Raw genomic sequence first — 72,089 nt, 5'->3', positions numbered from 1 at the left:
TTTTTTTCTTCAAAATTAAAAAAAAAAAAACTTCTGTAGAAAAGTAGTAAGAAAAATATAAAATAAATAAATAATGTTAAAAACACCCAAAAGAAGAAGAAAAAAATCTGCAAATTAAGTAAGTGGTATTTATACCAGAATACCAGAATGGGGTATAGAAGTTATAGAAAATTATGTTTGAAAATGTAAAAAGAGAATAGTTTCATTCTATGAAAAATCAGTTAATTAATGAAATAAGTAACATATAAAAAGTGTTTGTTTTAATAGAATCGACTTATTTCATTTCAGCAGATAACTGATTGACAATAGAAAGAGGTAGTTGATAGAAAATAGAGGAGTAGCAAATAACTTAGAGGCCTGATTAAGTTATGGTTTACTAAATTGCTTGTCTCCCAACAAATTCACTTAATATAGTTTGTACTCTCATGCATTCAAGAGCTGTCTACACTGCATTAAGATAACTTGGAACTCTGTAAGATCTTGAGGTTCGTTGTGAACGACCCTTTTGCAATCCATGACATGAGAGATATCAGTAGTACGTAGCCACTATTCTACAGTGCCAAAGCTTCCCCTCATGTACATGTGGAAAAGACCATATATTTGTTTCCAAGTAGTGTATCTGCTTGAACCATATATGCCACCAAAACATTGTCCACGGTGGATTGATTAGCTACGGAGGCTGATTGTTCTTGTATATGAAATTACACAGCTATATATAGGTGGTAAATCTTTCATTCCCTGGGGGTTATTAAATCAGTCTTAAGAATAGATGTTATAACAAATAAAATTGTCTATTATAAAGTAAATTATGTTATTTTTCTCTAAAAAAAATAAGAGTATATTTGGATACAATGTAAGTTTAAAAGTATTTTTTAGAATTTTTCTACTAAAAAAAATATTCTTTATTTTTTATAAAAAAAAACTCTTAAAAATGTTTTTAATTGTATCCATATAAAATCTAAGATATTATATTACTCTTCTCTTTTATGTTAAAATATACAATTTATTAACTTAATATTGTTAATATAAATTATATTTTTCTTTTATAAGAAATATATGTATTACACTATTTATTTTTCATATGTTAAAATGTTAAATACATACACTTTTATATATCTATTAGAGATACAACAATTTTATTATCATTTGCCTATTATATTAATTTTATATCATTAAAGAATAATTATTATAATTTTTTTAAAAATAATTTTAATTTAATTATTGATCAAAAAATAATTTTTTAATTAAAATATACTTAAAATATTTTTAATTTATTATCATTCATTCACTTGATTAAAAAATTAAAAAAAATATATATATATATATATAAAATTAAGTTTAAATTAATTTACAAAAATAATAAATAAAATTAAAACTATAAAATAAATTATATATATGTAGACTTTTATATATACGTCAATATATATAATATAAATTAACATATATATATAAGTATTCAATTTTAACATAATTATATTTTATTTAATAATATATTTTTAACATAAATGTTATTTATTTAAAAGATTATATATCTAGTATACATATTTTAACATTGCATCAGTTAAATATAATAAATACTACTTTATCATATATAAAATTCTAGTTTATTTAGATATTATTAAAATATTGTATTACTAATATCAATTAAATAATACTTTAATACTTAATATTAAATTTAACATATAATTAATACTATATAATAAAAATATTATTTTATTTAAATGTTTATAAAAATATTACAGTAACTACATTGATTAAATAATAACTTAATACTTGTATTTTATTTTATTATACTTATATATATTATTTTTATTTTCATTTATAATTTTAAAGTTATTTTGTAAAGAGAAAATAATAAATTTTTTAAGATATATATAATTAATTTTAACAAAATGTATAATAATTTCTAAATAATAATTAAATAAATAAAAATAATTATTAAAGTTTAATATGTTTAAATTTGTTAAGTGAGAAAAATGTTTAATTTAACACAAGATGAGAGAGTTGTGTTATATTTTCATTTATAAGAGGATAGTAGTTTAAAAGATGTTTTGATGTTAATTTTTTTAATGGAAGTTAACAAAAAAAAATTAATGGGTAAAGTGTTAGATATTGAAATTTGTAAAAAAATAAAAGTGTAATTTTTAATATAAGAGAAGAAGTCAGTATAATATTTACATATAATTTACTTAAATAATAATTATGATAAATAAAATGAGTAATATTTATCTTTTTATGTTCTTTCAATTATTAAAAATTGAAAATTTTTGTACCTTTGTAATGACTTAAAATTATTTGTAACTCCAAATAAATAATTTCATAAAATATTTAAAAATATAGTAAAAAAATCTTATTAGTGCCAACTAAAATGTAAATAATTAATACATATAATTTTTTTATTTCTTTTTTCTCACGTCATTTCACTCATTATATTAATACTTATACCTCTTATTTATTCATTTATTTAAATTTTCACTTCTATTTAGTATTTATAAAACTTTTATATTTATATAAGAAAAGTTGTAAAATTTTTGGCGGCATTGGGCATAATTGATCCGACATTAGATCTTATTATTAATGTTTTTAGTTTAGAGACTTAATTAGATATTTAAAAAAAATTATGAATTAAGTGATATACTAAAATTTAATTTATTTAATTTTGACACATAAATTTTATTTATTTTAAGTAGTTTTATTAATTGAAAAAATTAATAGATAAAGTACAAGACAAAAATATTAAATGAAAATAAGTTAATAAAATTGTTCAAAATAAGTCCAACATCAAATGAAATATTACAAAACAATTTAACATGGAGTACTAAAGAATACACATTGGCCTTATATATACTTAAAAAAAGTAACTAAAATTATTAAACTTAAATAATAATAAATTTTATCTGACTTAACATTATTTAATTTTATCATTTTAAAACTATTTTTTAAATTAAATGTGATTACTATTCTCAATAAATATTATTATAGATAGTTTAGAAAGTAAAATTTAATATTTATATAAAATTATATAAATTTAACTATTTTTTAATATATATAAATTTAGATATATCTAACCACTATGATTAATTAGTCTAGTGGTTAGAAAGGGATTAAAAAAAAAAAGAGAAAAGATCTAAGTTTAATTTTTACTACATTCTTGTAATATTTTTTATGGATAAAATAAATAAATTAAATATATTTGCTATTGTGTGTGTGCCCGTGTGTATATTTACTCCATGGAATTTTGGTTTTTTTTTTGGTAAATTATACTTTTAGTCTTATATTTTTGTTGTAATCGTTAGGATAGACTATAATATTATTTAAAGAAAGTGGATTTAAAGTCTAATTCAACATTACAAAATCAACTATTGTAAGATAAGAATTGTCTATCATTTATATACATTATCGTGAACTTATCTTTAGTTAATATGAGATTTTCAACAAACTTTCATCGTAGAGGATTAGACATCTTAGAGGATCATCCCTCCACTTTTTATTTACATTATTTCAAAGAAGTACCTATCATTTCATATTTAAAAAACTTTATTTATCAGTTTAGTTTAGGATAATAAAATAAAATATAATTAAATAATTCTAAATACTTTTTATTATTATGTTTTAATTAAATTTTTAATATTAAATAATTTATTTTAATTATTTCACTTATATTGTTCAATTTAACATTCAAATAACAAGTAAGATTTTTTATTTCACACAATTTATTCATATATTCTTTCAAGCTTTCAATATTTACATTCTAAAAAAAACACTTAACTTAAGATGCAACCTTAACACAAATTATTACTCAAAAGAATATGTAATTTATTAAATAAAAATTAAAAGGTATTGAATATTGGCTGTTATTAATTAAAATAAAAATACAAGTAAAAGAAAAATATATAAGTTATTATAATTTTTATTTTATCATTATCCAATGCCATTGATTAGAGACATAAAAATTTCAATTGTGAAATAGGGAAAATTGTAATATAATGAGGTCAATGTTACCATAAGGACAATTCTTTCTCTCTCTCCCTTTTTTGGTTGTAAATATAACGATTTAATATTTGAGCCAAGTATCAAACTTCTGTAACAGCCTAAACATGTCATAATGAGAGGAATCTAGTGTGACACTCTTACTACCCCAACACATATATAATATAATTTAATTAAGAAGAATAAACTTTCAAAGGGTTCGTAAAAGGGTTCACATAAAACTTTAAAACTGTTCTTTCTTCAATATAAGAAAATGACTGAAAAATAAAACTTGAAAGATAAAATTTAAGAGTTTACAATTTTAAAATCATTTATTACAATACCAAATCCATATAAATATTTTGTCCTAGAAATCCTCTGTCCCGATGTCACACTATCAGAGCATTCCCATAATTTAACTCACGCATTCTAGATGCCACTCGTAGCCGGATCTTCTTCACCTAAAATATCCACAGTTTATACGGTGAGAAAAAAAAATATCTATATGCAAAGTACATACAAACACATCACAATATAATCTCATCATAATTCATTATTTAATAAAATATATATATATATATATATATATATATATATATATATATATATATATATATATCAATCATTCATCATCTTCACATCTCAATTCACATTTAACATATCTCATTTCACATACATATCTCAATCCATCATAATCCACACCAATTATACAATTTACAACATTACTTCCATATTCATAATTCATGTCAATCTTACAATTAACAATATCATTTCCACATCCATAATTCACACCAATCTTACAATTAACATTATGCCAAGACCTCGCCACATTTGACATAAGTGATACAAGTTAATTGCCTCCCACACCAAACCAGGGTCACGCCCTCCCTGTAGCATCACTTACCCAGGGGCCGTGCCATCCCTAGTCATTAAGGAGTACGCCCGTCCCTGAAGCATCACCTACCCAGGGTTCGTATCATCCCTGATCATCCGGGAGTACGCTCGTCCCTGAAACATCAACTACCAGGGTTCGTATCATCCTTGATCCTTTAGTGTGAGGAACCACAATCAAATTACAATCCATACAGTCTCTTGAAATTAACCTTATGCCAGGGATGCCATAATCGACATAAGTGGTGTGTGTTAACTGTCTTACTCATCCCATACCATGCTAGGGTCACGCCCTCCCTGTAGCACCACTTACCCAGGGGCCGTGCCATCCCTAGTCACTGATGTGAGGCACCACAATCACAATCATAATCACATCCATACAACATCTCACCTCATAATTTAAATTCACATCACGTACACAATTCCACCTCACATACACAACAGATAAGCCCAACAAAATAAGGGTTTACACACCCCTCAAGTAATTCACCTCAAGATCATTCATTCTTATCAATCAATACAATAATAACATTCATAAATTAATATTATAAACAATGGAATTATCAATTTCATATAACTTTAACATAAACAATAAAACCTCCAATTCTTTCAAAACCTAACTCACAAGCACTTTTCTACAGTTTCGTTTTCCCTCTCAGATCATCATTCTTACAAATTAAATATATATTTCTAATCCTCAACACATACAGAATCTAATGGTATCATTAATTCCTCAAACATAAATATTTCAATTTTTCCAAAACCTAGCCTACAGGCACTTTTCTATAATTTCGTTCTCTCTCCCAGAGCATCATTTTTACAAATAAATCATATATTCATAATCCTAAATTCATACAGAATCAAATAATGCTAATAATTTTTCAAACAGAAATAATTATAAAATTACTCATAATTCTAAGGGCTCTTCTTCTACCCAATTCTCTCATGTAATTCCACATATAAATAATCCCCTTTTCCCCCGTACCTGGATAAACAACAGTTGAAATTACAACAGGGATTTCTTGGTCTCCTCCTCTAAGTGCCCCATGGTCTTCAGAGAGAAGAAGAGGGGAAGAAAAAAGAACAGAAGAGAATAGGAAGAGAGAATGAGAGATGTGAGAAAATGAGAGGTAAGGCCTCCTATTTATAGGAATCTGCCTCAGCTAATCCGGAACGGCCCGTTCCAAAAGTGGAACGACCGTTCTGGACCCTCCAGAACCAAGCAAAAATCTCAACTAGAACGGCCCGTTCCAAAACCGGAACGGCCCGTTCCAAAACCCAGCAGAACGGCCCGTTCTACTTTCAGAACGACCCGTTCTCCAAACAAGAACGGCCCGTTCTCCAACCGGAACGACCTGTTCTCCAACCGGAATGACCCGTTCTCAACTACGTTTTTTAGGCAAATTCTTTATTCCGGAACGGCCCGTTTCACTTTCGAAACGGCCCGTTCCAGGCAACGAATTGGGCCCACGGCCCAGTAAAAATTTAGGCTGTTACATCTAGAGATGTATATAGTTGCGAGACTCTATAGTCAAGAATGACTTAAAAAAATGATTACTACTATCTATATTAATAAGATGCATATATTTTTTTATAGTTCATCACAAAAGAACTTCATAGTTAATCATGTTTTACTTGTAACAATTTAGGGATGAGTGACCTGTTAGGAAGTTACCCAGAAAGTCTATGCTTGCAGATAAAGCATGTTGATAAGTCTTGTGTTCATTTGTGGAAACAATTGTTGATCCTAGAGGTGGTCTAACATCTTATAAAGGATTATTCATAGAGGGCTCTGATCGATGAAGAATTCTAATCAATGAAAAATTATGTGAACTGTCACCATGTAAAATATCGTTCATGTTATCCTTAGTGGTTTGATGTAAAGTTAAATACATAACATATTATTAAAAATATCTATTTTATGAAAATAAAGAACTATATTTATGGAACAAGGCAATTAAATGATTTTATACTCATTTGAATATAACTACTTTTTTATCACCAAATTTTGACAATATTTAATAAGTTATGTTAGCTGAGGAGATTTCAAATCAACCTCTCTTATCACTCTAACCCTATGTTTTAGCCTCGCATCACCTAGACCTCCTTATTTGAATGTAACTAATTAATTAGCTAATTTTTTTAAAAAAAGATATAAAATAGTTTAATTTCAAAACTCGATTTATCCCGTTAAAGATTGGATGATATAAAAATATAAAATTTTGGTCCCACAATCAATTTAGCTTCTGTTAAACGTTAAAATTTAATATTAATTCATAATCTCTCTAAGTCATGTTACATTTAGTTATGCAATATTTAGAGATAAACAATTACCAAAAATAAAATGCACAAAATACTTTTATGTGTATTTAGTTTAAATCAAGATTGATTTTTATCTCATTATTAAATATCATTTATATATTTTAAATTATTTAGTTGTAAACATTTTGTCACTTAATTTGTTATATATCATGTGTAGGTGTTAAAATTCTACGGTTAACAGATGTTAAGTTAATGATAAGATCAAAATTGTATATTTTTAAAATTAGAGAAATTAAAAGTCTTTACTTTTATATAAAGAGACCAAATTCGCGAATAAACATAAACAGAAGCAAAAAGTACAATTTAACCTTCTACTTTTTCCCTCTTCGTATGATATGCCACATTTTACATTTTCATATCTCTCTCTTATTTTCTTCTTTTTTTTTATCTATTGTTATCATCCAAGATACATCTTCTAAAAGTATAAAATTAGCATTTTAAAAGTTTTTTTAGATATCTCAATTATTTTTCAATAAAAAATGTGACTTTTGTAATTTGTGATTTATTATTAAGATTTTTTATTGATAAAATTTACTATATTGATTTAAAATTATAATTATATTTTTATTTTTATATTCCCCTTTAAGGAAATAACTTGATTATCCCTATCTAGCAATGAATACATTTGTTTACTCTATTGAAATCTTTTTTAAACAATATGCATTTTCATTTGACTTGTCATTCCTCCACTTTTGATTTACATTATTTTAGAGAAGTACCTTTCATTTAATATTTTGAAAAATTTGCTTAATAGTGTAGTTTAGACAATAAAATAAATTATAATTAAAGAATTATAAATACTTTTAATTATTATATTTTTATTAAAATTTTAATATTTAATAATTTATTTTAATTATTTCACTTGTATTATTCAATTTAATATTAAAATAAAATGTAATATTTTTTATTTCACCCAATTTATTCATATATTCTTTCAAACTTTTTGTGACACTCTTCCACCCTAAATAATTAAATAAGAAATTTAACGATTTAAAATTGATAGTATATAAGATAAAAATTAATTTCTAAACTTGAAACACTTTATAAGAGAGTTCACAATACTTTTTTCATAACTTTATTAAATAAATGAAAACACAAAAAAAATGTATAAATTAAAGTAAGGCACAACTACCTATTTGAACACAACTCCAACAAGAAAACATGTTGAAATAGAAATTTAACAAATACAAATAACTACTAAGACTAGAACACTACCACGATTTCACACTAATAAGAGCAAAAACCCTCTTTGGACCTCTCATTCACTAAACACATCCTCTTGTACTTGTTTTAATCATACAAGTTGCGTTTAACCAAAACAAAAACATACAATGTCAGGAGTTAGAATACACATCATCCATACACAACAAATACAAGACATAAAGGTAGACAAATACATCTATAACATCAATAACGTCTCGTTCACATATAGTCATTCTTCCATATATCTATAATAACCATCGCTATAGATTCATCATTTATGATCAACAAGTCACACAATACAACTCAAACATAATTTAAGACTCGTGCAATGCGTGTTTCTAATTCTATATGCATATGGTACCAATTTCCTCCTCCTCATCATCAATATTGAATAGCCTAGGAGTCATGGAATGTGACCACCTAGAAATAGTGGTCCCCATCGAACCACCTTCACTAGGGTATATCTATAAGGATTTTATGAAAGTGTTATAGTTGGTCATGTTACCCTTCCATTCCCATTAGAAGTTTCTCACCATGACACCTCCTCGGGCATAGGTAGATGACCTATGTATCTCACCTACATAAACTTGCACTATCTCGCAAACAAAACATGAATGCATGGACTCAACATTTACATCACAACAATTCAATATTCAATGGCTCATCTCGTGTGTTAGTCTGCAACACTGGACTTATCCATCTCGTCTCATCATAATTCTCATCATAATATGTATCATCACATCAATTCAATCACCCTTCGAGATAATTACTTCAACAATATCATCAATACTAGTACATTAGAATTCATTGTTTTAATAAATTATTCACATTATTACTTATTGATTGTTTCCGTTGATTCTCTATCTTAATCTTTTTTCTTATGTTCTCAAATTGATTGATTTGTAAAAGAATAACATTATAAAATAAAATTTATAGTGCCCAACAAGATCGAACTTGTGCCTAGCCCAGAAAGGTCAAGGACCTCTCTACTAAACTTATGCCTAACATGTGATTACCTACGCTTATTGTTGCAAGGTTTGGGATCTCTCTGTCTCAATCTAGCTTGGCATGATTTGGGTCATGCCCAATGTTACCTTCCTCATAAATTCGATGTCAAATGGTGTCAGACGCAACATCTCATGCCTAATTTCGAGAAGTCTAGACCTCTTTGGAAAGCCCATGTTGCGCATGTCCATCCTCACGCTTAGCTTAGTCGTAGATCTTATAATTTGCAAAATCATAATCTACAAAACTCTTCTTCCTCAATTACACACAAACACATCCAAGGCTTACATCTACAATCTAATCAATCATTTGATCTATCCATACTCAATAAACATCATTACAACATTAAATCATCAAGATTCATCTACTCCCAATTCAAATCCCCAATTTCATATATGAATGATTTTACCCTTTGAAATATACAAACTCATCATTCAAATAGATTGATCAAAACATCATACCAAATTCGTAAACAGAGTAACAATAGGTTTACAATTGTATATGTACACAACAATACAACTTGAACATACAATTATAGGGCTTAAGATTTGCCCATCTACCCTTGTCCCTCATATATGTCCAAAAGATTTAATAAGCTCACTCCCTATACATAGAGTGGCAATCCTATTGAACAACTCCTTTCTTGTAGCTCCAACCACTAATTTGTGCCTTCTCTAGTGATCTTTTATAGGCTTTCTCCTGCAAACGTTCTAGGTTTGTGGAGACACACAAAGAACCTAATCGTTCATTCTTTTCTTCTTTTTAATTAGCCTTTGAGTTGGGTCCAGAATTTGACCAAAAACCTTTACTCTACCTCTCCCATTTCTATTTTATTAATAAAAATATTTTCCTTATAATATTTTAATTATTCTAGTTTTTTTTTTAAAAAAAAAAAGATGTTACATTTTCAACATTGTGAAACACTTAAGATGCAATTTCATGACATAAATTATTACCCAAAAGAATATGTAACTTATTAAAGAAAAATTAAAAGATATTAGATATTGATTATTATTAATTAAAATAAAAATATGCATAAAGGAAAACATATAAGTTATTATAACTTTTATTTTATTATTACCGGTAATTCATTTGACATCATGATTCATTTGATAGTTCATCTAGTTAGAGAGATCAAACTGTGTGGCCCTGTTTATTTACGATGGATGTACCCAATTGAGCGTTATATGAAGATTTTAAGAGGGTATAATAAGAATCCATACCGTCCAGAAGCATCAATTGTTGAAAGGTATATTGCAGAAGAAGCTATTGATTTTTGTTCAGAGTACATGTCTAAAGCAAAACCTGTAGGGCTTCCAAAGTCTCGGCATGAGGATAGATGTGAAGGCCAGGGTACAAAAGGCTTAAAAGTTAAATTCATTCTTCGAAAGGAATTACTTCAAGCACATTTGTATATATTAAACAACACTGATGAGGTCCTCCCTTACATATCTGAACACCAAACTGTTTTGAAGAAAAATAACCCTAGAATGAATGAAAAATCATTGGTCAACGAGCATAACAAGACATTCTTAAAATGGTTTAAAGAAAAAGTCTTCAGTGATGATAGTGCTTCTGAAACTTTAAAATGTCTTGCAAATGAGCCTAAGTATAATGTTTATACTTATACTGGATATGATATCAATAAGTTTTCCTTTTACACAAAGTCACAAGATGACAACAGTACCATGCAAAATTGTGGGTCACTCTTCAAGCTCAATATATGCATTTTTCTAGTAGGAATGATAAAAATCCTGTTGTGGCATCCACAAGTTATTATGGAGTCATTGAAGAAATTTAGGAGATCAATTATACTAAATTTAAAGTTCCTATTTTTAAGTGCAAGTGGGTTGATATTAACACAGGTGTGTGAACTGATGAAATGGGATTTACGATGGTAAACTTTAGCAAGGTGGGTCATAAAGAAGAACCTTTTATCATGGCAAACCAAGCTACACAGGTATTTTATGTCAAAGATCCCATTGATGAAAGGTGGTCCATTGTTCTCCAAGGTAGAAGTGTGTACAATGTTGATGATTCAACAATTGAGTTTTGGGAGAGCCTTTCATTCTCAACATGTATGGCTACTAACAATGAAGAAATTGAGCAAGATGACGTTCATGCCATTCGTAATGATCATGATGAAGGCATATGGGAAAACATTACTATCTAATTGTCATACATAAGTTATGTTTATCTTGTAGATTTTAATATTCTATTCATAATTTTTTCATGTTTTAATTTAATTTTTATTACTTTTTTTTAATTGACCTTGCTTCTTTTTTTTGTCAAAACAGACACATGGATACTCCTGAAGACTCCTCTGATCCTACACTCCCTACTTTAGAGGCTATACCTAGGAAAAAAAAACACGGTTGAAAAGTGTAGACCTTAAACGCATGAAGGGACAAAAAATAGAAATTGATGTGGATCTTAATACTGGGACAACTTCAGGGCCAAACAGTGTTCAATTTGCAAGTTATTTAGGAACCCTTGCTCGAGACAAGATTAACATTTTAGTTCCTTCTTGGAAAGAAGTCCCACAGGCTACTAAGGATTTGATTTGGCAGGATATTTTGGTATTTCCATTACCTTTACATCATTTGACAGTATATCATTATTTGACAACTTTGTATGATTAGTTTAAATTTATCATTATTAATTTTTCAATTTAAATTTGTTTTGTAGGAAGTGTATCAGATTGAGGATAATGCTATATTGAGGATAAAAATTCTTCAACATGTTTCTACAAGATTTAGGCAATATAAGTCTTTTCTTACCAGGGTTTGGATAAATGGGAAACAGAAAGGTAATAGTCCTTGTGATAAGTATAACATCGACCCTGAAGACTGGGAAAAATTCAAACAAATCAGGAATGACCCTAAATGGCAGGTAAACTGTGTTTATTATTTTTAAAATTTATAATACAACACGAGTATTTTCTCATTATTTTTTGGTGTTATTCAATTATTGCAGGCTATAAGAGAAAAAGCACAGGCTATCCAGCAACATAATGATGCCCCTCACCTATTATCTCGTGGGGGTTATGATCTCTTAGTGACAAATTATTCTAAAAATGAACTAAAGAGACTAAAGGAAGAAGCAATACAGTCTGGTGCTAGTCAGGATGTAGTTATTGATCCTCCACCTCCTCTTCCACGTCATAAGTTATGGGTGATGGCTCGCACAAAAAGTTCAGGCGAAATGAGTTTTGAGTCAGCTAACCAAATTGCTGAAAAAAATTATGTCTTTTTATAAAATAAAACTATTTAACTATTTGCTCAAATTTTTTATTCTACGATATATTGTAAACTAAATTTGTTTATTGTAGAATGAGTTGGATGAGCAAGCATCACAGGGTTCTTTTGTTCCCGAAGGGCGTCAAGATATATTGAATACTGCCCTTGGACGACTAGAGCATCCTGGTCGTGTTCGTGCAGCTGGTGTTGGTACTACTATTAGTCAGTACTTTGGACGATGCCAGTCACATGTATTATCCATAGCTAAATTAACTCCCAAGGATTTGGAACTCCTCACACAGCAAGTTGTTGCACAACTCAAGAAAAATGATATCAGTAATACACAGACATAGGATGTTCCTCTAGTTCAAGTAGATATGGTCCCTGGTAGTAGTAAAGGTAGTTGTCCAACTCCTTCAAGTGCTACTGCTGTGGCTGGTAATGCATTAGGGGATAAGCCTCATGTTGATATCTCTCATCTATGTGAGTTATGCATTGATGATATACCACCTCGTGTAGTGGCCATTGGTAGAGTTTATGAGGGTAGTTCAACCATACACCATGTACCTCTAACAGCTGATTTGGTCAAGGTGGTTGTTGAGTTTGTTCGAGATTTTGATGCTCATGTTCCTATGCCTACTTCAGAGGTTCAACTAGTTGGACAGGCCCTACAGACTTTCATTTCATGGCCAAGACGTCTTGTGAGACTTATTTCATCATCTAAGAAAACACAAGATATTCCAACAGTTCATAGGTCCAAACCCAGTAATGATCCTATATGTGATTTGCGTGAGGCATCATTGACTTTAACTTATGGCAACCCATTTAAGGTGACTTTGTCTGACTTATATAAAGACTATTTAACTTTTTTTTGTTTTAGGTTGGTTACTTATCCAACTTGACCATTTCAGGTGATATGTCCTGCAAGTCTATTTGATGTTGGTGCTAATGATTTTGTGTTCTATACTACATTTGATGATGTACGTGAATTAATAGAACGAAAAATGCTTAACATCTCCATCATACAATTTTGGATGTTGTAAGTACACAATTCTTATTAGTATCAATATTTAATTAATTAATTATGATTCATTCTAAATTACTTTTCTTTTATAAATTTTAGTTATCTAAATCAAAAAATTGAAGAGCATGGCTATGATGACTTGTATGGATTTTTGGAGCCCCAATCCATACAAAAATCGGGGAATAAGAAAGAAGAGGCTATAAATTATATAAATGATAGGATAAAGAACTCCGAGAAGCAAATTTACTTGGCTCCTTACATTGATCAGTAAGTACATGTTTCTTATTGCATTTAATTTATGTAATTTATATATATATATATATATATATATATATATATATATATTGTTTAACTAATTTTGGCTCAATGTAGAAATCATTGGCAGCTGTTGGTTCTTTGTCCTATGAGTAATGTTGCTGTATGGTTTTGTTCTTTGCATCATAAGCCCACTATACATGTCAAACATTTAGTTAAAAGGTAAACTTTAATTTGTAATACGTTTTTTTACTTTTATGCTCTTTATTATGAAATTTTAATTATGTAACTTACGCTCATTTTTTTCTTTAGTGTTATGGCTGTGTATAATGTCATGAGTGGTATATCTACTGCACTGTCAAAGAACTTAGAATGGATTTACCCCATGGTAAGTAAGTGGTTCGTAATTAAAGTCAATGTGTCTAAGAAATTCTTTTATTACCTTAATTAAACAAAACTATTTATACTACTTTATTTGGTGTTCATTTTAGAGTTATAAACAACAAGAACATTATGAATGTGGATACTATGTCATGAATTGGATGTCAGAAATAATTGAAGGGGGAGTAACAAATGGTTGGAGTGAGGTACATTTAAAAATATTGTTAATTTCTTTTAATGCTTTTTATGATGTAACTAATATATGATGTATATATGTTGCAGCTTTTTGAAGATGCTACACCATTGGGGGAAACCAAATTGGAAGACATTCAGATTCATTGGGGAAATTTTTTTTTAGAAAAATTTAAAAATAGATCATGTTGAAAGGTCTAGTATTACATGTAAAATTTAGAAATAGGTGAATGTGGTTTCAGTAGTAGGCTGCCCAGTACATGTCTAATGTAGTGTGACCTAATTTTTTGATCTTCTCTTCTCCTTGTAAGAGAAAAACTCTTCTTTATGGATACTAGATTAGTCTCTCTTGGTTTCCAAGTATATTTTTTCTTTAGTATTATATATATTATATAATGATGTAATTGAGCCATTTCTATAATGATAACGATCCCAAATTGGTCTCTGTTGGTTTCTCTTGCATTGGATAATTGAATCAGTTTTTGCAGTTTATTTATAATTGAATCAGTTTTATTTTAAAAATTAACCAGGTTAAAAAAAGCACAATCTACAGCGGTTCTAAGGAAAAACCGTCTTAGATGTGTATATATACATCTAAGTCAGTTTTGATAAAAATCGACTTAGATGTATGTGCACATCTAAGAGAGTTTTGTAAAAACTGACTTAAATGTATATATAAGTCGATTTTTACGTAACCGACGTAGATATGTTCATTCATCTACGACGGCCTTATCTAAGTCGGTTTTAAAACCGATGTAGATATAGCAAAATAACCGACTTAGAATACAATCCTTCTAGTAGTGATCCAATACTATTAACTAGAGTCATAAAAATTACAATTGTAAAATAGGGAAAACTATAATATAACGAGGTCAATGTCATCACAGGGAAGACAATTAAATTAATCAATACTTATTTGAATATAATTACTTTTTTTATCACCAAATATTAGTAATTAATAATTTGTTACTTGGGGAGATGCAAACTTAATCTCTCTTTATTCCTCCAATCCTATATCCCACTCGCACATTACCTATACCACTTTATTTGAATATAACTAATAATTACATTTTTTTCCAAAAGGAAATTGAATAGTTTAATTTCAAAATCCGATTTATCTCGTTAAAGATCAAATGATTGTATTAAAACATGATTTCGCAACACCAAAAAAAAACATGATTTCTAACATTAAAAATAAAACAATACTAGTCTAAATTCATTAATTAGGTGATTGCACTAAAAAAACAGTTTAACTTATGAAAAAGATATTATATCTAATAATATTTGAACTTAAATGGACATTATTAAATTTTGATTTTAATAAAATAGTAAAATATAAAAGTCAACATTCTCAAAATCTATTTGAGATTTTAAATATAAAGGTCAATATTATGAAATCCATAAGAGATTTTTACTGAATAAATCAATCTACCAATCCAGAATTTCACCTTGTTAGTATATCACATTTACAAAAAAATTATTTTATTATTATAAGCATTTTCCTAAATAATTTATCATTTCTTATTTTTATTTGTAAATTTAATTAGCTTCCTTAATCACTATTTTAAATGTCAACCATATCACATAAACAATTTCCACTTTTTGTAATCAACATTGAAATTTCCATTTAAATGATGGGCAAAATGGATTTTCCATTTAATTTTATTTCACTAAAAATTAGAATAAGTGTTAATTTTTGCTTCTATAAATTAGAGTCTTATCTAAGGCTTCACATTACACCAACATCTTTCTCTCACTAAAAAACACTAGAAAGAGCAATGGCCAAATTTCTAACATTATTCTTGTTCTTAGTGAGCTCTTTTACTGTATTTGCCCAAGAGCTTGAAACTTCTCTACACACGCGAGTTCATTCTCCAATTGCAACTCCACCACATCACCACCACCACCACCACCACCATCACCACCATCATTCTCCTGCTCATGCTCCTAGTTCTTTAAAAAAGCCACATGTTCACTCTCCTACTCGTCAGCCAACTCTCCCACCACATTACAACCACCACTACCATCATTCTCTAGCTCATGCTCCTAGTTCTTTAACAAAGCCACATGTCCACTCTCCTACTCACCAACCAACTCACCCTCCACATTACAACCACCATCACCCTCCTAGCCACCAACAAGCTCACCCACCACACCACCACCGCCGCCATCACCACCACCGTTCTCCTGCTCATGCTCCCATCCCTTTAATAAAGGAGCCAGTTCACCCTCCTACCCACCACAAAGCTTACCCACCACATCACCACAGTTCTCCACCTTCCATTCCTCTTTCTATTGAGAAAACTCCAGTCACCTATCATATTCACCCACCAGCCCACTCACCACACCACCACCGTCACCACCACCACCACTCTCCTGCTCCTACTCCTTTCCTTGATAATTAGACATTAAGAAACCATCCTATTCACCAACATCACATTCAATGGTGCCCCCACTCTCTGGATCATACTCTTGCTTTCGTTTATAAAACTCAACTTCTACTAAAACTTTTGTTTTATGTAATATGAAGTTGTAATTTTAATTTAATTTTCCAGTTGTTTAGTGTTTTTGGAGAGACTTATGAACCTAAAGTTGTACTGATATGGTTTCATAAATAATATTCAATAAGAACATTCACAATAAATTTAGCATTTCAACCTTTTAGTTTTGCTTTATTCAAGTCATTTTTTGGATAGACGATCGAAACATCAAAATGTATGGTAAGATTAAATTTGATTCTCTTGATAGTTTTTGTTCTAAATATTGTTTTATTAAGAGGAGGTAGCTAGTTGTGGTCTTTTATCTTTTATATTTAGATTGATTTATTTTTTTTTTAAATAATAATAATTTTTAATTTTGAGACATGATTTTAAATTAATTTTTAATTGATTTAAGATGTGAAACTTATAATATTAAATTCACCTATATGAAAATTATAAAATTGAGTTGATGTTTGAATCCAAGAGTTATAAACAAGTGAAAATCATGTAAAAAAATTATCACACGAACAACTAGAAAATAATGTGAAATTAGACTTTTAATTTTTAATTTTAAAGTATAATTCAACATTACAAAATCTACTATTGTAAGATAAGAATTGTCTATCATTTATATACATTATCGTGAACTTATCTTTAGTTAATATGAGATTTTCAACAAACTTTCATCGTAGATGATTAGACATCTTAGAGGATCATCCCTCCACTTTTTATTTACATTATTTCAAAGAAGTACCTGTCATTTCATATTTAAAAAACTTTATTTATGATTTTAGTTTAGCATAATAAAATAAAATATAATTAAACAATTCTAAATACATTTTTATTATTATGTTTTAATTAAAATTTTAATATTAAATAATTTATTTTAATTATTTCACTTATATTGTTCAATTTAATATTCAAATAACAAGTAAGATTTTTTATTTCACACAAATTATTCATATATTCTTTCAAGCTTTCAATATTTACATTCTAAAAAAAACATTTAACTTAAGATGCAACCTTAACACAAATTATTACTCAAAAAAAATATAATTTATTAAAGAAAAATTAAAAGATATTGAATATTGACTGTTATTAATTAAAATAAAAATAAAAGTAAAAGAAAAACATATAAGTTATTATAATTTTTATTTTATCATTATCCAATGCCATTGAGTAGAGCCATAAAAATTTCAATTGTGAAATAGGGAAAATTGTAATATAATGAGGTCAATGTTACCATAAGGACAATTCTTTCTCTCTCTCCCTTTTTTGGTTGTAAATATAACGATTTAATATTTGAGCCAAGTATCAAACTTCTGTAACAACCTAAATATGCCATAATGAGAGGAATCTAGAGATGTATATAGTTGCGAGACTCTATAGGTAAGAATGACTTAAAAACTTAATTAGTACTATCTATATCAATAAGATGCATATATTTTTCGATAGTTCATTACAAAAGCACTTCATAGTTAATTATGTTTTACTTGTAACAATTTAGGGATGAGTGACCTCTTAGGAAGTTACCCAGAAAGTCTATGCTTGGAGATAAAACATGTTGAAAAGTCTTGTCTTCATTTGTGGGAACAGTTGTTGATCCTAGAGGTGGTCTAACATCTTATAAAGGATTATTCACAGAGGGTTCTGATCGGTAAAGAATTCTAATCAATGAAAAATTATGTGAAGTGTCACCATGTAAAATATCATGCATATTATCCTTAGTGGTTTAATGTAAAGTTAAATACATAACATATTATTAAAAATATATATTTTATGAAAATAAAGAACTATGTTTATGGAAGAAGGCAATTAAATGATTTTATACTCATTTGAATATAACTACTTTTTTATCACCAAATTTTGGCAATATTTAGTAAGTTATGTTAGCTCGGGTGATTTCAAATTAACCTCTCTTTATCACTCCAACCCTATGTTTCAGCCTCGCATCACCTAGACTTCCTTATTTGAATGTAACTAATTAATTAGCTATTTTTTTTTTCAAAAAAGAAATAGAATAGTTTAATTTCAAAATTCGATTTATCCTGTTAAAGATTGGATGATTTAAAAATATGAAATTTTGGTCCCACAATCAATTTAGTTTTTGTTAAACGTTAAAATTTAATATTAATTCATAATCTCTCTAAGTCATGTTACATTTAGTGATGCGATATTTAGAGATAAACAATAACCAAAAATAAAATGCACAAACTACTTTTATGTGTATTTAGTTTAAATCAAGAATGATTTTTATTTCATTATTAAATCTCATTTATATATTTTAAATTTTTTAGTTGTAAACATTTTGTCATTTAAGTTGTTATATATCATGTGTAGGTGTTAAAATTCGACAGTCAACAGATATTAAGTTAATGATAAAATCAAAATTGTATATTTTTAAAATTAGAGAAATTAAAAGTTTTTACTTTTGTATAAAGAGACCAAATTCGCGAATAAACATAAATAGAAGCAAAAAGTACAATTTAACCTTCTACTTTTTCCCTCTTCGTATGATATGCCACATTTTACATTTTCGTATCTCTCTCTCTTTTTTTCTTCTTTTTTTATCTATTGTTATCATCCAAAATAGATACATCTTCTAAAAGTATAAAATTAGCATTTTAAAAAGTTTTTTTTAGATATCTCAATTATTTTTCAATAAAAAATGTGACTTTTGTAATTTATGATTTATTATTAAGATTTTTTATTGATAAAATTTACTATATTGATTTAAAATTATAATTATATTTTTATTTTTATATTCCCCTTTAAGGAAATAACTTGATTATCTCTATCTAGCAATGAATACATTTGTTTATTCTATTAAAATCTTTTTTAAACAATATGCATTTTCATTTGACTTGTCATTCTCCACTTTTGATTTACATTATTTTAGAGAAGTACCTTTCATTTAATATTTTGAAAACTTTGCTTAATAGTTTAGTTTAGGACAATAAAATAAATTATAATTAAAGAATTATAAATACTTTTAATTATTATATTTTAATTAAATTTTTAATATTTAATAATTTATTTTAATTATTTCACTTGTATTATTCTATTTAATATTTAAATAAAATGTAATATTTTTTATTTCACCCAATTTATTCATATATTCTTTCAAACTTTTTGTGACACTCTTCCACCCTAAATAATTAAATAAGAAATTTAATGATTTAAAATTGATAGTATATAAGATAAAAATTAATTTCTAAACTTGAAACACTTTATAAGAGAGTTCACAATACTTTTTTCATAACTTTATTAAACGAATGAAAACACACAAAAAAAACATGTATAAATTAAAGTAAGGCAAAACTACCTATTTGAACACAATTCTAACAAGAAAACATGTTGAAATAGAAATTTAACAAATACAAATAACTACTAAGACTAGAACACTACCTCGATTTCACAAAGAGCAAAAACCCTCTTTGGACCTCTCATTCACTAAACACATCCTCTTGTACTTGTTTTAATCATACAAGTTGCGTTCAACCGAAACACAAACATACAATGTCGAGAGTTAGAATACACATCATCCATACACAACATATATAAGACACAAAGGTAGACAAACACATCTATAACATCAATAACGTCTCATTCACATATAGGCATTCTTCCATATATCTACAATAACCATTGCTATAGATTCATCATTTATGATCAACAAGTCATATAATACAACTCAATCATAATTTAAGACTCGTGCAATGCGTGTTTCTAATTCTATATGCATATGGTACCAATTTCCTCCTCCTCATCATCAATATTGAATAGCCTAGGAGTCATGGAATTTGACCACCCAGAAATAGTGGTCCCCATCGAACCACCTTCACTAGGGGATATCTATAAGGATTTAATGAAAGTGTTACAATTGGTTATGTTACCCTTCCATTCCCATTAGAAGTTTCCCACCATGACACCTCCTCGGGCATAGGTAGATGACCTATGTATCCCACCTACATAAACTTGCACTATCTCGCAAACAAAATATGAATGCATGGACTCAACATTTAGATCACAACAATTCAATATTCAATGGCTCATCTCATGTGTTAGTCTGCAACACTGGACTTATCCATCTCGTCTCATCATAATTCTCATCATAATATGTATCATCACATCAATTCAATCACCCTTCGAGATAATTACTTCAACAATATCATCAATACTAGTACATTAGAATTCATTGTTTTAATCAATTATTCACACATTATTACTTATTGATTGTTTCCATTGATTCTCTATCTTAATCTCTTTTCTTATGTTCTCAAATTGATTGATTTGTAAAAGAATAACATTATAAAATAAAAGTTATAGTGCCAAACAAGATCGAACTTGTGCCTAGCCTAGAAAGGTCAAGGACCTCTCTACTAAACTTATGCCTAACATGTGATTACCTACGCTTATTGTTGCAAGGTTTGGGATCTCTCTGTCTCAATCTAGCTTGGCATGATCTGGGTCATGACCAATGTTACCTTCCTCATAAATTCGATGTTAAATGGTGTCGGACGCAACATTTCACGCCTAATGTCGAGAAGTCTAGACCTCTTTGGAAACCCCATGTTGGGCATGTCCGTCCTCACGCTTAGCTTAGTCCCAGATCTTATAATTTGCAAAATCATAATCTACATAACTCTTCTTCCTCAATTACACACAAACACATCCAAGGCTTCCATCTACAATCTAATCAGTCATTTGATCTATCCATACTCAATAAACATCATTACAACATTAAATCATCAAGATTCATCCACTCCCAATTCAAATCCCCAATTTCATATATGAATAATTTTACCCTTTGAAATATACAAACTCATCATTCAAATAGACTAATCAAAACATCATACCAAATTCGTAAACAGAGTAACAATAGGTTTACAATTGTATATGTACACAACAATACAACTTGAACATACAATTATAGGGCTTAAGATTTGCCCATCTACCCTTGTCCCTCATATATGTCCAAAAGATTTAATAAGCTCTCCCTATACCTAGAGTGGCAATCCTATTAAACAACTCATTTCTTGTAGCTCCAACCACTAATTTGTGCCTTCTCTAGTGATCTTTTCTAGGCTTTCTCTTGCAAATGCTCTAGGCTTGTGGAGACACACAAAGAACCGTTCATTCTTTTCTTCTTTTTAATTAGCCTTTGAGTTGGGCCCAGAATTTGACCCAAAACCTTTACTCTACCTCTCCCATTTATATTTTATTAATAAAAATATTTTCCTTATAATATTTAATTATTCTAGTTTTTTTTATTTAAAAAAAGATGTTACACTTTCAACATTGTGAAACACTTAAGATGCAATTTCATGACACAAATTATTACCCAAAAGAATATGTAACTTATTAAAGAAAAATTAAAAGATATTAGATATTGATTATTATTAATTAAAATAAAAATATGCATAAAGAAAAACATATAAGTTATTATAATTTTTATTTTATTATTACCCAATATCATTAACTAGAGTCATAAAAATTCCAATTGTAAAATAGGGAAAACTATATTATAACGAGGTCAATGTCATCACAAGGAAGGCAATTAAATTAATCAATACTTATTTGAATATAATTACTTTTTTTTATCACCAAATGTTAGTAATTAATAATTTGTTACTTGGGGAGATGCAAACTTAATCTCTCTTTATTACTCCAATCCTATATCCCACTCTCACATTACCTATACCACTTTATTTGAATATAACTAATTAATTACATTTTTTTCCAAAAGGAAATTGAATAGTTTAATTTCAGAATACGATTTATCTCGTTAAAGATCAGATGATTGTATTGAAACATGATTTCTAACATTAAAAATAAAACAATACTAGTCTAAATTCATTAATTAGGTGATTGCACTAAAAAAAACACTTTAACTTATGAAAAAGATATTATATCTAATAATATTTGAACTCAAATGGACATTATTAAAATTTGATTTTAATAAAATAGTAAAATATAAAAGTCAACATTCTCAAAATCTATTTGAGATTTTAAATATAAAGGTCAACATTATGAAATCTATAAGAGCTTTTTACTGAATAAATCAATCTACCAATCCAGAACTTCACCTTGTTAGTATATCACATTTACAAAAGAATTATTTTATTATTATAAGCATTTTCCTAAATAATTTATCATTTCTTATTTTTATTTGTAAATTTAATTAGCTTCCTTAATCACTATTTTAAATGTCAACCATATCACATAAACAATTTCCACTTTTTGTAATCAACATTGAAATTTCCATTTAAATGATGGGCAAAATGGATTTTCCATTTAATTTTATTTCACTAAAAGTTAGAATAAGTGTTAATTTTTGCTTCTATAAATTAGAGTCTTATCTAAGGCTTCACATTACACCAACATCTTTCTCTCACTAAAAAACACTAGAAAGAGCAATGGCCAAATTTCTAACATTATTCTTGTTCTTAGTGAGCTCTTTTACTGTATTTGCCCAAGAACTTGAAACTTCTTTACACACGCGAGTTCATTCTCCAATTGCAACTCCACCACATCACCACCACCACCACCACCATCATCACCACCATCATTCTCCTGCTCATGCTCCTAGTTCTTTAAAAAAGCCACATGTTCACTCTCCTACTCATCAGCCAACTCTCCCACCACATTACAACCACCACTACCATCATTCTCCAGCTCATGCTCCTAGTTCTTTAACAAAGCCACATGTCCACTCTCCTACTCACCAACCAACTCACCCTCCACATTACAACCACCATCACCCTCCTAGCCACCAACAAGCTCACCCACCACACCACCACCGCCGCCATCACCACCACCGTTCTCCTGCTCATGCTCCCATCCCTTTAATAAAGGAGCCAGTTCACCCTCCTACCCACCACAAAGCTTACCCACCACATCACCACAGCTCTCCACCTTCCATTCCTCTTTCTATTGAGAAAACTCCAGTCACCTATCATATTCACCCACCAGCCCACTCACCACACCACCACCGTCACAACCACCACCACTCTCCTGCTCCTACTCCTTTTCTTGATAATTAGACATTAAGAAACCATCCTATTCACCAACATCACATTCAATGGTGCCACCACTCTCTGGATCATACTCTTGCTTTCGTTTATAAAACTCAACTTCTACTAAAACTTTTGTTTTATGTAATATGGTTGTAATTTTAATTTACTTTTCCAGTTGTTTAGTGTTTTTGGAGAGACTTATGCACCTAAAGTTGTACTGATATGGTTTCATAAATAATATTCAATAAGAACATTCACAATAAATTTAGCATTTCAACCTTTTAGTTTTGCTTTATTCAAGTCATTTTTTGGATAGACGATCGAAACATCAAAATGTATGGTAAGATTAAATTTGATTATCTTGATAGTTTTTGTTCTAAATATTGTTTTATTAAGAGGAGGTAGCTAGTTGTGGTCTTTTATCTTTTATATTTGGATCGATTTAATTTTTTTAAAATAATAATAATTTTTAATTTTGAGACATGATTTTGAATCAATTTTTGATTGCTTTAAGATGTGAAACTTGTAATATTAAATTCACCTATATGAAAATTATAAAACTGAGCTAATGTTTGAATCCAAGAGTTATAAAAAAGTGAAAATCATGTAAAAAAAAATATTACACGAACAACTAGAAAATAATGTGAAATTAGACTTTTTTAATTTTTAATTACTTTTTAAACTTATTTTTATGTGATTTTTACCATGGTTACAATAGTTGTTCATTTGAATTTCATTTATTTTAATAGTTTTCATGTAATTGAATTTAACGATACGAGTTTTAAGGTTTAAATTAGTAAAAAAAAAAATTTAAAATTATGTTTCAAAAGTGAAAATAATTATTGTTTCAAAGAGATTAAATTGACTCAAAATTAGAAAATAAAAGTAATGGACTAGTAATAAAAATACATATCATCTATCCCCTAAACTCAACATTATAAAATTAACTTGTTAAGTGAGAATTACTTCTCACTTATATACATTATTATATATTTATCTCTAATCGATATGAGATCTTCAACACATCTTCACTAAGAACTAGACATTTCGAGTGTGAAGTGAACTGAACATTTGTAGGTATTACGATAACAACCATATAATAGATGAAATGATAGGTCTAACAATAATAAATAATTGTTAAGATATAGTATCTGATTTACTTTGATACCAAGTTAAGAAAGTAGATTTTGGAGCTTAACTCGATCTTAGTATATGAATTTTAATTTATAATTTAAATCCTAAATTTTATATCCCCTTTAAGGAAATAGGTCGGTTACCCCTCGTAGCAATGGACACAAGTGTTTACTCCCTTGAAGTTTTCTTTAAACATTATACATTTTCACTTAACTTGTCATCGATCCCTCCACTTTTTATTTACGTTGTTTCTTAGAAGTACCTTTCATTTTATATTTCAAAAACTTTGCTTATTAATTAGTTTAGTTTAGGATAATAAAATCAAATGTAATTAAAAGATTCTACATACTTTTTAATTACTATGTTTTTATTAAAATTTTAGTATTAAAACTTTATTTTAATTATTTCACTTGTATTATTCAATTTAATACATAATTAAAATGTTAGATTTTTTATTTCATACAATTTGTTCATATATTTCGAGCCTTCAATATTAACATTCTATAAAATACTTAACCTAATATGCAATTTTATGACACAAATTATTACTCAAAAAGAAAAAGAAAAGTAATATGTAACTGATTAAAAGGAAAATTTTAATCAACGGAGGGGTGGTGGTGGTGAGGGACAAGTTGTCCGTGAAAGGAGAGTATTATGCACACTGTAGTTGACGATTCTATTATTTGGCTAAGAGAAACGGATTGAAGAAGAAAAAGATATAAGAAGGGTTAAAATATTTTTTTTAAAAATAATAATAATGTTTTATGATAAAAAATAAATAGATATAAAAATAATTTTTTTAAATAAACATTTTAAAGTGAATTTTTAAGAATAGATAACGTAATTTTTAGGTTATAATTTAAAAAAAAACTATATAAATATTAATATAAAAGATATATTTTAAAAGAGATCTAAAACAAGATTGTTCTTAGACTGTATATGGGTAAACTGGGAAAGAGAAAAAAGGAAAAAGAAAAAAAAACATTAGATATTAATAGATTGCACTTCAAAAAATTATTAATGAGTTGAAAAAATATTCTAGCAAAGCCCTCCAAAACTTTTGTTCTTCAAAGTATACAACACATTGGATTACCAATGATTGTGGCGAAGTATCCTCCTCTTCATGTCTGCCCCATAAGAAGGCAATTTCACCGACATTTGTTTCTCTTTTGGCCAAGATTTCTTTCAAGATCATCAATAAAATTGCAGCTATTCTAATACGACATTTTGTGCGCCTTAATTTGTTTTTCTTTGTACCACCTTGTTGATTTCATTTATCTTCATCATCGAGGTCTTGTTTCAATGGGTTGAATGTGTTTGATTGTTGCACAAAATAAAAATGTTGCGAAGGGCAGCGACCAATGCATATTCATGGTGGTGGGCAAGCCACATCAGGACTAAGCAATCCAAATGGCTAGAACAAAGTCTCCAAGGTATGTATCAATCATGTAGTTTTCCATTGTCTATTATTATTTTCATCAGAGCATATTATTTTTGCCATTCATTTTTCAACAAGATAGTAGGCATGATCAATTCACAGGAAATTTTATGATGTCTTTAGAATTAGAATAAGGCATTTTCATTTTCCCTTGATTGCACAATCGGTTAATTATTTAGATATTGTGAAGATTTCTCAATTTGTCCTAAAGATGACAAGACAATCTTTATGTTTAACATGATGCATATATATATATATATATATATATATATATATATATATAATGAGAAGAATTAAATTAAAAATTCTTAATACATAAATTAAAATTTTAAAAACTATTTAATATTCTATTTTTTTATTAATTCAAATCAAATTATAAAATATTTTTATAATTATTGGATACCATTTTCGATTTAAGTCCTTTTTTCACCATTTTATGAAAAGTTTAGAGAAGTAAAGTAAAATGGTCGTAATGTAGAATAAAAGATAGCATATAACAGTGACCTGAAAATCATATATACAAGGAATGCATGAAGAACAAGAAGCATAAGTATATAGAGGATAATCAGATAATGGCATATTGATATTGTAGTTCTATTGGTTTCATTTGATGCACAACTTCAACTCACTTGTCTTATATTATGAAAATATCTCATTGTCAATGACATGCAAACAAAAATTTAACAGATATGGAGGAGGTGGTGGCTGAAACCCTAAAAATTATTCATGATGAAGGGGAATCATTTTCCCAAAGGGCAGAAATGTACTACAGGAAGAGGCCACAACTGGTAGGTTACGTGGAAGAAGTGTTTCGAGCATATAGAGCATTAGCTGAGAGATACGATCTTCTGTCAAAGGAGCTCCAAAGTGCCAACCGCACTATTGCCAGTGCTTTCCCAGAACAAGTCCATTATAGAATTGATGAGGATGATGGTGAAGAAGGCTTCCATGGAACAAATTCATCATCTCAACACCCCAACAACCAAACACCAAAATCAAGCATTCCTAAAGCCCCAAATATGCCAAAGAAGGATTTTAGAAGCCCATCAATGGTGCTCTCTAAGAAGGGTACATTTAAGAGATTTGCAAAATCTGCTCCCACAAGTCCTCATTCAGGTCTGAGTAAGGTTGCAGCACTAGCAGAAGTTGACAAGCTTCAGAAAGAAATGTTGGCACTACAAACTGAGAAAGAGTTCGTAAAGTGTTTGTATGAACATTCCTATGAAAAGCACTGGGAAATTGAGGACCGTATTACTGAAATGCAAAAAAGAGTTTACAGTTTGCAAGATGAGTTTGACATTAATGCAATCATAGAGGACAATGAGGCAAGAGCTTTAATGGCATCAACAGCTCTAAATTCATGCAAAGAGAGCCTTGCTAAATTGCAAGGTGTACAAGTACAATCATCTGAAGAGGCTAAAGTAGCACACCAAAGGGTTAAGGAAGCTCATGCCAAGTACGAAGCCCTTAAAGACCAATTCATTTCTAAACATAAAAGTCAACAAGACCACGGAATAGAACCGAAAAACATAGAGGAAGAAGACTTGTCTAACTTGGAAGAAGAAATGCATGAGCATGATGTGGGGAAGTTAAGAGACATGATTAAGAAAAAGCTTGAGGAAGATTCAGGTAGCTCCCTCACTATGACAGAAATCGTAGAGAAGATTGATGAGCTTGTAAGTAAGGTTGTTACCCTAGAAACTGAGGTCTCTTCTCAGACTGGCTTGGTAAAGAGACTGAGATTAGAAGCAGATGAACTTCAAAAAAATATACTGAGCTTGGAAGAGGGCAAGGAAATGCTGATTGAAGATTCAGAAGAAACAAAAAAGAAGCTGAAAGAAGTGGAGGAGGAGCTGAGGAGAGTTAAAATTCTCAATGAAAATATCAAAAGGAAAGGCAATAACCACCAAACACACTTTACTGAGGCTAGTTGTGATCTTGAACACCTTTTAGGAAAAATGAATGATGTAAAGCTAGAGGAGGAGGGGGAAAACTCGCTACTATATAAAAACCAAAGTGCACCAGATGAAGAACTAGAAGAGTCTGAAAAACCAGGTGATAACACAAAAATCATGAAGGATGTTAATATAACCAAGGAGAATAAGGAAGATCGTAGCGTATATATTGGTGATGTTAGAAATGAAGATAACAGGTCCAATTTGAAGGAAAATATTGATTTTAGGAATGAAGAGGAGTTTGAAAAACCAGGTGATAACACAGAAATCATGAAGGATGTTAAGATAACAAAGGAGGGAAAGAAAGATCATAGTGTAAATATTGGTGATGATAGTAATGAAGATAACAAGCCCAATTTGAAGGAAACTATTGATTTTAGGACTGAAGAGATTCCAGAGCCAATGGTGCAGGAGAAGGATGATTTGTCTGAGGTAAGGAGTAATGTTGAGACCGAATCACTTGATCTGGGGACTGGTGAGAAAGAAGATCAACCTACCTGGAATGACATGTCTACAAGTGGATTAGATGAAACAGAAAAGATTCTATTGGAATACACATCAGTTTTAAGGAGCTACGAGGATGTAAAGGGAAAGCTCAATGATGTGGAGAAGAAAAATCGGGACAACATTTCTGAGTTGACACATCAGGTAAATAACAGTCGATCTATATATTTAAGCTTGTGATGAACTTCATTGTTAACAATGTAAATTGTAAAGTCAAATTGAAAAGGCAATAATTTTAACAAATTTGATAAATGGATATACTGTTAACAATCATTAAATGGAATAAGTTAACTTACCACATTATTTGTAATATAATTTCACAACAAAAATCTGCTAAAACTTAGTATAGTTTTATGGATCCTGCTAACAAGTAGCTTTATGATACTTTATTAAGAAATAAAAAAAATGTAATGAAAAGTACAACATTTAAAAACTAGACTCTAAAAGCTTTAGTTTTCATTTTTGAATTAGTAGCAGAAAGTGTCCTTCCTAAGAATAATTGTTAGCATTTGCCTAATGGCCCTAATCTTGTTAAAGTGAACAAAAATACAAGAAGGTTTCACTTATTTTCATAATAGGATTTTAGTGATAAAACTAATTATAATTACTTTGAAATTGTTTAAGACCAAGTTAGGAAAATAGTATATGTAGGTTGGGGTCAATTTTTTTACATTTAGTAGTTGTATATTAGGCACTATATTATCTCCAGTCCTAAGAATGTAGATATTCACATGCAGGTAAGGGAATTGAAGGATACCGTTGAAATTAAGGATAAAGAGATAAACATTTTACAACAGAAGTTGTCCTGTTCAGAAACAAATCCCGATGAAAGTCATTACACCACTCTCACAGATTATAACCACACGCCACAAGAAGCACTTCTTCAAGGAATAGACTCACAGGATCCTGAAAATCCATCTTCAAACACAGATGCAAGTGCAGTTAGTACTTCTTATGCAAATCAACAACATGTTGAAAACAAAGAAAAGGTTGGCATTAGCATGTCACATGGAAAGACCATACTAGTGAAGGTGAAAACAAACCAGCTTGGAAAAAGCCACTCACTTTCAAACTTAGAAAAGAAATTTCGTTCAGACATCGATGATTTGCTAGAGGAGAACTTGGAGTTCTGGCTGAGGTTTAGCACCTCGGTGCATCAGATTCAAAAGTTTCAAAATTCCATTAAGGACTTAAGATTTGAGCTTAGAAAAATAAGGGGTAACAACATGCCCCAAGAGAACTCAAGTTCTATACAATCTGAAATAAAACCAATATTTAGACACCTAAGAGAGATAAGAACGGAGTTATTACTATGGCTTGAACACAATGAAGTGTTGCAGGAAGAGTTGCAGGGTAGGCATCCATCATTGTGCACATTACAAGATGAAATAGCAAGAGCAGCAAATCCAAATTGTGCATCACATATGGCAGAACTAAGTGGATATCAGGCTGCAAAGTTTCAAGGTGAGGTTTTAAACATGAAGCAGGAGAGCAACAAGGTTTCTAGTGAACTCGAAGCAGGTGTGAGTTGTGTGAAGGGACTTAGAGGTCAAGTTGAGAAGATGCTAGAAGAACTGAATCAAGAAATTAGGGCTAACACTCATGGCAACATGAAACACTCCACAAGTCGTGGTAGAATACCCTTGAAGTCTTTTCTGTTTGGAATCAAGTTAAAGAAGCAAAAGCAAACGGTTTTGACATGTGTGCATCCAACACTGCTTAGGCAATATAGTGATCTATCAGAGGCTGAGGATACCTTTATATAGACACATTTTCATCCTCTAGTTGAGTTTTTGGACAATTCTACATTTTGTATAGTCAATGATTATGATTTTGATGTTGCTTTTATGTCTAGTCTTTTGTCTGAAATCGTAGAAGCTATGTAACCAGCATTTGCGTTGTAAATATATACTTACACGGAAATATAAAGATTCTCTATAAACTTTAACCAATTCATCAAATATGCATAATGTTATGTTTCAGTACATCATTGTTTATGAACATTTTAAAAAAATTAATCAAGTTTAAAAAAATTAGATTAAAATTAATTTAATATTATAATTAAAAATTCGTTGTAAAATTTTGCAAAATATTTTTTTATATTTTTTATTTAGATAACTACATTAAATTACTATTTCATATATTTTTTTAATTCTAAGAATCTTGAAATAGTAAAATTTTTCAACTATTAAATTCGATTATTTATTAAATACAATTATTCTATATTTTTTTTTAAAAAAAGGTTGAAATTACCATGACTTATGTCAAAAAATAAAAATCCAAAAATTTTACAAAACAAATCGATATTTCAGAATCTGGTGTAACATATTGATTTTGTGGTACAAAGAAGTGAAGTAAGCAGGGCACCACATAAAAAAAATAAAAGAATAATAAATTATCCGAAACAAACGCAGAGAAAGAAAGAGAGAAGAAAAAATGGCGATGTTATCACCACCACCGTCCTTGCAACTCTCCCTCTCATTCCCTCTCTCTTCCTCCAAACCCCATCACCGCAGGCTCTTCACCCTCCGAGCCACCGACTCGGAAACCCCACCCTCCGGTTCGGACCCCTCCGAGCCCGAACCGGACGCCTCCGACGACGACGACTTCGACAGCCGCATCAACCAGCTCCGCCTCCGCTACCGCAGCGGCACGGGCAAGAAGGCGGAGATCCGAAAGAGCCGAAAGTCCAAGAAAGGCTCTTCCGGGTCACCCGGGTCTGCCGTGTTCCTGCCGCCGGTGGCCCTCAAGGAGCCGGTCTCCGGCGGAGTGAAGGTGGAGTTAGGGTTCAGCCACTACAGCGAGCGCTTGAACGGTCGCATTGCGGCTCTGGGTCTGGCGGCGCTGTTTCTGGTGGAGCTTGCCACCGGAAAAGGCGTTATTAACTATCACACGCCGGCTATTATTCTGATTCAGATCTACTTTGTGGCTGCGGTTGGAGCCGTCTTTGTTAAGTATGAGAAGGAGAAGATCAGCGTTTGGCCCCAACCTGATTCTTCTTCAACTAACAAATGAAATTGTTTTTTTCCGTTTGTTGGAGCCAAACGCGCTTCTACTTTTTGCTAATGTAGTGTAATTATTATTATTCTGTTTAAATGAATGTTGTTTGCAGGATGAATTGTGGTTTTGGATTTGTAATTATATTATATGGTGTCCTTGTTGGAGATTGAGAGAGATCGAAGTTCAAGGTCCTTTTACGACTGTGTTTCTGAATGAAATTGTCATTTGGAATGAATATAGCTGATGTACAAGCCATTGCTCATGATAATAATATTGGTCTTCAAAACAAAATGTTGAGGACTAGATTATACACAATACATTAACCGGGAGATCGGGTAAAAAATTTTCTGTAAGCATATTTAAGAATGAGAAATAAGAAAAAAAATAAAATAAAATTCTTCATAATTTATTTATAAATTAATTTACAGAAGTTTTTTATTATTAATTTTAAAAAAATTTATTTTTTCTTAAAAGTATTTTTAATAAATTTATCTAAACGCTTAAAATGTTAATTACATCAAACTACTGGGAACTAATAAATTATATAAAATTAAACATTCTAGAGACTAGATAAGGTACTTAAGCTAAGTTTTTTGATTGTCAAAATTCAGTAGTTGAAAGAATTGTCAGGATAGCACCTAAATTTGACTTTTAATTGTGTTAAAATATCATTTAATCAATAAAAAATATTTCATAAAAATAAATTGATCTTTAATTATTATTTTTGAAACAATGTGTGGACTGTATTTATGACAAAAAAATCAGTTATTGATTAACTTTCCACACTAAAAGTCTTTAAATTTTTTAATTCTTCTCTGTGAATACAAAAAATTGTATGTTCACAGATACAATAACTTTTTATAATAATTCACCCATTATATTAAATCAAAGTTTAAATATTTTAATGTGGTAAAATCTCTAAGTGTATTTTCTTAAAAAATAAAATCATATCATTCTAAAGTTTTTTCTTTAACTTTTCATTACATTTTTGAAATTAAATATAAATATCTTTATTATAATTGATTTAAGAAAACGAACATTAATTTTTTCCTAAAATTGGTGCCAATAGTGTCAAAAGAAAAATATGTTGCTAACATTTTTTTACTTATCATACAAATTTTCTAAAAACATTTTATAAGCTTTACAAATATCGATATATTAAAAGTTTCATGAGAAAAGTTTTAGAACACCGCACATAAACCTACAAAAGAGGAAATTGTTTATCTTTGTATAACCTTGGTTTCATCTGCATCATCAAGGTCTTTTTCTTCTTATTATTTTTTTTTTAATGAAAATCAAACTTATACTAAAGAATTTGCAATACTCACACCCAACTCAACCGTCTCAGCGATACCCTTTGTGGCTCATCATCAAGGTTTTACATCAACGGGGTTTTGTCACACAATGAAATAGTTGTGAAGGGCAGCAAGCAATGGTATTCATGGTGGTGGGCGAGCCACCGGTTGACTGTGTTTGTTACACAATAAAATTGTTGTGAAGGGCAGCAAGCAATGCATATTCCTGGTGGTGGGGGAGCCACATCAGGACAAAGCAATCCAAATGGCTGAAACAGTCTCCTATGTATATATGTCAGTATACAATAGAACTTCTAACACGTTCTTCTGTTAACTAAAATTCTTTAAGAATTGTAACATTATGAGAAAAAAATCATTAAATAAGATATAAAACCAATTGTATAAGTTCTAATAATTTTAACTAATACTAAAAAATATATTCAAAAAAGTTATATTTTTCTCTTAACCACTTCCATCATATATAATTAATTCCATCATCTTTTAGCGATTAATTTCAACTAGTAGGCATCAATTACAGCTAAAGCTAACCGATCAAAAAGACTTTTTGTAGAAATCATTTTACAACTCAAAAAAATTGCAAGTCATCAAAATATATTTACCACTAAACAAAAATTAAAAAAAAATTACAATATCTTAATGTGTTACAAATTCCTAAAATAAATTCAGATTTCATCAAAACTTTTAAGTTAAAAAAAAAAAAAAAAAAAAAAAAAAAAAAAAAAAAACTATTCATTTTCACAAACTAATCTCTCAAGATTCCCCACCAGTTTTTACTACCTTGACACTTTGGCTGCATTCATCGTTTACTGGCAAATTTACATGTTTGTCATTCATGTTTTGGTGGTTTGAACTACCATTAATTGAATTTATCTTCTTGTCTTGATCTAAATTTTCACTCCCCTTGTCAAGGTTGCTATTCTCAGTAGCCTTCTTAACACTTCCTTGCTCTTCACACGCTACTGGATTTGCTTTATCTTTTGAAATTTCCTTATCAAAACTAATTTTAACAAGCGTGCTCTTCTCTTGACCTTCATCTAATCTACCCTTCTCTAGGTTGCTATCAACCTGGCTTCCAGTAGTAACTTTAGGAGGTTCATTTCCTTGTACCTTCTCTTTCGTTGTGGAGCTGGGATCAGAAACCCTGAACTCTTTGGGAGGATTAACATCTTGCTTCAATGGAACTTTATCAGCCAAAGGGGTAACATGTTTGTTCTGTTGAGACAATACAGACAAAATAGTGAGTGAATTTTCTATTCTAGGTGAAGCAGCTTTTATCGAACTAGTGCACAATGCAAGAGACACATCAGTTATATTTGAATGAACCTTTGGGTCAGAAGGCAAATTGGAGGGCTTTGTCAAAGAGCTAACTGCAGGCTTAGTATCTACAGAGTGTTTTACTTGAGCAACTTTAAATTGTGATACAGTATTTGAAGAAAGATCAATTCGCGTCCCAGAAGCAGCTGTGGTAGATTTTACTACAGGGTTTGAAATTAGATTACCCTTCAAGACCGGTTTTTCATCTGCTAATTTGGATTTTGCAAGAGAATCAGACGATCCCAACAAAGCTTGTTGAGATGGCTTTTGAGGTGGTACAGAACTACCAGCAACCGCCTCTGCTGTATTTCTAATCTGCACTTGATTTTTAACTGACGTAGATGCCTTCACTGCAACCATTTAAATAGAAGTTATTCAAATGAGTTGCATTGGATTGAAATAACATTACTAGAACAACGAACTATAAATAATAAATTTTCTAGAAGGTTCACGAGCCGTTCATATAATTAAAGTAAGAACTTTTATTTGAGAAAAACATTCAAGTAATAACTTTACTAAAACAAGGAGCTATAAATAACACATTTTCTAAAAGATTCATGAACACTATCACTATCCTATATTTTTGTCACTCCATTAAGAATACAATTCTATAACTAGTAAATAAATAAATTATGTATTCAAACAGTTAAACATCAATATCAAAATTTAAAATCCATAAAACATTCAATATAATAAATAGATAAAACCCATCATATAATAATAATATATGATACATTAATAATAATCTTACTCTTGTGCAATAGAACGCACACATTATAGTAGATAAGTGATAAAAACTTGACATCATATTAGAAAGAATATATCAATATCCGTACATCCCAATGCCCAATGGCCCTAATTTTCCCACAAATGACAAAATGATCTCTTTCTCCCAACCTCCCCTCTTATTTGTAAACAATCTGCCGTTATTCCTCTATCTCAGCCAACAAACCAACAGGTATAAAAATTAACTCTCACTAATACTAACAACAGATATCAATAGACCTTTAAAATTTTCCCCCACTAAAGTTTCAACCTGTCCTCAATGTGGATATATTATAGCAGCTGAACAAGTCTCACTGAGGTTCCAGCTGCTAGCAGCATAATGATCAAGCCTACACCAGTTACTCCACTACTGATAGCCTCCAGAGTCAACCCACTACTGTAGTCCCATAATGATCAAGCTGACCTTGGTCATCATACCTGGGATCCAGAACTGTCTTCATGGGAGAAACCTGGTCTAGTGGTTCCAGGCGGTGGTGGTGGATTCACCATCTATCTTGGAGTTGGACCCCAAACATTTTCTGATCCCCCGTCCTTCCACACACAGGGATGGTTTCCTTCTCTGTCCACACTTCCGTTTTATTACCTGGATTAGCTGAGTTTGCTTCTCCATCTCACGATCCAAAAGATGGTCATTGCAACCCTCATTTTTCCCATTTTCCCTCCATTCTCTCTCTTCTATTGGCTACTCAGTTTCTTCCTCCTCCATATTCATACAATGTTTCTCTTATTCTCAGTCAGCCCATTCTCTGAAGAGTCACAACTCTTATCCATCAATCAATCAAAAATTTTTCCTGCCATCATCAAAATGGTTGTTCTCTCTTTTCTGTTTCTTTTGTTTCCTCAATATTGCTTCTTTCTCCACCACCCTGATTCTGGTTCTTGACAATTTATTTCTGGTTAACCAATGCTTGTTCTTCTCCTCCATGATACTCCTTGCTTCCCATCTGCCTCCGTATCAAACATTGGGCTTCCCTCAATTTGTGCCTCCTCTTTTGCAACCCAAAAAAGACCCATCTCTGCCATCATGATTATTGATCTCAAGAACCACATTTTTATTTCTGTTTTCTGTTTCTTTGTCCAGAATGTTGTTGGGTTTCTCCCAATTATTGTAGCTCTCTTATATTTGTTACTTTCCCTTGAGCTGCTACTTCTGTTCTCTCTAAATCTTCAACTTCTGCTATGTTTTCTTGAACCCAAGATTTGTCATCTAGACTTCCATTTCTTGTCTTCCTGTGCTACCGGCGTACTCCAGTCGGAATATTTTGACCCGCACCTTCATAGATCCACCAGGCTGCACTCATGTTCCATCTGTGTGTTAACCACCAGTTGAGAGTATCATCACCTCTCAGATTTGATGCCTAACTTGCAGAACTTCAGGGGTCTGTATGCCCTAACTCCTAAGGGCCAATCTCTCACAAATGACACGATTTCAACCTCCCCTCTTATTTATAGACAACTGCCATAATTTCTATCTAATCTCAGCCCAACAACCTAACAGATATCAACAACTAATATCTCACTGTATTAACAACTAATATATTAAAAGACCTAAAAATATTAGAAGAGTGTGAGGGACACACTCTCTAATACGCTCACTCTTATTGGTTAAAATTTATTGAAAATTACACAATTAGAAGAGGAGTTCATTATAGAATGAGACCCGCAAAATTTTGAGATTTCCAATAAATTTCAACTAATAAAGGGAATGTGTTTAAAAGAGTGTGTTTCTAGTATTTCTCAAAAAACTAATACTATTTGATAATATTGAGAATCATAGAACCTGAGACTCAGTTGATAGTTTGGGACTTGCACTTTGTTTGGAACCAATGATTTAGGAGAGAAAGAATTGGGTCGGGAATAGAACCGAATCCCAAGAAAAATTATCTCATTTGGAACAGTGAAGAGAGGCAGGAAAATATTGTGAGTGTGGTGATATAGATCTTCATATTTTTAAAAAAAAGGTGATAAGGGAGAGTTTTGATGCAATGACCAAAATACCCTCATGATTTTATTTTAATATAAAGGAAAAATGTCATTTAATATGAGAATATTTTGTTTCTTTTCTGTCCAACCAAATAAGGGGAGAAAAAGAACTCAATTTTTCTTTCTTATTCTCTTAATCCAAACAGCCTAAAAATATCTACCCATTCATTTTCTACTTATTTTCTCTTCTCTCCTTGCTATCCTATTTCTTTCCTCCCTACTTCTCACATCCAAATAAAGGGGTGACGGAAATAGGTGCAACAAAGAAACAAAATCAAAGGACAAATATACCAAATCCTCAGATTGATTAATATGAAGACAAGTTAAAAGAAATAGAAAAAGGTTCAAAGAAAATTACCAGGATCAGCCATTACAGGAGTTAACTTTTTGAGTGGCATATCAAGGGCTAAATGTAAAGAGTGTCGAGTTGCCATCTGTTCAGCAGTGGAATACTGTATGTTGGTTGAGACGGTTCCTGGATTGGCACCGCCATCTTTCTTTCGTAAAATGCTCCACCTCTGCAAGTATTTGTAGATAACCCATCAGAATGGGTAAAATAAACAGTAAATAACAATAAAGGTAAAATGATACAGTTATTAAATCACATTAATATTCACAAAACATCAGTACAAGAAGATATGTATTCATACGGATACAAAGTAAAATAGTCCACCTCTGCATGTTTTAGGATAACCCATACATGTAGAATATAAAGTGAAAAAATTAAAGGTGGCATGGACTGGATTGGTTATCGAATAATATTCACAAAACAATCCATACACAAAAATATGTATTCACATGGATACGAAGATTCATTCATTATTGCCAAACCCATCACATATGAGAAGTTGCTTGAAAGAGTTGCACATGAAAACTCCATTGTTGGGATTTGATTCATTTGAACCCAGGTAAACTGGGTGATAGCCTGAAATCTTACCTGACAAGATGTTAACGAATAAAAATATATTCATTGTCATCAGCCTTGTTTTACAATCAAACATAATCACAGAAAGACATAACCATGTGTATTTGCAATAATACACTTTAGCTTTTCCATGACAATTTTCTATTCATCCTATTGGGAAAAACCCAAGTCCCACATCGACTAGAGATTAGGCAATTGAATAGTATATAAGTGGAAAGCAACCCTCACCTTACAAGCCGGTTTTGTAGGGTTGAGTTAGGCTTAATCCACTATTCTAAGTTGGTACCAAAGCACTCTAGTCCAGGAACCCTAATCCAGCCGCCAACATTTAGGGTTTCTAGGGTTTTCGAATTTTGTCTACGGCTGCCGGAGTTGACACCGCCTGCACACTCAGAGGTCGCCGATCGGCCTCTCCGTCGCGACCCACCGTCATCCGCCGCCTCACGCGCTCCCACGCGCGGTTCTCGTTGAGGAAGCTCGCCGGCGCGTGGGCTTCTCGCGCCACCCTACCAGCCTCCGTTTGCGACGCGGTTTCTTCCGTTGGACTCGTCGGCCCTCCCTCTTCTCGTTTTGACCCTTTTCAGGTAGTGGGTCACACTCTAGGTGGTCTGTTGGAGGTCGTTTGGTTGCGGCCTCGGAGTTTCGTGGTCGTTTGGTTGCTGTCTTGAAGTTCTGTGGCTGTTTGGTTTCTGTTCGTGGTTGATTGTTTGGTGTTTTTCTTCTTTTTCTCCTCATGGCAGAGATTCCCAAGGAGAACCCAAAAATTGAATCTTCCAAAAGGGGGTTGGTCTCCTTTGCCTTTTCTGGATCACCTACTATTACATCTGAAAAGCTTAATGGTAAAAATTATTTGGATTGGTCCACTGCGGTTGAAATGTGGTTTTTAGGTCAGGGTCTTTATGATCATCTTACTAAAAGGGCGTCTGAAGTTGATAAAGAGGTGAGAGATGAATGGCAACGGACAGATTATCAACTTGTATCTCTATTGTGGCAGTCCATTGAGCCTAAATTAATGGTGCATTTTCGTCCGTACAAGACATGCTATGATATTTGGAAGAAGGCTCGAAATGTCTATGCCAATGATATCCAAAGAATATACGAGTCTGTTCATGGTCTGGCAACTCTTCGTATGGTTGATAATGATTTGCCAACGTATTTGAATCGTGCTCAATCCACTATTGATGAACTCAAGCTAATGTTGGTTAGTGATGATCCTCAACAAATAATAAACAAACTTGATAATATGTTCATGGTGTTTATCCTTCAAGGACTCCACAAAGATTACGGATCTGTTCGAGATCAAATCTTGACAAATCCTGTCATTCCTACAGTAGACGAACTCATAGATCGATTGATTCGGGTCCCTTCACCAGAGGCAGATCCTCACACAGAATCTGAGTCCTCTGCTTTTATCTCTAGCACAGCTGACCGTGGAAGTCGAGGGCGTGGTCGAGGTCGTGGTCGCGGTAAAGGGGGTAGAGGAAACCTCCATTGTACCTACTGTCAGAGAGATGGACATACACGAGATAGGTGTTATTCCTTGCATGGCTTTCCAAGCAAGATAGCTAATGTGGCTCAATCTCCAACTTCAGCTCCAGAGCTCAAGATTGAACCGGTGGGCAATCATCCAATCACATTATCTACCGTTGATTACCAAGAGTATCTTCAATTCAAGGCAACTAAACAGGCCTCTTCTTCCATCACTGTTGCTCATACTGGTAATTCTACAGTCTGTCTCTCTCATTCTACATCTATTGGACCTTGGGTTTTGGACTCTGGTGCTTCTGATCACCTAACTGGTAATGTCTCCCTTTTCCCTAACCTATCATCACCTAGAACTCCACACCATATCACTCTTGCAGATGGGTCAAAAGTCCAAGCCACTGGTATTGGTCAAATATCACCTCTCCCATCACTACCATTAAAATCTGTTTTACTAGTTCCTGGATGTCCCTTTAATTTGATTTCTATAAGTAAGTTGACTCGGTCACTAAACTGTGTCATAACCTTCACTTCTGATTCTTTCTTGATACAGGACCAGAGTACGGGACAGACGATTGGAGCCGGATCTGAATCACATGGTCTCTACTACCTTCAGCCTTCTACCTCTACCATATGTGCATCTATTGAGTCTCCTGGTTTAATTCATCGTCGCCTGGGTCATCCAAGCTTGAATAAATTAAAGAAAATGGTACCTCATCTCTCACGGTTGGAGTCCTTAGAGTGTGAGTCGTGTCAGTTAGGGAAGCATGTTAGAGCTTCTTTTCCTAATAGTATTAATAGTCGAGCTATGTCTCCTTTTGATGTTATTCATTCTGATGTTTGGGGTCCTAGTCGCGTTCCTTCTCTTTTAGGACATAGGTATTACGTCACCTTTATTGATGATTTTTCTAGATGTACTTGGATATTTTTAATGAAAAATCGTTCTGAGTTATTCAATATTTTCCTAAGTTTCTATTCGGAGATCAAAACTCAATTTGGCAAAGTAATTCGGATTTTACGAAGTGATAATGCTAAAGAATATTTTTCAGATTGCTTCAAATCATTTATGGCTTCCCATGGCATTCTACATCAATCTAGTTGCCCTCATACACCTCAACAAAATGGTGTAGCTGAGCGAAAACATAGACATATTGTGGACACTGCTCGTACTCTTTTATTGAATGCCAATGCACCCCCAAAGTTGTGGGCCGATGCTGTCCTCACTGCAGGGTATTTAATAAATCGAATGCCATCGTCTGTCTTGAATGATCAAGTACCTCATTTCCTATTATACCCATTGGATCCCCTTTATTCTGTTCATCCTCGTGTCTTTGGTTGTACCTGTTTTGTCCATGATCTTTTCTCAGGACGTGCTAAGTTGTCTGCTCGGGCCATCAAATGTGTTTTCTTAGGATACTCCCGTGTTCAAAAGGGGTATCGTTGTTACTCTCCTGCTACGCATCGATTTTACACCAGTGCAGATGTCACTTTCTTTGAAGATACACCATATTTTATTGCCACAGATGTTTCTCCGGTTGACTCAGATCTCCTCTCTCAGGTATTGCCTATTCCTCATTTTGATCATAGTGTGCCTCCTACCACACCTGCTACTTTAGAGGCACCAGATCCTCCCGCACTACCAGGGTCTGACCATCCTCTACACCGATTTGGGATAACTTATGAGCGTCGATCACATACTGTTGTTCATCCCAATGATTCTTCAATTGAGCCATGTGATTCTACTCCTGCTTCAGTCTCCTCACCTACTCCGGCCCCACCTACCTCAGTTGACTTGCCCATTGCTCTTCGTAAAGGTAGTCGTTCTACTTGTAATCCTCATCCTATTTATAACTTTCTTTCATATCATCATTTGTCTCCTACCTATTATGCTTTTGTCTCTGCTATTTCCTCTATTACCATTCCCAAGACTGTACAGGAGGCCTTAAAATCTGTTGTTGGTTGTCGGTGGGTATTTAATGTTAAAGTGGGCCCTGATGGACAGGTGGATAGATTGAAAGCTCGTCTTGTGGCTAAGGGATACACGCAAGTATATGGTTTGGATTACAGCGACACCTTCTCTCCAGTTGCGAAGATGGCCTCAGTTCGTCTCTTCTTAGCTATGGCTGCTATGAGGCATTGGCCTTTGTTTCAATTAGACATCAAAAATGCCTTCTTACATGGTGATTTGGAGGAGGAGATTTATATGGATCAACCTCCTGGGTTTGTTGCTCAAGGGGGGTCTGGTCTTGTATGTAAATTACAAAAGTCCTTGTATGGCCTCAAACAATCACCTCGTGCTTGGTTTGGTCGGTTTAGCAAAGTTATACAGGAATTTGGAATGATCCGCTGCGAGACAGACCACTCTGTTTTCTTTAGACGCTCATCGACACATAGATTTATCTATCTTGTTGTTTATGTAGATGATATTGTGATTACAGGTGATGATCAGGAGGGCATCAAGGCACTGAAGCAACACTTATTTAAACACTTTCAAACTAAGGATTTAGGTCCCCTACGTTATTTCCTCGGGATTGAGGTCGCTCAGTCAAAGTCCGGTATTGCTATTTCTCAGAGAAAATATGCCCTTGATATTCTAGAAGAGACCGGACTTACAGATTGTAAGCCAGTTGACACTCCCATGGATCCTAATGTGAAGCTTATGCCTAATCAGGGGGAGCCTTATCCTGACCCAGGGAGATATCGGAGATTAGTGGGCAAATTGAATTATCTCACCATGACCAGACCTGATATATCCTTTCCTATCAGCGTTGTAAGTCAGTTTCTTAACTCTCCCTGTGAGAGTCATTGGCTTGCAGTTGTTCGAATCCTTAGATACATCAAAAGATCACCAGGAAAAGGACTTGTTTACAATGATAGAGGACATACAAACATTGTTGGATATTCAGATGCAGATTGGGCAGGTGATGCAAGTGATAGGCGGTCAACATCAGGCTATTGTGTCTTCATGGGTGGTAATCTTGTCTCATGGAAGAGTAAAAAGCAAAGTGTTGTTGCACGATCAAGTACAGAAGCAGAATATCGTGCTATGGCTCACACCACATGTGAGCTCTTGTGGCTAAAATTCTTAATTCAAGAGTTGCAGTTTTGCAAGGTTGGTCATATGGAACTAGTTTGTGATAACCAGTCAGCTTTATACCTCTCCTCTAATCCAGTTTTTCATGAGAGAACAAAGCATATAGAGGTTGACTGCCATTTCATCAGAGAAAAGATCCTCTCCGGTATCATCAAGACCTCCTCAGTTTGCTCCAAGGATCAACTTGCAGATATCTTTACTAAATCTTTACGTGGTCCTAGGATAACATATATATGTAACAAGCTAGATGCATATGATATATATGCTCCAGCTTGAGGGGGAGTGTTAAGATAATTCTATAAGATATAGTTTAGATATACTAGTTTATCTTCTCTTTAGTTAGTTTTATCTAAATCCCTAAACTTTAGGGATTGATTATGTTTTCTGCCTATTTATTTTATTGTACCTATTCAGATTCAATAATAAGAAATTATTCATATTTAAGATGGTATCAGAGCCATTTAGATCCACTTTAAAAATGGGTCACCCACCATTGATGCATGCCTCATAGGTGTGAGGGGGTGTATTGGGAAAAACCCAAGTCCCGCCAATCCTAGATCATTAAAAAGGGTCACCCACCATTTATCCACGTACCAAGCCTGATAGTGCTGGACGTGAGGGGGTGTATTGGGAAAAACCCAAGTCCCACATCGACTAGAGATTAGGCAATTGAATAGTATATAAGTGGAAAGCAACCCTCACCTTACAAGCCGGTTTTGTAGGGTTGAGTTAGGCTTAATCCACTATTCTAAGACACCCTTTTAGAATCAAGAGAGGAAGGGATGATACACTTAACACACAATGTACATAGAACACCAAAAATGGTCAGTTTTCCAACATGCCCAACTTCAACAGCTACACAATCAAGCTAAGGTATTCTCTCCCAAGAATAAATTGATGAGTATATATCTGCTATGTTTGATAACGGTATCAGATTTCAACTAAATAAAGACCATTCTATGCATCCACAGACGAAGCAGTCAATCTATCAATATATGATACAAAAGATTAAGATCTATCAATAGTTAACTTTCAATAATACTTGCCACCATTATCTAACTTACAATTTTTAGAATTTGGGCTCAAGGCCTAACTCAATATCACATTGCTAGTAAGGTGAGGGCTACCCAAGCCTTAGAAGGATTACATTGGTCATATCTTTAATCAATGAGGGATCTCAAAAACAAGACCCCTCCCTCACACCTATAAATAGACATCTAGAGCATGTACAAATATGGGAAATCCAATAATAGATTTAAAGTAGGCTTCGATACCATCTTAAAATTTAAGTATAAGGCCTAACTCAACCTCACAAGAACAATTTGTAAGGTGAGAACTACTCAAGCAGTCAAGCCTTATAAAGACCACATTGATCATATCTTTAGTCAACATGGGATCTCAAGTTCAGCAAACGCCCTCACGCTCAAGACTAGAAAATGGATAAATGTGGGTGGTCCAATAACAACACCCTCTCATGCCTAAGAATAGACATCTAGAGTGTAGACAAATACGGGTGGCCAAATAACATATCTAGGATAGGCTTTTATATCATTATAAAATTTGAGCATACGGCCTAATTCAACCCTACAAAACCACTTCATAAGATGAGGATTTCCCAATTCTTATAGGAACTACATTAATCATATTTCTAATCAATGCGAAATCTCAACATTAATCAACGAGTTAACATAAAACAATTTTTGATAAATATTCTTGGTTAATAAATTTACTGCTTTGGAAGTGTTCATCTGAAAGATAATGAACTTTCAATAAACTCATTACAGGGAACAAGCACAAGACTAAAAACCTCAGTGATCAAACACTAATTTTAACTTACCTTTTTTGATCTGTTTTGGGTTCAGGGAAAACCAGGCTGGTTTTCAAATGTAATGGATAGCATACTGCTAGGGTCAGTTAGCAGTTATGCTAGAAATAAGGGGGATGGGCCTAAAACTGATTGGGCCCATTGAATGTGAGTTTATGTTAGCAGATCATTAGCTGTATAAAAATAGGAAGAGGGCTTGAGAAGGATTTAATCTAGTTTTTTGTGAGAGAATTGGGGCCTTTGGGCATTGGGAGGTGCAGACCCTTGAAGTTCTGCAAGTTAACCATTGTATTGAGTGGAGAAATCCTTTATTCCTTCTAATAAGATACCTGATTTGCATCAATTGGTATCAGAGCTCCGATCTTGGAGCTGTGTGTATCGTTTCTTGAAGATGATTCCAAAATTTGATGGGATGGGTAACAGTGTAACACTTATTGATGGCTGATCGATTTAGATAAGTATTTTAGAGGCCTTATAGTGCGTGAGAAGTTATCTTCATTTTGGATGGCATTGAAAGGGGATGCTCTCAATTAACCAGAATGCTACATTTTTAAAATTTGAGAAGGCTGTGGCGCTGTGCTCAAGGTTTTCCAACCAGAGCTTAGGGCTTATCTTCAAGATTCAGAACAGAAGAGCAAGAAAACAGAGGTGAATGTAAAGCTATAGGTAGCAAGAACCGTGGCAGCAGAGAAGAGTCTAGAGTGGTGGATGGGCCAATAGCACAGGTGGTTCTTGAAACCCTCCTTTGGGGTAAGCAAAAAGAGGCAGTTGCAAAAAAAAAATGAACTTGGCAGTAGATCAAAAAGAAGAATCAAGAATGAATAAACAAGCATCACAACAATGGTGGACAGAAACTTGCAAGAAAGAAGGCAACAGAGGAAACAAAACAGCAGAACAGTGGTTACAGATGGATAAAAGTGTTGGGGACTTCAGAGGATACATTCCAGGAAATCTTGAACAAGCTGGACAAAATTCTAGAGAAGCAGAGGAACTCCTCCAAAAACAACTGACAAATAGCAGAAAGAGAAAGTGCCATCAAAAAACTTGGGATGACAGAGAAGAGATACTTAGAGAGGGGTGGGTCTTCAGCCAGCCAGATGACCAACTTCCACCACCAAAATCATAAGATGTTGTTTGAGTTGCAACAACTGAAGAGATTATTACATCTAAGAAGCAAACAGCTTCAACGCAACGATGGTTATCAACAGAATCAACAATCACAAGCAGGTGCACAAAGAGGGAGAAGTCTTCAACATTGATGGAATTATGAATTTTTAACCCACCAGCCAAACCTCCCCCGCCGAAGCCACCAGACAGTGGAACTCATACAATGGTGGATGTTCAAGAGGATTTTGGTGAATTGCAAATTGTATCAAGATTCACGCAGTTGGGCCCTGGTGAAATAAAATTTTAGTTTCTGCAACTATATGTTGTTCACCTTGAGGACAAGGTGAATGTTTAGGAAGGGAGTATTGATAGGATCAGTTAGCAGTTATGTTAGAAATGGGGGGATGCTGATTAGGCCCATTGAGTGTGCGTTTATGTTAGCAGACCATTAACTGTATATAAATAGGAAGAGTTGAGAGGGGTTTCATCTGTCTTCTGTGAGAATTGGGGCCTTTGGGCATTGGGAGGTGCAGAGCCCCAAAGTTATGCAAGTTAAGGATTGTAATGAGTGGAGAAACCCCTTATTCTTTTTAATAAGATACCTGGTTTGTATCTCATACATATAATGGACATTGGTGATATACAAGGTCTAGGACTAACAAACCAAGATGGATTATATGATTAGAATGCTAGGATTTTCACATTTCGTCATTAACAATTACCAAAGGATGCTGTTCTAGATCTATGACCACCAAGCAAGCTAATAATTAGAAACAAACTACAAACATGAGATAACGGGAAAAGTGTTACTAGTTTTAAAATAAAGGAGAACGTTATTTTGAAGAATTTAAACCCTTGCTGTCTTTTCTTTCTTACACTTCTTTTTACCATCTTGATGAACATGACCACTTGCTAATACTTCTAGCTATTATTCAAAAGTTCAAAACAGATAATGATGAACATGTTACCTTATATGGACTACCAATGAAACTTTTGCATAAATACTAAGAAAATATATAATACGAGTTAATAATGGCCATGTATTTTATAAACATAGGATTTAAAAATCACCTGAGCCAACTGTGTAGGACTTCTCTTAATAGGAAAGTTGTCTCCTTTTGCCATGGTTGCCCAATTCCCTTCACCCCATCTCTGAACAGCAGCTCGTAGCTGCATGTCCTCTTCCTCTGACCATGCCTTTCTCTTTCTTTTGGAAGCCATGTTACCACTAATAAATCCCTTGGTTTCTGCACCATCTGTTGATGATGCAGAGGGTGGGAGTGTCTGTCTAAGAACAGTAACTGGAAAAATAATACTTGTTCCTTGCATCAAATTAGAGGGCTGTGAACTTTCAATAGGAGTTCTAGATGAATGGCAAACTGGAACATTGATATTCAATGGAGCCTCGATTGTTGAGCTACTAGGGGCAGATTCACTTAGTGTACGAGAAGCAATCATTACCTGATAAATAAATAATTTCCGAGAACAGGTTGGTCAAAATTGAATATCAAGAAATAACACAACAGAAAATTTAATCATTGAAACTGTAAAGAGAACTCAATTATACATGGGATCATAAACTTGGATCAAATGATCAATCAACATCATCAAGTTCTACCAGATAACAAATTTTCAATAAAATTTATAAAGGTGTTTCTTATTGGTTTCTACTTCTTCTAATACTTTCTTAGGTCTTTCCCTACCCATTTTAATCAAACAATCTTTAACTAGCCCTAGTTTTCTCAATGGAGACTCCACTAGCCTTCTCATGTGACCAAACCCACATTTTGCAAGTTTCTATCAACTTTCTCTCAGATACATTTCTCAAATTCCATCTTCTGTTTTAGTACATTACTCCTCACCTTCACTACACTTGAATTTTGCTCTTGCCGGCACTTCACTGTCTATCGTTCACAACCATACAGCGTTACTAATCTTAAAGTTGTTGAGTAAAGGCAAGACAATTTGCAATCATATATTAATCAGATACAAGTTTTTTTTTTTTATTATTGTAATTATAAACCCCCCACAATCAGAAACATATTACTAAAATTTAAACTTGTGATTCTATAAAATAAAAAAATAAAAAATAAAAAACATTTCTTATATTGCCTAGTGAGATAAAATGTGTAACATTAGGGAAGCGTATTTACCTTCACACATGCAGCAGCCTCTGATGCAGATTCTACACTTACAGGGGGTAATGTTTCTACCTCAAACTCTAGGTCACTATCATCATCCTGGAAATGAGACTCTAGATAAGTATGAACATATCCCATACTAATCCAAGAATCCAATGAAAAAATGACAATACTGCAGTTTGTGCAAAATTAATATGAGATAGCAATTTCAAGAGAAAAGGTTGTTAAAAATAAAATAATATATAGAACATTGAAAAGTTCTTTATATTCCGCAAGAAGTGAACCTTCAAGACACTGACAATCTCAACTATAATCATTAGTTGAGTAACTGCTTCGCCATTATCAATAAACAGACTAAACACGTGAAAATTTTGACTCGAAAAGGATTAAGAGTTTTTTTTTATATTAGAAGTGTTTCTGAAAGCTTCTCTATCGAAAATAAAGAGTTATTTTCAATAAAGATGCTCTCAAAAGCACTTATGACTTGCATCCAAATAGGTTCTAAATGAGTTACTTCTAAAACCAAAGAGTAAATAGGATTAAATTATTTTTATATAAATTGTAAAACATTTTCCTAAGCTATCCTATTGAGCTTAATGAAATAAGTTGAAAACAGTTTATGGAGATATCATAACTTATTTCATAAGCTCTCTCAAACACTTAAACAAATGTTTATACTATAAGATAAGCTCAAATAAGCTGTAAATAGGTTTTTTCAATCGAACCCTAAAACTTATTCGAGATAAATATCTCATACTAATACAAAGTAACAGTCCGTTGTTCCAACAGTTTCAGAAGGGAATAACTGGAGCTAGCTATGAAATTGTCTCAACAGAATTTTACCTAAAAATATATTACATCACAACAAAGAGATTTCGCAAGTAAGAAGCGTTACACAGACCAAAGGTTCAGTTCCATCTTCGAAACTTTCAGGCAAGGAATGGCGATACGCCAAGTGGCGCCACAGCATTTGGTATTCCCTCGCATTGGAAATCCCGGTGGCGCTCTTCTTCACCAACTCTTTCCAATCGATCTTCGGGTGAGGGTGATGCGCCACTTCCTGAAGTAGAGTGAACACAGTAGTTGCGTCGTACCTGCGCAATACCCCTAATCGTTGAAGCTCCGACGCGAAATTAGAAGAAGAAATCAAAAGGAAATAAGAGAACCTTTGTATGAGTGTGGCGGCATCTTCTTCGGTGAAAGGGGCATTTTTGGTCTTCATCTCCGGCATTGGTGAAGCAGAAGAAAGAACGAAATTGTGCTATGGCTTCGTGGAGCGCAAAGATTAAGCAATCCCTAACAATAGAGAGGTGAAACAGAGAAGAAAATGCAGAGGAAATTGACTGCTCGAGAAGTGTATAGCCAGAAAACGGGGATTGAAACGGTGTCAACTTATTGATTACTTGGGAATGATTCCCTTCTCGACCGGAATCATTATGTGTTATAAGAGAAAGAAAAAAAATTATAGAGAAGCGTTTTTAAATATCAATATATTTTTATGAGGATTGCTCCGAACCAAATTTCGAACGGAATGATTAAAATATTAATATCTTTTAATATTTTATTCTTTAAATCAAATTTTTAATATTTTGGAACAATTTTCGCAATCCTCATTCGGACGATCCAACATTTTTTTATTTTTATTTATAATTTTTTATCGTACTAATTTATTCATCTTTTACTTTTCTATATACTTATTTATTTATATAAATTTAAAATAATTATTTTGAATGATTATATTTTTTAAAAATATTAAAAAGCATTTTTTAAAAATATTTAATGAGAATATTTTTGGTATTATAACATAATTAATTGCTTTTTTATTCCACTAATTCACTCTTAAAGTATTTAAAAAAAATTAGTTTGAACTATAAATATTAATACTCTTTGATTAATATTTTTTAAATATGAACTATAAATATTTTCTGAACTATTTTTTTTTAGTTAATACTTAAAACCTTTTATTTTTTCTAAAGTAAAATATTCACTTTGAAAAAAAGTAAAATTTAGAACAAAAAAATAACTTTTTTTTTCTCAATATACCTGACCTCACTATTTTTTTTTTAATAAGGGTGTTATTTTATATATTGTAAAATTTTTTATTTCATTTATTTATTTTTTAGTCTCTTTATTTTCTTTTAACATAGGAGGTTGCAATGTGTCAATGCATCATATGAGCCACTTATCACTCTTGAGTCTTTGGTACCTATTGTTGAGTTATGGTTTGTTGGTCCCTTTGTCCAAGAGGTTTTGACATGAGACTATGTTGAAGTCTTATATATATCATATTGTCTCGTGCTTGTGGAAAGGGCGAATCAGCATAGTGTTGAAATTGGTTAATTATAAGATAAGATCTTTGCACTGTCTCAGCACTCGTAGGTGAAAAATTGTGCGAGTCAATGTTGACCTCTATCGTAAAGGCACACTATTATACATCAAACAAAGCCATGTTGTGTTTTTATTGAGTGGTGGCACAAGGACACCTACTCCATTCACCTTTCACACCAATAGTGGTGCAAATGGCATCCTGATGTACAAGCTCAAGGTGATGTATATGCAAATGGCATCCTAATGTGCAAGCCTGAGGTGAGGTAATACCAGACAATTGTTGCGAATGAACAAGGAACATGTGTAACACTTGACTTGCTAAAAGACATATATCATTCAGTCTTGGGGGCCATGTAGATCATCTTTGTCACAAGAGCTAATCTCATACATTTGGTTGGCTACATAATCTTTGCCAACCAGGGCTTCACGTGCAAGCTTGTCTACTACTTGCAACTTTTTCATGAACTTCATACATGTAGGAAGTATGACTTTACTACAGGTGCCAAATTTATTTTGTTATTTTTCTTCTCTTATTTTTAAGTATTTGTTTTACGAAACTGAATTTTGTTAATGATCTTATGAGCATTTCTCAACCATTAATCGTCACGATTTGATCAATTTATACATTGAGACCAAACTTGTACCTATAGAAGAACCCTGCGAAGGACTACAATGATACATTGTTGATGAGGTTACTGCTAGATCAATTGTGACTAGAGGATTTCATTTGAATGTTGTATGAGGAGCATAAGCACGAGTACGACTCTTTCATGATATCTCTTATTTCTCCGACTTCTATAGATCTAGCCCTCAATTGCACGACTATCTACTTGAGAGGGTGCTACAATAATTTGAGCATGTGCAAGAGATCCTTTGCTCGCTGCTTGACCATTAGCTCATTGTTGAACTATGTGATGAGCGATTTACTCAATAAAAAAACTCATGTTCTTGAGATTGATGGTAGAAGGGCACTTATTTTTCAAGGCTATCCACCGGAATATGTTAATAACCTAAAGTAGTTCAACCACATTTCTCATTCATACACCATTTGCCCATTAATGGGACAACCACAAAGAGACCCTTTGCTAGTAGTACATGTGCACCAATCTAGAGGCAGCCATACAGAGTCCTTTTCGAGCAATTCTCATGATTATAAGTAAGTTTATGTGTACGTGTGTTAAATAAAAATCAAATCTTTATATTACTTATTTATATTCATTTTTTGTTGTAAGCATTATCTACAAATCAACTCAACATATTTGGAATATTTGAAATATTACTTTTAACAATGATACAAATGTCCTCGCAAAGTGTTTATTGAAGGTAATATGGTTGTAACAAAATGTACTTATCAAATGAAGAAGAGCCACACGTGACATGATGGATTTTCATCGCTGTGTTTTATTTGTGTTTGGTGTTAGCTTATTTTGAAATATTTTATCTTTATTATTTGTGTTGTTTTAGGTTATGTTGACTTATTTTGCACAACTATGTTGATTTATTTTGATATATTTCATATTTTTGCCTCATTTGTTATTTAACAAGTTAATCAACTATTTCCCTCAAAAAAAAAGTTAATCAACTATTAAAATTATTTAAAAAAACATCAAATTTAACTAAATGAACACTTTATTTAAAATTAATCATCTAATTAAGAAGTTATTAAATTTCTTGATAAAGAAATACACAATGAATATGTATTTTTGTTGTATATTTAAATCAAACTACAAAAGAAAAACATGATTTATTTTGTATTACATTACCATACATAATATAAACTAATTTACATTCTCTTATAATTAGAAGTACGTGGTATGATGTCACAATACAAAACAAAAATATGTTTTTGTAATATTATAAAAAACTTATTTCTATTATATATTACAATGTCACATTCCTTATCATTAATAATAACATAAGACTAGCTTATCAAACTTGGTGACACTCCCAAACAAGGTAAAAATCAAATGCAATATTGATGTTGCTCTCTTCCCTCCCTCAAATTTATTTGGCGTTGAAATGTTTCGTAGAGACCATTCTAGCACATTTTTGAATACTAGAACAATCATATACCTAACATTTGAGGTCTCTTACAAGTGCAAAGTCATTGCTCTTCTAGAGACCCTCTGTTAAGTGGAAGATCTCAATTTGAGCAACATATCCTTTGAGTCCGACTATCAATGCATCTTTCTCAATCTTAGCAAAGACTACCTAGACTATTTTGAATATGAGAATATCATGCATAAATGTAAGTTGTTATTGTCTAGTTTATGAAACTATGATGTTAGTTTCATTCTAAGACTAGCTAACTTCATTCTTCACAATTTAGCTATAGTAGTCGAGTCTAATGTTGGCCTTAAAAAATTTAACCACATTTCCCATTTATTCTTCAACATGTTTTAAATTAAATGAGATAAATTTGTTAGTATAAAAAAATAAAAAAATATTAAATAAAAAAACTTTTATAAGACTAAAGTGATACTTCCAATCACAATTCCATACTCAAGATGGAGATCAAACTTCAATTTTAATTAAAGAGTATAAATATCAAATCACTTGAATTAACAACTTCAAAAATAAATAAATAACACAGAGAAAATGTGTTTCAATTAAATATATTTTAAAAAAAATTGAAGTGGGAATTGGGGGAAATTAAAAAAAAAATTGAAGTGAGAATTGGGGGGGAAAGTGTTAGAGAAACATGGACTTTTTCATCGCTAGGTTTATAACCTATATTTGTGTGTGTGATATATATTACGTCGAGTGATTTACATGCAAAAAGAGTTTTTGATGATAACATGCAAAAATGTATGCAATGATTACGAACAAACCCGGGCGGGGGCAATAACGTTTTCGAACTGATGGTTGTATGACATAATCCTGTATCGAGATTTCACCAGTTTTTTCAAACAATCAACTTTAAAAACGGTATCGCCACCAGAAAAGTACAAAGAAAAACTTCAAAGCCTCGAAAGGGAGTACTTTCTTGCTCCTGCTTTTTTGCTGAACTTCAACATCATAATTTAGACAAGTTGCAAGTTATACTTTTTTGCTTAGATGTTGCACTTTTGATAAGTACAGGATATGACTAATAATATATAAGATTTCCAGACTTGCTTCCTTGCGTTAGTTTTTGAAATTCTATTTCAAAGATGTCCACATCAAAATTTGAAGTTTTCCAAACAGAACCCAAAGAGGCATTAATAATTTTAAGCTTTTTCCTATACAGTGCACCTTGCAACAAGATTGAACAATGACTTTGCCAGAAACCAAGTTTAAGTCACACAACATCAAAAGCAAAAAAAGATATCATCTGAAAACATTATGAACCTGTAAATCAACATTTTGAGGTATTACTCTCAGACTATTTTAAATAAATGTGTTGAACACAGGAAGATACAGTGTCGAAATCCACTGTATTTTTAAAAAATACATGTTTCATTAATAAAATAATTATTCGTTACCAATTCCTACACTTAATAATACATGACCATCCACTGTAACCCGTATGTGTTGTTGACCGATTTCTGAGACTAACTATCAGAGTCCCCCAATAAATAATCCTAGTTCAGAGGGATCCAACCTATCGCCATAAGAGAATATAAAGACAACAGAAAAGAACAGAAAGAGTTTAACGTCCAGAAAAACATTTCTTCTCAAGAAAAGAAACCTGTTTAGCCTCCATTGTCGGTGTCCTAAAATTCCGTAAAGGCAGCCACTAGTCTCAAAAATATCCTTCAGCCAATCTTGAATTTAGCATATCAAATAGCAAGGATACCACATCTGGACAAATGAACAATCAGAAAAATCACCATACGTCCCTAAGGTAACGTCCATCCATTTGAAGTTTTTTCACTATAGCCTCGGCTTTTGTCGAGTCCACATTTTCCTGAAATTCAATGCAGAAACAAGGTCGTTAAGACAGCTTCATTCCATAGGTATGCAAAGTATATGCCGTTGCAACTAAAAAATTCAAGTTGGAATGGTGAATCAGAACAGAAATATAGCATCGTAAATTAAATGCTTAGCAAAAAAATTGCTGAAAATTTACATTGTTGAGTCCCTTCAAATATTAAACACAACATAAGCACGTTGCTATAGATGCCTTTGTGCTTGTGATTCAAAAATTACACAATAAGTTCTCCTTACCCTCACAACTATAAGAATGTTCAAATTTCCCACATAAATTTTACTAAACACCCCAACAATACAATAATAAGCCCAGGAGAAGAACAGAACCACAAACATACTAAAGCCAATTAATGAAGATTTTACACCTAAAGGTAAAAAAATAGCCTTGGAATCACTAAAAAATTCAAATACAGTTAAAACAATTTAGTACTGAAATTTTCAACAAAATAAGCAAATTGTGTTTGTACTTTAAAAATTAAAAAAACTTAAATATCAGTCACACCTCTACTATCACATAAATATACCATTATACTCGCTGCTTAGCAATATTATTATCAAGCATTTGTTCCTGGAATTCATTTTTCCCCCTCATACTTGTTGGTTCAGTTCTTTGAAAATCATTATTATGTACAATGCAAAAGGGAAGAATGATGGAAGACAAAGCACCTGCTGCTGGACAATGGTGTGAAGAGTTCGATGAACATCTCTGGCCATACCCTTGGCATCACCACAGACGTAAAGATAACCTCCTTGAGAAATCAAACTCCACAGTTGGGCAGCCTGTACATAAAAAATTAATTCAGAAAATAATTTATCCGGTTACATTTGATCCCTACTAGGCTGTCATTCACACTTACTTTATCCATAATCTTGTGTTGAACATATTCCTTTTCAGCCCCCTCTCTAGAGAATGCAACTATCAATTCTGACAGAGAGCCTTGTTCCACAAAATTGTTTAGCTCATCCTCATAAATATAATCCTATACAAATAACATAATTAGGTCAAAAAATTGCTCTGAAAATCCATTTGAATCGAATGCACAAGGAGCACTTTATTTACCATTCGACGATTCCTACATCCAAAGAAGAGTATTGCAGGGCCAAGTTGAACACCATCCTCTTTGAGGGCAAATCTTTCCTGGGTAAACCAAAGATAAAGAAAGAAATAAGAACAAGCAGATTCTTATAATAATTCAGCATCACTCGAACTATGTCATTTATGAAATGGATTGGACTAACAATTTTGAAATTTTAGGTCTTAGTTAATTAGGTAAACTGGGCTTTTACAATAAATTAGATAACAATCATGTGAAATTTTTGCTTTTGATAGAAATATTTTTTACAAAACACTTCTTATAAAAGCACTGAAAAAAAATTGTATTTTGAAGAAAGAATCTGCTTCCACTTTTGCTTCCTTGAACAAGCACTGATTTCTTGCCTCTTGTTAACAGCATATTTTCACCTGCTGTCACTCGAAAGCAATTTTAGCCATGCATCTACAAAAACTAAACTAGGTTCTTTTTTAGCACGTATAAATAGCTCAAGTTGATTCCACAACACAGCAAACAGGTTTAAAAGATGGCAAAGTGGAGCTTTCTAATTGTTACAGAATCAAAATTAGGTGCTTTGAATTATGGTTCCCAATCATAATTATATAATTATCTATTTGACTCTAGTATTTCTCTCCTATATTTCTTTTTATATTCAACAGTTCAACACTCACCCACTCTTTATTCCATATAGTAGTAGTTATGAGAATTATAAAAATACGCACATACATAACATATTAACAAACCTGTAAAAATCCCCTGAAAGGTGCAAGACCAGTACCAGGTCCAACCATAATAATAGGAATTGAATGATCAACTGGTAGCTTGAAATTCGATGGTCTAATAAAAATTGGAGCCCAGCTGCAGTCTCGACTTTTCTCCAACGGAATAGCATTCTGATCATTCATCAGAGAGATTTAGAAACATAGAATGATAAGCTATTGCACCTCTGAGGGAGGTGAGAATCTCAAACATGACAAGTTGAAAACAGAGAACCCAAGGTGTATCAATTGCATATTGCTACCTTCATCCAGGTTGAACATACTCCTTTGTGAATTCTACCAGTGGGAGTTGGACCATACACCAAGGCACAAGTTACATGTACCCTTTGAGGAGCAAACCTGGACAATCAAATAATGCAATATTATTTCTTCGCCAATTATCTTATAAGGCTTCATCTGGATACTTTAAATAAGATAAGATATTCACCTAGGAGAGGATGAAATAGAATAATAACGAGGCTGTAAACGAGGGGCTACTGCAGCAAAAAACACACCAAGGGGAGGTTTTGCTGATGGAAACTCTGCCATCACCTCAAGGAGACTTCTCTGGCTTCCAACCACCCATTTGGAGTACTCATCCTGGAAACCAAACTTTGAAAATTATCATCAAAAGAGGAAGGGAAGAAAAGGAAGAAGAAAATTTCATACTTGCAAACAAAAGAGACAAAAAGGACTGCGGATTTTTTACCTTCCCTTGAGGAGATGAAAGGAACTTTAATCTTTCTGCTTCACTAGGTTCAGTTGCATGCGCAGCTAATGCAACTAAAGCAGCCTGAAAGATAAGTATGTGTAAATATTTCTTCATTTTAATTAAAACAAGCAAAAATCCCTGTTGAATCACACATTCTTATAACCAGTAAAAGTGTAAAACCAAATAAATAAATAATACAAAAAAAATGATAAGCACATGAAGTGAAAATAATATAATAACCTTTCGTGGGGGGTTCAAGAGATCGGCATAATGTGCTAATGCAGTACGCAGTGTGCAAGGACCAGGGAAAGGAGGTAGGAGAGAACCGCCAAGGGAAGAACCATCCTCCTTATCAGTGTGAAGAGTAAACAACAGATCTAAATTCTGACCTAACAACCTCCCAGCTTCTTCAACAGTTTCTTCACAGTTCTCAGCATAAACACCCACATGATCTCCAGTTTCATATCTGGGAAAAATCAGACGAAACCAATCAACTGATTTATTGAATGCTGTCAAATAATTGGGACAGGATATTCTAGTTGCCATCTTATTAAGCTTGACAAAACATCAAAACATATACAGAAATGCCAACAAAACACTCTAAAATACACTCTACTATTGGCTGAAATTTGTTAGAAATCACAAAATTATGTGGATCCCATTCCTTATTTAATGAACCTAACTCGTGATTTTAATGTTTTCAATAAATTTTAACTAACATGAGAGTGATGGGAGGAGTATATTAGAGGTTATGTTGCTAGTCTAGGCTGTCTAGCACTCCTCATCCATAAATAACTGCTGATAACTTTACAAACATTTAGGACTCGAACACTACAAGATTGTATGCCTTTAAATTAATGAGAAGCTTCATGCTTTTAGCATCTGACATTTGCACAGATCAAATTCATTAGCAATAAATTTAGCAGGAAATCCCACCCTCAGAACTTCACAGGTTTCCCAGTCAGTGCTTGAAATTTGGGGCAGAGGGGGAAATTGGATATCTGACAAGCTTTTATTACTTAAAACTTTTTTGTCTATTAAACCTGTAGAAATGCTAAGAAAATGTGTGTATATTACCACACATGCAATCCTCTATTTATAATGAATAAGGATACAAAATAAAGAAATACAAGAATAAAAGATAACAGGTAATAATGAGTAGAATCCCTAATTTCCACTATACAAATTTCCCTAACTACAAAGGATTCATATAAAAACAAATCATATCATATATTTAACAAAACCAACATTTAACCGTTTCCTTAGAATTACAAGTAAAAACCCTGATAGGAAAACTCTACAACCCATTATATTCCACCAGGACTCAATTATCTATCTAGTAATTATATGTATCATTAAAATAAGCTTAAAATATATAAAAATAATTATTAACACAATGTATTTAAAGTCAATATAAAACAAAATAATCATAATTCACCAATTTTTTTTTTCTTGCTTTTCCCAGAAAAAAAAATGATAGGGTTATTTGCCAGGAAACATAGTCCAACTTACGTTATGCCAGTCCCAGATATATCAAATTCCAAATGTATGCAAGAACGGTCAGACTCAGGTTTGTGAAGCTCCTTTTGTACAGCAACATTCACCCTTGAAGAAATGAAATAAAAGGTTTGTTTAAATTGTTTTAGCCTTGTTTAGTAAAAAAATCAGTATCAGTATGTACAATTCCAAGCACCTGCAAGGATGATGAATATCAAACACAGCATTCCCATTTGCCACATTCGTGTGATTATCATAGGATGATGTGACTGAGGGGTCATGAATCACTACTCGATATTCAAGAATAGCAGCTGTATAGGGGGTAGAGACGGTATTTGCATCATCCTCATCTCGGAGCAACTGATCCAACTCAGGCCACAAAGTTTCTTTCCTGCAAAGCCAAAGACAATTCATGATGTTTTAAATGCCAAAAAAGTGGTAGACACCTTTCACACAATTTCATGTAGAGCCAAGTGCATACTACACTCGTAGCAACAATATAATCAGTAGATGAAAAGCAGAAGTGCGTGGAATCAAAGGATTATATTTACCAGGCAGAAAAATCATCCTCGATGGATTGATCATCATCACCTAATCCAACTGTAACAAGACGCTTTGCACCTGTGGCAAACACAACTCTTTTTAAGAAGATATCTATACAAAAGTCAATAACTACTTATCTCCATTCTCAAGTCTAATGTACAACCTTCAGAACTTGTATTAGAATTTAGAACATGTTTTTATTAAAATCAATCTCACTTCGAAGCACTAATATAAATCTGCAGAAATATAAAACTTAACAAGATAGTATTCCTTCGATCGTAAACAAACTAAAATCATGTGATATAATATTATAATTCCATCAGCACAGTGTAAGTGCAGGCTGGAGTCTGTACTTCATATATCAGGAATCAAGTAATTATAATAACATTGCCATATAAATGACTTATATTACTTTCTGAAAGTTTGATTCACATATTACACACCCGTTAGACTTTTAGAAAGGCTTATTGAATACATTTAATCTAACAGAGTAAGGCACCATTCAACTAAGGAAACCAAATAAAAAGAAGTTGCACTGGTAGATTAAATTTTCCGAAGAGGGCAAAATGAACCTAAACAAAAATCAAAAAACACCAGTGACAAAAAAAATGAAAAGTATCAGGCTCTTTAGCTTTGATCAAAGACAATGATTCTATGCAAATGCAATTAGACAGATAACCAATTAAATACTTTTGAAAATACAGGTGATGGAATTCCGCACCTTGTTCACTAAGATCTTCATCAACAACTTTACCTATCTGTATCAAAAGAATAAAATTAGAATCAAATGATGATATTTTTTGTTAAATAAAAATAAAATCATCTGATTTTACCTTATTAAAATGTTCGTATTGTCTGTTACCTAGGCCAAAAACTCCATATGTGAGATGTTGAAGCCAGGTGCCCCTCTCTTCTTTCCCCTAAAATTAATGCACACCAAAACTTTGAATTATTTTAAGTAAGCCATATGAATTATGAAAATGCAAGTAGAAAGCGAGACCTTAGATGTAGGATTTACTTAAAGTGATGTAACTACAAACCTCAGTAAACCATTTGTAGAACCTTGCTGCATTGTCAGTTGGCTCTCCATCTCCATAACTGTCATGTCAAGTCCAAATGTATCATATTCACCACACATTTCAATAAATAAATGCATTTCTACCATTGTTTATGTTCATAAGACTTACGTTGCCAACATGAAAAAGGCAAGAGTCTCTTTCTTCAGCTTCTCCTCGTACTGATCATCATCTGCTCCATAGTCATCCTAGTTCAAATTAAATATACATCAGACACTAAGCCAAACCTAAATTTTAAAAATTGTAGCTCCTGACTCCTGTACAATGATACCAAAAGTCTTCTTGAACTCTCCTAGTGAGGAATCAAACATTTAAAAGAAAACTGTTTGACCCATATATCCATGACCAGAATGTAGGGATTGCCAAAATTCCATTTCAATCCAACTTACCAGGTCAACAACTTTGACAACTGCTTTCTCATACCTTGCCTTGATCTCCTCTGCCAATGCCTATAATTAAAATTAAAATTGAAATTAAAAGTGTATAAAAAAAACACGGAAATTATATAAAACTGGCACATAACTGCCTGTAGATTTAAAGTTTCCGCTATCCCAGGGATAACACTTTCAAGCATTACAGAAAAGGGGATATGAGTGTCATCTTATCTTATCACGGTGTATTTCAATAAGCTGCAATCATTTCCTAGCTAAATTTAGAATATTCACAATTAACCAACTATGAAGTTATGTTACAGTAGTAGGGACAGCAAATAAAGAGGCAAGAAAAGTTCAGGCTATGCTTCACCCAAGAAAGGCGTTAACTAGAGGAGGGAAAAAAGAAGACAAAAGAAAAAACTAGCGTTTGAATATTTTGAATTAATTGGCCATTTCAATTAACATCTCATGCATAAATTCATAGTAAAACACAATACCAAAAAAAATCTAAAATATCAATCACTAACAGTCCCAATGACCGAGCGTATGTCCGGTAACACGTCACTTACCTTCGGACATTGATCAGCAGATGCAACTCAGGCTTGCTTCTGCATCTTTTGCCTCTTTTTGAGGGGAAATTAAGGGGTAAAGTAGGTATCTAACGCAAAACCAACCATGCACCGACTCCTTATAAGCTTTTGAATACTTAACCCTATCCAATATCACAGTGAGTAAATTGCGGAACCTTTTCGGATTTCTCAGTTATCAATAAGAAACACATGCAAAGGCAATGTCTCAAGCAGAAAAAGGCACCGTCACCGTCACCTTTTTTACTACAATGAACTGTTTCCAAATTGACTCCAACACCATCACTCGTCATTCCTCGGCGTTTCCACTAACAAAACGAACGCATAAAAAAAAAAAAAAGATACAAGCCAAAAAATCCGCTCCGCCACAACTAATCAGAGATTCCTCGGCAAAGGAGCATCACTATAATAACCTAGGGTTAACCCAGACATTGCGCAAGTCAAAACTACGGCATCTTCTTCCTTCGCCAAACTCAATTTCACAGCACAAAAAAGCGTAATTATAATTTACATGAACAATTATCCTCTTCCTTTTCAAAGATCCAGAACATTCGATTCGATCCAGCACAGAGAAAAGAAACAAAACAGTGAAAAGGGAAAAAGGAAATACGACCTTAGCAAAGCCTTCCGCAGTGCCGGTTTGAGTACCGAAGAAAACGGTGACCTTAGTCTTGCCGTCGGCAACTTCGACTTCGTCGTCCTCATCCTTCAGCATCCCCCTCGGCACGATCACCGGCCTCACGTCCTTGCTCCGATCCGAAGATTTCTTCCACAGAAACACGAAAAGCCCGATTATAACCGCCGCGGAGGTCGTGGCGATGAGAAGCAGCGAATCCGAAAGGGAATCGCCGAGGGAAACTCCGAGGAGCGACTCAACGGCGCGAACCAAATCGGAATTAGAAGCCATCGAGTCAAACTCGGTCAAATTGGGAAGACGGTGAAGTGAGAGAGAGCTAGAAGGTGGAAGCTGCAGTGACTGAACGCGAGAGGGAAAGACGAAACAGTGGTGAGAAGAAAAGAGGACCCGGCGAAAGCTAAACCAGAAATCTTGGGCCACTTTCCATTAATGTCAATGGACTACCTTTTCGGGTTGTGAGAATTTGCAAATTGCCAGATATAATTAAATGCGAGATATCGCCGCACTCGCGTTGACAATTACCCCAAAAGAGCTTGTTTTTGCGCTTCTTTTACCGTTCCTTGGTTTTTTTTATTTTATCTTTAACTCGTCTCGCGAAATAAAAATAAAAAACTGAAAAATATAGAATTATTTTTGCATCATTTCTATCGTACTTTTCTGGATTTTACTTTAATTATACAATAATATGCCAAAGGAAAAATATATAATTCCTTTCTCTGTATACAGTATTCATTAAAAATTGTTTTTATAAAGGAGAAAAATAATCTACATACAACTAAAGAGCAACGGTGAGAGAGAAGATACGTATAAATTGAGAATATATATGTCTGGAAATAAAATGAAGACCAAGTTATTAAAGTATGTATAGATGAAATAAAATATAATTCAAAAATATTTCGAAATAAATATTTTTCATTCATATCTTTTGAAAACATAAAAAGATAAAAACAACTATTTTTGACATATAATCTTTCCTAAACAAATATGTTTTATAATAAATTGGAATTGGTCCACACCTACTATTTAAATTCATGAAAATGTTAATGAGTATTTAAAATATATTTATTACATCAACACGGAATAGTATTGTTGATACGTAACCATGTTCTTTAAGTATGTCGTTAAAAAATTGTTTTTTAAGTTCATGTATTTGAATGAATAAATTATTATATATTTTAGGTCACATAATTTTTAATTAGTTTTTACATTTTTTTTATGAGAATTATAATGAATGTGACAAAATTCGAATCTTGAACTCCTACACATATTATTAGATTTTTTTATAGGAAAACATATAGCACAGTAAGTTTTTGTTAATTATTGTACTTTCATTAATAATTATGTATTATGGTATTTTGAGGTGTGTTGTGGAGAGACTTTAGGAGTTTAGGAGTTTCTAAAGTTTTATTCTAACTTATATGTGATTGCATGTTGTTTTATTGGTGTGTTGTTGTCGATGTGTATAAATGTTATCTTGTTTCGCATGTTAGTGATTTTCTAGATTTCAAGTGGTTTTAGTTAAATTTGTGAGTTTGCAAATGCAAGTCATCATTGCACTGAACATGCCTTTATGATATCAGGCGTGACTCAAATTAGAGAGTTCATGTTTTGCTCATGTTAGGTGCAAGATTGTTGTTAAGCATGAGAGAATTGACTTTGGGCACCAAATGAGTGACATCGAGGATGAGGATAGAGTTTCGTCTCTACTTAGATTGAGGCTGGGCATAAGACTTTCCCACACCAAGCGTGAGGACCCAAGGGTCTCTACCTAACCCATGTTGGACACAAGTTGTAAGACATCAAGCTGGGCAAGGCAAAGAGTTCCTCGCCTCAATGGCATCAAGCATAGGGTGGATAGCGTTAAGTGCAAGTTTCCTTATAATAACTTCTTGATTATTGTGTTAATTTGTGAACATGGTTAGATTAGATGAATCTATTGCATCCTGTATAATGCTAGGTGTGATCGAGATCTATGTATATTGATTTAGGATAATATATGTAAATGGTTATATGGTTGAATTGTTGAAGTGCAATTGTGTTGTACACTAATTAATGTTGTTAGATTTATATCCATTAGCTTGGGATACTGCATATAGATGATAATTATTAAAGTGTGATGTTGATAATACTTTAGGCATTTAGGCATGATTTGTTAACTTGTTGAGGTGTGATGATGAAAATTCTTTTGACATTTAGGCATAATTTGTTGACTTGTTGAGATGTGATGTTGAGAATGTTTTAGACATTTAGGCATGATTTATTGACTTATTAAGGTGTTGATGTTGAGAATGCTACAAACAGTTAGGCATGTTGATTGACTTAGGACTAGAGGAGAGGTTGTTTTTGAAAGTTGGACATCCCATTGTATAGATATTGGTGTGGTACTCCATGAGTCTAGTTGTTGAAAACCCTCATTGAGTAAACGCTATATTTGAAAGTGGAATTTTAAGTCTCATTTAGACCCGTAGTTGATGTTGGAATAAGGTACGAAGTCGAGGGCTACAATCCTTAGGGGACTCGGTTAATACACATTAATGTTGTGGTAAACGCATACTCAAGGTATGTTATACCTCACGCGGGTACTAGATTTTCCTAGTTTAGGTGATAACATCCAATAAATCATGTTGTAGGAATTGGTATCCCATTTGGTTGTTGACCTAGCAAGTGTGAAAATGTCGGGTTGGTTAAATAGGATCAAGTCATTTAGATAGCTCATCTTGGCATAGGAGATCTTCATAGATGAACGTGTGACAACACATCATTTGAGATGTATGCATATGATATGGTATGATTTGGTGTTGTTCATATGCTTAGATGATTACCTTGTTAAATGGCATGGTTGTGGTGTAAATTTGATATGCTTAAGTTGCTTGTCTTTCAAACTTGTTGATACCATGACTAAGTTGTTGTGGTGTTCTAGACCATAAGGTGCTTTATTATTGGTTTACATGTTGGTGCTTGTAACATAGTTGCATTACCTATATACTATTATATGTTTATTCTTTTGAAAATTTAGTTTACCCTTACATGTTTCCTTGTGGTTGGCTTGCGAATATCATGTTTTTATAGGAGTAAGGCAAGGATAGATTTGAGGAGTTGGCAATTTTGAGGGTCATGTTAGATAGCGGTGTAACTGGAGGCTACTTTTGTACAGATGTTGTAGAGCTTTTTTACTATGAACTTATATTTTTTTATTTCATAGTGATGAATTACTACACATACACACACACATGTGTGTAGTATGGTATTTATATCTAGGTGATACGAATATATAAATCCTAGGTATTTTAGTTATTTTATTGTTGTTAAATGTTAAGTCGTTAAGTGTAAAGATCATGACAGATTGTTACACAACACATACTACTAGATTCTAATGGTTATTGATTAGTGTTTATATAATATGTAATAATATAATTAAGTATTATTAATTTTTCCACATGAATTAAAAAACTTAAATGCATATTATGTAAATATTAACTGAGACCATAAACACTTGATGATATTAGATAGTCAACTAATTTCTAATGTGAAAGAACATGTGTCTCATAAAATTTGTCTTTAAAGAGACATGTTTTATTTTCAATTCAATAATATTTCAACAACTAAAATATATTTATTGAAAAGTTAATATTATACACATTAAATGATAAGAATATTATATTATATTATATTATATTATATATATTAAAAACTAAAATATTTACTTTTCTAGTTTTAGCAAACATCTTTAAGCAGAATTTTTTATTTATTGAAAAATAAATAAATCTCAAGAAATTTATAATAATTCATTTATGTAATTGAGTTATATCCTATTAATATTTTTAAGTGATTTTTTTCATGAATATATCCTTAAGTGATTTGACACTATTTATTTAAAATTTAAAATTAAACTAGATGGTATTTACATTGAAATGTAATGGATACACAATAATTATGTTTGGAAAAGTAATTAATATTACTAAAAATTTGAAAAGTTAACTAAAATTTGCTAAAACCTATTTGGTATCCGAAAGTTATAAAGCAAAAATTTAAATCAATAGTCATAAGTTTAAACAAATAACCAATAGAGTTGGGCAAGATTTGTGGACACATGTTAAGTCGATCCAAACTTTGATAGACCTTAATCTTGTAATATCATATTTTCATAAATAAAATAATATAATTATTTAACATATTTTAATTTATTTACTTAATTAAGCTTTTTAAATGAATAAAGGTTGTTATCAAAATAAATATTTTGGGATTAATGGGTTTCGTTGCGTAAGCCCAACCTAAGTATAAACCTAAAGAGTTCAATAAAAGGAGTTAGAGCCACATCTTCAAAGTCCTTGTTTTTAGCTTTTGATGAGGAGAGAGAATGTGCATCAGAGAAGCTATAGGAGAAACTTAAGGAATGACATTTAAAAGCATGAGATCACACCATATGTCTCAAAGATCATCGTTTGAGGTAAGAGGGAGAATGAGATTATTTCTCCATGAGGGCATGTATAAGGAATATGGGTAGTGAGACGATTCTTAGGTCTTTTTAGGTTTGTGTTGAATTATGTATGATCAAATTATGTTTATTGGTGATTGATGGTTATATGATTGATTATGTGCTACTATGAATTTGTTGATAACTATATTAGATTGTGCTCTATTGTGCATATAGTTGTTATTCGAGTAACATGTATTATAGAAGTGCATTATATGTGATTAAGGGTGTATTTGTATTATCATCTCATTACATGTAAAGTCAAAGCTTTGTGAGTGATCATTATTATTCAACGTGCATCGGAACCCAAAACATCATATGAATACTCTAAAACAAACATGCATTAAGTATTTTTTGTGCAAAAAAAGACATAAGAGAAATAATTTTTGTGCCAATTTCGCAACTATGTACCAATAGCACCATCATGCTTGTTCATGAGCATGCCCATGCATGCTCGTGCTAAAGGCACCATGACAATGGTTAAGGAAGCACGTTGACTTTTAGTGGAGCATATTTAAGATGATTTTGTGCATGATCATGCATCCTTTTAAAATTTGAATTAGCTTTCAAGGTCTTCACTATAGTTGTATCCTTAGATGTTAGTTTTTCAATGGTGTTAGAATCACCAACAAAGGAGGTTTATAACTCAAAATATGATCAAATTAGTGAGAGAATGTCAAGTTGTCAGATTTAGGCTTCAATGTTACACTTTTGTAATTGTTAAATATAGTAGATGGTAAAATCAACACATGAGATTGGCAAACAAGTTATAGATAATTATTTTGGTTTTCTAACAACATTAAGATAAACTTGATAGTATAGATATAACTCTATATATTGTGTTTAAACCACACAAAATCATAAAAGTTTAAGATACAAAAAAAAATTATGAGTGGTTATGGCGAACTGTTTTATCCTTTAAGTTCCTAATATGGGGAATTGTAACGACCCACCTAGCCGTCGAACAATAAACAACACCACACAGAATAGAGTATGCATATAGATAGAAAATATATACACATAGGTCTAGCTTGGGGCTCAAAATGTCAATATACAAAAAGATCAACCTAGCTACACTAAGTAGCCAAAAATAACAAAACATCAGCTCCATCTGCCAGCTACAGACCTGCTACTATACTCCAGCCTATCCCTGCTCTGCTCCCATACTCAGTATAATCATTGCAGTCTAATCCACATCGAAACAAACAACGGTAAGCTAGTGAAAAGAATCAGCATATATAGAAATTATAAACAGCTTCAACTTAACAACACATCGTCAATTTCTGCAAAGTTAACATACAACACATAACAGCATACATCTACATCTCATATCATTCAGCAAAATCAACATAAAACAACTTATGCATCATCACGCACTTCAACTTAGAGATCTCATATAGCGTCTTAGTGATCAACAACTCAGCCTTACGGCCTACACAACTCAACCTTTCGGCCTACACAACTTATGTTCAACAAAATAGCTCAACTATTTTAAACAACATATTCAACACTCAGCACAGCTCAGCTTACAACATTAACAACTTAGACATCATACAACACAACTTGGCTTAACAACATTCATTGGCATAAGCATCATACAACATAATCATAACACAGCATAACTCAACTTTTTCATCAATACAGCATTACAGCATTAATCAACATAATATAATGAAACACGTCGCGCGCCCGGCGCAATAGAGTTTGTGCCCGGCCTAGACCAACCAGAGAGCTCCAAGATCTTACGCGCTCGGCATAATTAAAATTGCGCCCGGCGCAATAGAAGGCAGAGACTCTCAAGAGTCTCACAAGCCCGGCGTACCAAACCCGCGCTCAGCGCAAGTAAGGCAGAGACCTCCCCAAGGTCTCACGCCCGGTGCAATACCAATTGCGCCTGGCGCCACCCCTGGTAGAGACTCCCATGGAGTCTCGATGCCTGGCGAGATTGAATCACGCCTGGCGCCATGCCAGTACCCCAAAATTGTGAGTCCCTATCTGATATCACGCCCAGCGCGGTTCTCCCACGCCTAACGCAGTTCTCCCACGCCCGACGTGAGCCATCCGGGGACTTCCATTCCCAAGCTCGCCCGGTACAACCAACCTTGCGCCCAGCGTGCTTGAACAATGGAACTCTCTAATGGACACACGTCCGATGCCAATAACTACGCCCGGCGTAATTTCAAACAACAACCCTGAAACTTCAAGAATTTTCACTCAAAACCTGCAAAATCAACAGCTCAAGCACATGCAATCCATCAAATGAACCACATTCTCAACAAACAACTCAAAAATCATCACTTTTTCAACATGCAACCATTAAACACTCAAAATCCCAAATTTTCACCATTTTTCCCGAAACCCCGAAAATGAAATTTTCATCAAATTAGACCATCATTCTCCAAGAATCAAACAACATGTGAGTTTCTAACTCACTTCCAAACAATCAACACGAATATAACTTCCCTTACCTCGGAGGAGAAGAAATCTGAGCTCCGGGAAGAGAAGGAGAAGAAGAAAATAAACGGAGAAGAGAGAAATCCACCCGGTGCACCTAGCTAGCTTCTAGTTAGCACCTACAACACCACTAGAACCTGAACAGGGCAAGTGAATGGGAATAAGAGAGTGAGAAGGAAGTTTAGGTTTTTGAGAGGGAGGGAAAAAAATGAGAACGGAAAGGGTCTCACAGGAATGATTTGAGATACTTATATTAATAATTAAGAAAGAAAAGTGTGAAGCAGGACATCTATGAATGAGTTATAAGTGAATTATGATGAAGGTGTGAAACTATGTTTGTGAGGTATTGTGTTTGAGACATTGTGCTTGCATGTGATGTACGTGATATGATATACTTATGCATGATTGGAGTCAACACTAAGCAAAGGCTTAGAAGTGTGAAATCTAAGTTATTGTGGTTATTTGTGGGGTCTAAACACTAAATTCTAGTAGGGTGGAAGTTTAGGCTTGACCTAACAACATGATATATGTGTAAGGTGCATTATTCATTTCTAGTGTATTTTGTGATGTGTTTGGACTCCATGCATTCATGTATATTTTGCTTGGAGGTAGGTGTGATTGGAGGATGTTCAAGGTCTTCTACCTTGATCTCGAGAGGGTTACTTTGGCAACCTCTAATGTGGAACGGGAAGTGACCATATGCAACTATGGTACCCTAGCTAACTCTTGATAAATTTTGTTCTAATGAAAGAGGACCACCTGTTAGTTTCTCATTATGTGATGACCATTTTTCTTGTCCATGTAGTCCCATACTACTTTATATGTGTGCACTTTGTGCGAAATGTGATTGATACCACATGCATATATAACCAAGAGCACGAGTCCTTGTGAGTTCCATGTTACTTATGATGTCAAGGTGTATGAGCTTAAGTTGTTTTTTTTTGTTAGATGCTATCTAATTTCTTTGTAAGTGTCTATACATGTGTCAGATATATTCTCACTCCTTTTTGTTGTATTGTTTTTCTTTGCTTCGGTTGAACACCACTTTCAAGTATAGATCAGGTAAATGAGTTTGAGTATGCAAAAGACAAAGCTTAGACTTCAATTTAGTTTTGATGAGACTGCTTTTGTAACATTGCTAGATGAAGCTTATGCTTTGATTTTGATTGATATAGGTGTTTTGATTAGGTAAATGAGTACAAGTCGATTTTTTTTATAAGATATATTGGGATTCATAGGACTATTTTATTTTTTTAACCTTATTTAAGAGTTGAAGTTTCTTTTATCATACTTAACTTTTTTATATTCCTTTAGTGAGCTTGTTAAAACATTTTTATTCCTATTTATATTATTTTTTCCAATAAATATTTTATTATTAAATGTTAGAGTTTCATCGTTATATTGTCATACCAAAACATTTTGGATATCAGGATGTCACAAATTTAACTTTTAATAAATTTATTAATCTAAGTTTAGCCTATTTACTTGTTAAAGGCATTTTCATAATACTTATTTTGGCATACTTAAAAGCTTAATCTGACCTAAAAGTTAATTTATATAGTTTATTTTATACAATGTCTAAAAACAAGTCTACAATAGTAATTAAATATAAATATTTATTATTAATTAATATATTACGATATATAGATATTAATTTATATTTTAAACAAGTGGATCTACTAAGATTTTTTAGATCTAGCCGTTTTAGTTAATTTTTTCTAAAATTTTAAATATAACATTTTTAATAAATAAGTCTCACTAAGTTATGAAACCTAGACAATGTCATTGGCCTATTTTGATCGTTAAAATGATAATCATTTTAAGTTGGAAGTTAGGGAGAGTTTGATACACAAAAAGGATTTTACTTTTCTGAGATCTTAAATTAAGAATTTTGATTTCTCATGTTTGGTAGCTATTTGAAAAAAAAATCTCAAGAATATAGTCTTTTGAAAACCATTTTTATTTTACTTTCTTACAAAAAATTCCTATAAGGAGTGAGAATCCAACTTTTTTGAGTTAAGGAAATTTTTTTATGCATATAAAAAGACCAAAATTTTTTAAAATAGAAATATATATATAAATTTATTTTTCTTTAAGTTTGTTTGTTTGTTTTTTCTTTGTTCATTATTTTTTCTATACCTTACCAAACATGCAAAAGTGATTTTTTTTCAAATCTAACCCAACTATTTTTTTTTATTAAGTATATCCATAATCACCTTATACTTATAAACTCAAATATTGATTGAGTAACATCTTTAAAAAAATATTACTAACTAAAAAATTAATTTTATTATATCTTTTAGAGAATAATATTTTTTTATCAAACAACTTTATGTGTCGAACAATTTTTTTTTAGTATAATGGAAACTAAAAGCTCAAACTAAAAACCTTATAAAAAAATAAATAAATAAATAAAAAAGAAACGAATGAATTATCAACAAGTAAAAATAACGTAATCCATGGAGTAAGATTATGAAAGATATGCATCACTTTTGACATAAATCAGTCATCTTTTGTTAGATAATTTGCTACTTAATTTGCCTTTTGATAAGACACATTCTAGTCATTGTTAATCATACTTACTACTTTATTCACTTTAAAATAACAAGTTATAATGTAAATAATCATCATTGAAAAACTTAACAGCTAAAGTTGAGTTAGTTTCTACTTAAATATTACTAACTGCAAAATTTTTCCGCACAATTTTCAGACCTTATTAAACACATTAATTCAGCTACGATTGATTTACGAAACAAAGCAACAGGAAACCATAGAAATTAAGTACAGAATGAAATAAATTTTTAAGTTGTATGATAGCAGAGAAAAAACAAATATAAGAAAATAACGATAATCTTTTATTATTATTATTTTTTTTAAATCATGTTATTGGTATGACCTTTTTGGTTTCTTTACTCTTATTTAGTTGCATAGAAAATATAAAAAATTTAAAAAATTAAATATAAAAAGTTCATAAACACAAGGATAACTTGATTTTTTTTCTAACTACACAAAAATGAAAAATCAGCAGTGTTTTCTCTTTCCGACCAAAATGTTTAGATTAATAAAACTGTATTTTAATATGTATAATATATAAGATAATTTTTATTTTACATAATGAAACATTTATAATAAGCAAACACTTATAAATAGATCAGCCATTTTATAATTATAATAAATAAATATTTTATCATGTAAATTATATTTATATTTATAAAAAATAATTTATAATTGTAATATAAAATTATTTCTAAATATTAATAATTTTTTAAAATATCAAATTTTAATTTAAAAATAAAATGATAGATTAAAACATATAATATACTAAGAAAAATTGTAAATACACTTTTTTAAACAAAAATAACGAAAAACATTATCATTTAATAATACTTCCTTAAGATTTGAATATAAGTAAGAAAGTAAGTTAACATCATTTAATTACACTAATCTCACTTAAAAAATAATCTAATTTTCCACACTATCCTTTTTTTAAAACTTGATATTAAGAATAAAATAACTTTAATTAAAAATATACTATCAATTAATAAATAGATATTTTAGAGATTGTGATATTAAATAAAATAAATTTAATTAAAATTTACTTATATTTCATACCGATAACATATATTTGTTGCTTTTATTCCGAATTTGAAAAAGTAGTCAGGAAAAATATCGGGTTACACTCAATAATCTCATCCTTTTAA

The 72,089-nt window shown here is 32.1% G+C and overlaps 5 protein-coding genes across 6 annotated transcripts; 3 read left to right on the top strand and 2 right to left on the bottom strand.

Annotated features, from left to right (window-relative positions):
• Positions 1 to 13,681: 13,681 nt before the first annotated feature.
• Positions 13,682 to 14,818, top strand: LOC145958868 (uncharacterized). The gene is made up of 5 exons (XM_083076404.1): positions 13,682 to 13,920; positions 14,026 to 14,130; positions 14,221 to 14,296; positions 14,400 to 14,495; positions 14,572 to 14,818. The coding sequence occupies exons 2-5, from the start codon at positions 14,057 to 14,059 to the stop codon at positions 14,671 to 14,673; spliced, it is 348 nt and encodes a 115-aa protein (XP_082932530.1). The 5' UTR covers positions 13,682 to 13,920; positions 14,026 to 14,056; the 3' UTR covers positions 14,674 to 14,818.
• An 11,504-nt stretch (positions 14,819 to 26,322) lies between these two features.
• Positions 26,323 to 30,963, top strand: LOC109795802 (protein NETWORKED 2A). 2 transcript variants are annotated; one of them, XM_029270884.2, is made up of 3 exons: positions 26,323 to 26,547; positions 27,240 to 29,155; positions 29,749 to 30,963. In XM_029270884.2, the coding sequence occupies exons 1-3, from the start codon at positions 26,454 to 26,456 to the stop codon at positions 30,775 to 30,777; spliced, it is 3,039 nt and encodes a 1,012-aa protein (XP_029126717.1). In that variant the 5' UTR covers positions 26,323 to 26,453; the 3' UTR covers positions 30,778 to 30,963. The 2 variants fall into 2 exon arrangements, with proteins under 2 accessions (XP_029126717.1, XP_082933263.1); XM_083077137.1 differs by lacking the exon at positions 26,323 to 26,547 and having other exon boundaries at positions 27,134 to 29,155.
• Positions 30,964 to 31,366: 403 nt separating this feature from the next.
• LOC109797771 (FKBP-type peptidyl-prolyl cis-trans isomerase) lies at positions 31,367 to 32,302 on the top strand. Its single transcript, XM_020357901.3, has one exon. It carries the CDS (start codon positions 31,448 to 31,450, stop codon positions 32,024 to 32,026), a length of 579 nt encoding a protein of 192 aa, XP_020213490.1. The 5' UTR covers positions 31,367 to 31,447; the 3' UTR covers positions 32,027 to 32,302.
• A 1,606-nt stretch (positions 32,303 to 33,908) lies between these two features.
• LOC109797488 (uncharacterized) lies at positions 33,909 to 49,469 on the bottom strand. The gene is made up of 8 exons (XM_020357541.3): positions 49,284 to 49,469; positions 49,151 to 49,222; positions 48,886 to 49,078; positions 47,997 to 48,083; positions 46,915 to 47,304; positions 37,769 to 37,928; positions 34,651 to 34,991; positions 33,909 to 34,539 (listed from the first exon to the last, which is right to left on the bottom strand). The coding sequence occupies exons 2-8, from the start codon at positions 49,213 to 49,215 to the stop codon at positions 34,078 to 34,080; spliced, it is 1,698 nt and encodes a 565-aa protein (XP_020213130.2). The 5' UTR covers positions 49,216 to 49,222; positions 49,284 to 49,469; the 3' UTR covers positions 33,909 to 34,077.
• A 4,262-nt stretch (positions 49,470 to 53,731) lies between these two features.
• On the bottom strand, positions 53,732 to 61,926 carry LOC109796559 (NADPH--cytochrome P450 reductase). The gene is made up of 18 exons (XM_020356225.3): positions 61,437 to 61,926; positions 60,252 to 60,311; positions 59,974 to 60,050; positions 59,827 to 59,884; positions 59,620 to 59,706; positions 59,508 to 59,544; positions 58,795 to 58,864; positions 58,440 to 58,634; positions 58,259 to 58,351; positions 56,987 to 57,212; positions 56,744 to 56,827; positions 56,483 to 56,634; positions 56,298 to 56,394; positions 56,020 to 56,169; positions 55,285 to 55,362; positions 55,082 to 55,204; positions 54,891 to 55,004; positions 53,732 to 54,201 (listed from the first exon to the last, which is right to left on the bottom strand). The coding sequence occupies exons 1-18, from the start codon at positions 61,728 to 61,730 to the stop codon at positions 54,121 to 54,123; spliced, it is 2,076 nt and encodes a 691-aa protein (XP_020211814.1). The 5' UTR covers positions 61,731 to 61,926; the 3' UTR covers positions 53,732 to 54,120.
• Positions 61,927 to 72,089: the final 10,163 nt, after the last annotated feature.

The sequence above is a fragment of the Cajanus cajan genome, chromosome 6, assembly GCF_000230855.2.
Source record: "Cajanus cajan strain Asha chromosome 6, NIPB_CcT2T_4, whole genome shotgun sequence".
Classification (NCBI taxonomy): domain Eukaryota; kingdom Viridiplantae; phylum Streptophyta; class Magnoliopsida; order Fabales; family Fabaceae; genus Cajanus; species Cajanus cajan.
The sequence above is the reverse complement of the archived record's forward strand: the minus strand, read 5'-3'. Positions and strand labels throughout refer to the sequence as shown.

Excerpts from the sequence above, each read along its gene's own strand:
- LOC109797771 (XM_020357901.3), top strand. The coding sequence starts at position 31,448 with ATGGCGATGTTATCACCACCACCGTCCTTGCAACTCTCCCTCTCATTC.
- LOC109795802 (XM_029270884.2), top strand. The coding sequence starts at position 26,454 with ATGTTGCGAAGGGCAGCGACCAATGCATATTCATGGTGGTGGGCAAGC. Across the intron at positions 26,548-27,239 it reads GCTAGAACAAAGTCTCCAAG|ATATGGAGGAGGTGGTGGCT; the intron begins GTATGTATCAAT and ends AAAATTTAACAG. Across the intron at positions 29,156-29,748 it reads TTTCTGAGTTGACACATCAG|GTAAGGGAATTGAAGGATAC; the intron begins GTAAATAACAGT and ends ATTCACATGCAG.
- LOC109797488 (XM_020357541.3), bottom strand. The coding sequence starts at position 49,215 with ATGCCGGAGATGAAGACCAAAAATGCCCCTTTCACCGAAGAAGATGCC. Across the intron at positions 49,079-49,150 it reads GCCGCCACACTCATACAAAG|GTACGACGCAACTACTGTGT; the intron begins GTTCTCTTATTT and ends GGTATTGCGCAG. Across the intron at positions 37,929-46,914 it reads GTCCTACACAGTTGGCTCAG|AGGTGGAGCATTTTACGAAA; the intron begins GTGATTTTTAAA and ends AAATACTTGCAG.
- LOC109796559 (XM_020356225.3), bottom strand. The coding sequence starts at position 61,730 with ATGGCTTCTAATTCCGATTTGGTTCGCGCCGTTGAGTCGCTCCTCGGA. Across the intron at positions 59,545-59,619 it reads AATACGAACATTTTAATAAG|ATAGGTAAAGTTGTTGATGA; the intron begins GTAAAATCAGAT and ends CTTTTGATACAG. Across the intron at positions 55,205-55,284 it reads GATGTAGGAATCGTCGAATG|GATTATATTTATGAGGATGA; the intron begins GTAAATAAAGTG and ends TTATTTGTATAG.
- LOC145958868 (XM_083076404.1), top strand. The coding sequence starts at position 14,057 with ATGAGTAATGTTGCTGTATGGTTTTGTTCTTTGCATCATAAGCCCACT. Across the intron at positions 14,131-14,220 it reads GTCAAACATTTAGTTAAAAG|TGTTATGGCTGTGTATAATG; the intron begins GTAAACTTTAAT and ends TTTTTTCTTTAG. Across the intron at positions 14,297-14,399 it reads TAGAATGGATTTACCCCATG|AGTTATAAACAACAAGAACA; the intron begins GTAAGTAAGTGG and ends TGTTCATTTTAG.